Here is a 72,089-nt window from a genome sequence, read left to right on the forward strand (position 1 = left end):
TCTTAAAATTGAATTTGCTTATAATAAATTGGAAAAAAATCTGCCAGTGTAACAGGATAATTTTAACCTGTTTCCAAGGCAACATGTTTTTTTCTTGATTCAATTTTCCTTCTTTGAAGACACTGGCACTAATTTATAAAAAATTCCATCAAGCTGGTATGTATTGGAAACAGGCTGAAAATCTTAAGGCACCGTCAAATGTTCTTTTTTATGGTTCAATAAAATACTTTATTATATGTAAAAGTTCTTCACAAGAAAATGTAAGGAAATCGAGTACATAAGATAACAAGAAACATCCCCAGCAAACAGGTTTGTCATTGATGTCCTGTCCCTGGTTAAAACAGGTCACATGAAGTGAATGGCCAGATGTTGTTTCCACGTCCAATAGTTGTCCAATAGTTTATTTAGACAAGACAACATCCATTGAACAAAGGACAAAGGTTATCCTCTAACGGAATACCTAATAACCCCGCTGGCAAACCCCGCTACAGAGCAGGAGCGCAGGTTCAGCAGTGTGCACACACGCACAGGCGCACACGGGTCACAGCTGCTTCGGGTTGACTGCCTCCGTTATTCTTTTCCATACAGCGTTTTTATGGGCCCCTTTTATTCCACTCTTAAGACTGCCAAAAAGCACATCTTTATTTTGCTCCATCTCGGATGTCACGATGCCGATCTGTGTGTCGGAAAAGTGTCTTTTCTTCCCAGCGTTTCTCCTCTGCATGTTTGACCTCAGTGGGCGAGGCCTCCAAACCAGGAATATTAACATGTTAATGACGATCGAATTCAGCAGCCGCATTTATCAAGGCCCGCTCATTCGTACGCTGAGATTGGTCCGATACGAATGTTTCATAAATCACATGTGGGTCCTTTCATACGACCAATTCTGCGCTCAGATCTGCGCCCGTTTCCACGCAAGATTGATAAATGAGGCCCAGTGTCTCCACTGTTCCTTACCTGACCGGGGGGAGATGAATTACACAGTTTGATGGCCACCGGAAGAAAAGACTTCCTCCAGCGTTCAGTGTTACACCGGGGGAGAATGAGGCTGTGACTGAAGGTGCTTCTGCTGGAGGTCAGCAGCTGGTGGAGAGGGTGAGAGTTGTTATCCAGGATGCTGTGCAGTTTAGACAGCATCCTCCTCTCAGACACCACCACCAAAGAGTCCAGTTTGACCCTCAGGACAGAGCCAGCCTTCCTGATGATCTTACTGATCCTCTTGGCATCTGCTGCCCTCAGTCTGCTGCCCAAGCACACAACAGCAAAGAAGATGGCACTGGCTACCACCGACTGGTAACATCCTCAGCATGGTATTACATACATTGAATGATCGGAGCCTCCTCAGGAAATAGAGACAACTCTGGCCCAGAGTGACTTCAGTGATGAGAGGACGTTCAGTTTATTTGGGTCTGATGGAAACATTATGTTGGGCGTAGGACTGGGGAAAGACCGAACCCAAAGTGTGTAAAGAAGTCTTTACATTTGGAGGAGGAAGTGTCATGGTTTGGGGGATGTTTGCTGCAGCAGGAGTTGGGCCTCTTGTACAGCTACATGGCAGGGTGATTGCAAATGTTTATGTGAACCTCCTTCAGCAACATGAAACATCCAGATCTGAACCCCACAGAGAATCTCTGGAAAATCCTCTGTAACAAAGTAATGTCTATGAAACCCACTCCAGTTAGTGAACTGGGGAAGAGAGTGAGTCAGAATCGACCAAGATTAAACCAGAGCAGTGTGAGAAACTAGTGATGTCCTGTGGGTGCAGATGTGCTGAAGTCATTCAAAGCTGTGGCCTCTACACTTCCTGTTCATTTTTGAATCCTAGAGAAGAAAACATGGATGAAATCTTCTCTTCTGACACAATGGTTACTGTTCTCTCATTTTGATCACTGTTTTTTTTTTTACCAAATAAAGCTTTTTGTTGAAGTGCGTTGGTTATTTAAAAAAAAACATGCTAGTAGAGCAGTGGTATAGCCACAGCATATATTCTATCAAATACTGAACGATAAAAAACAACAATATTTCAGAATAAATCAAGTATTAATCATTTGTTCTCTAATTTTGATCACCAGTGTATTTCAGAATGTCCACAAAGGGCATCCGGCTGAAAGCCAGATACAACTTTAATTTTGGAACTACTTGTAAACCATAACGGAAGGTTTTGATTGGACATTCAAACAATGGTCATGTCAAGGGGCATCATGCTCGAATATTTTCATATTTTTTCTCTTTTCGTATGATGGGTTTTTATTAGTGTTCCACAGTGTAAATGACCCACACAAACCTGATGAATGCCACCCGTGTGTAAATAAGCATGCTTTCATGAGAATTGTAAATTAGCAAAATAAACACCCCAATAATACCATACAAGGTTATGGTTCCTGCCCCATATGTCCGGAAATGTTAATTCATGATAAATGGCACCAAAGAGTAAACAAAGCACTTGAGATTGAGGTACTTTTTAAGAGATCAACAAAGGAAAGTCCATATTTTTTAACAGCATCAGCAGCAGAATTAAAGGGCCTGCTTAAGATTTGGAGTGGGAGAAAATAGCGAGTGCCGTTGATAGGGGGTCACTGGAGGGTCGTACTATCACTTCAAAGAAGAGGTTTGGGGGTGCTTTCTGGCTTACTGTTACAGCTGATGCCCAAGATACAGAGGCTAAAAGTCCTCACTGCTGCAGCATGGGTTTGACTCGGTCCTCTGGCCCTTTGCTGCATATTGCGCCCTCTCTCTTTCCCTCATTTCCTGTCAATCTTCAGCTGTAGTATAATAAAGGCAAAGAGCAAAACAAATTTCCTTGAAAAAAAAAATAGTTTGATATGAAAATGGCTTCAACCAAGACCATATATGCCATATTAGGTGATGTCTGACCAGGCATCACAACAGAGGATGTTCTCCTTGAATGTGACTTGTATAAACCTGTATGTAAAGATAAGGCATAGGAATAGGTCTGATGTAATTGTAAATCTATGTAAAACCATTTCTCGTGTTTTAGTGTATAAATGTCACCAATGTAAAATGAAATCAGATCTCCCTCTGATCTCGCTCTTTTGTTCTCCTTTGCCCAAATACTGTAAGTGTAAGTTAAGCCAATTTAAATGAATATCGATATAAATATTGATAGAAATATATTTTAATATTAATTGTCATAAAAAAGAGCCATAAAAACATACACATGACTCAAACATACACATGAAGAATAATTTATATACGATGTTTAAACTCAGAATTGCTTCAAAGTAATAAAATATATACAATCAATTAGAGAAGAACAGAGGTTTGGATTACAACAGAAAACTGCACATGACTCTTTACAGGTCTCGACTACCTGCATATTATGTTCATACCTGAGAAAATTCAAAATATGAGAAAATTTGTAAATGCGTAAAGTTCTCCTGAATCACTCGTACAAGACACCTAAGAACGAATCTGTTCGAATGAGTGGTTCTTGCATGAGGCCCAATGTTTGCTGGGTATCAGTGTGCAGAACTTTGGCAGATACAGCACTTAAGGCAGTAGGTTGGTCTTTAAACTGTGATGGATGTTAAGAGACAGTCAGTCGGGTAATCATATTACAGTTCATCTTTGTTTTCTATTCCAATTAAAATAGGCTTACCTGATACTGACTGCTCGTGTTTTTGCCTGACACCTTTTAAGTTCAGTGCAGTGTTCTAAGATTTCAGCAATTAACTAATAGTTGAAAGAAATGTACGACTTACGGACAAAACAAGGTTGTCCAGCATACAGTAGTGGTCTAAAGATGTGTTCAGGGTAGAGCATCATTTCACCTTGTGTTATTCCTGAAACTTTAACTGCTGGATGTTTTTTTGCAGTTTATGTTTATTGTTTATATTTAGGCACACTAAACAAACAATGCTTTAAAGACGTTATCTGAAGCTCGCTACCAACACTGACCATTTGAGAAGTGTTGCTGTGTGTGCTGATGGCTCAGACTCAGTTTCAATCTGTTCCATATTTACCATTGAACGGTTTCTGAAAGTGGTCCGCTGCTTCTTAAAAATAGCCCTAAAGATGCAAGTTGTTCCAGATACAGCTCTGTGGAGGAAGCTGAGCAAGTGCTCCACCTCTACAGATCAACCAGGTTCTCTGCTGAATATTGTCGCCTACATACAGCACACAGGAGGGACTGAAATAACCCATTGTGCCCTCTCTGAGTGATACTAGATTTCTGCAACGTGCCAGAGAAAAAGGATGGAGGCCACTTGTCAGAACTGGGTTTTCTAGCTCCAAAGTGATGAGGAACAGCTCTGCAGGCTCACTAATGTACAGTAAATGTGATGGGTGGGTTGGATTGTTGAGTTATGCAAGGCTTTCAGCTCTCTGTAATAGTGCAATACTTTGGCATGTTGCATAACAGATTTGTCCTCCTCGCCTTTTCAATGTGGGCCCAACGATACTTCCACTGTCCCTGGTCCATTTCTATCCATGCCCTTTAACTTTGCATAGCAGTATTACAGTGATTATTCACCTCTTCAATAACTGAGAGCTTTTTTCACAGAGTGTAGTTTGTGCCATTTTGCAGATATGCAAATTGAATAACTACTGAATGTGACTACCATCTCAGCGGCTCCTACATGTTATCATGCCAAAAGAAACAATCAGAAAAATCTAAATTTAATCAAAACACTATTAATCATGTTCCAAGGAAATATCCCTTTTTCACCACTGTAACACTGCCTCTGTGTTCTGTGTACAGGGCTGCGCCTGTGTGTCTTCATGTCTGTGTCTGTGAATTTGTTCTGTTGAGTTTTTAATGCATTATAGATGCTCTACTCAAAATACTGGAAAAAAAATATTCTTAAATAAACGTTGCCTCCACACGGTTCTCACTGAGCGTACCCAAACTCATCAACAGAGAAACTCAGATTCGAACACACACACACACACACACACACACACACACACACACACACACACACACACACACACACACACACACACAAAGAGGGAGAGACTTCTTTCTCTGCTCAGGATGCTGTTACACCATTATATATTTACATAAAAAATATTTACATAAAAAATATTCCCTTATATTAATGCTCTGAATGTCTAGTACAGCCCCTTTAAATGAAGAAAAATTAGACAGGTTGCTCCATCAAAAAAGACAGTGACACACGATTGAGCTTTCTCCAAGCAAGCTGATGTGCGCTGGTACCAACTCATTAGACAGACTTCTCATTCATTTTAATGGGTCTGTTCAACCAAATTACAAAAAAGCATATTTCCTAACTCACTTAACCCTGTTAACTCTCATATAGGAACTACTTTCTCAGTAGAAAGTATTTTCAATGAAAATGCACCTCAAGAGAGAGCCGTGAATATTTTCCAGAACGAGATGTCTGGGCAAAAATGATCCAACTATGTGATATCTAGATACTGCACATGGTTAAATGAGAAAATATGTTGGTTTGTAATTGGCGTGAAGTCATCCTTTAAGGAAAATGAAATTCTTTGTTTCTTATCTCTTTTGAAGGACTAATGAATGAGGAATATTTTCTGCAGCCCATTGCTTTATGTGTCTGTTAGAGACTCATCAGCGATGCTCCACCTAACAGTGAGTATTACAAAGACTCGAGGAAGTCGAGTCAGATGACACTGCTGCGGAGATGAGCAAGGCGACAATCCTCTTTTCTTCGTCTCAAACATAGGGCTGTGTGGAGTTTGCATGTTCTCCCCGTGTCTGCGTGGGTTTTCTCCGTGTTCTCCGTCTTCCTCCCACAGTCCAAAGACATGCAGGTTTTAGGTTCATTGATGACTCTAAATTGTCCGTAGGTGTGAATGTCTGTTCGGTCTCTGTTTGTCTCTATGTGTCCTGTGATAGACTGGTGTCCTGTCCAGGGTGTACCCCGCCTCACGCCTGATGTCAGCTGGGATCGGCTCCAGCCCCCTGCGGCCCCGATAGGGACAAGCGGTTGCAGATGATGGATGATGATGCATATACAGTATATATGTGTATGTATGTATAAGAATATGATGTGTTGCTTATATTGGGTTATGTTGGTTTTAGATATGCACCGATTTATTGGCCAGAAATTGATATCTGCTGATATTGCCATGAGCCTAACAGCAAATTAGGAAGCAGCCAATGTTTATCTGTTGTGTCACATCCATGTTGTGTTGTTGGACTCGAACAACAGTAGTGAGCAAATGCTGATGCTACTGTAGCTTCTGACTGGGGAAAGAAGCCACTAGCTAGAGGTTCTGCGCACATGTGGTATGTTTAAAATAAAAGTGAAAGAAAATGTTGGCTGTGTGGGACAATGTCTTTTATTCACAATGATACAAGTAATGATTGTGCTCATCTGTTTAGTGAATAGAAATTGAATGGAATGAGGCTTGCAAACATATGGCTTTTTATTTAATTGTAATGAATATTGTAACATTAAATCAAAGGAAACATGAACACCTATGAACATATGTTGGTTTTGCTCCTTTTTTTAACAAATCCAAACAACACATGGGATCTTAAATTTGGCCCATTGTTTTTAAATACAGTATGAATAAAATATGCAGAATGCAGAGCAAAACCACAACAGTAGACCATGGTGAAATAATCATGTACAACACAATGATCTTGGTCATTCATTAAAAAACAAAAAACAAAAAAAAACCTGTATTGTTATTGGTGAAATTTGCCTATTTTATACAGTATACATTTTGGTCTCTTTCAGATAACAAATTACTCTATTCACAGAATATACAGCTTCATAAACATTTTGTTTACCAGTTATTTTTTAAGGGTGTGCTCACGAGTGGGGCCATTATTATAAATTGCATTTTTTTTTTATTATGATTTCTCAGTGTTTGACTTATTCACAGTACATGCATCTAGCCTCCAGATATAGCATATCTTCCTGCTGTTTGCCCAGTCAGTCAGGATACTGTAAGTAACCACACAAACAATATGGGCAATGTCTTAATCAAGTTTAGTCCCACAAGCAGAATTCTTTACAAAAACACCACCAAAATCATGATAATTTTTTCACCTCGATAACTCAAAAGTGTTTTTTTTTTGTTTTTTTTGTTTTGTTTGATGAATTTAATTTAATTTTACAACAGAGCCCACCCCTGAATACTGCTGTTTATCACAAAGTAGATGAGAAAAAACTGGGTGGGTCCTTTTAATACTGCATACCCCTCACACATTACAAAGGGGTTTCTATACACACCTGTGGACTGAAAAAATCTTTGGTCAACATTAGCAGTATGCAACAACCAGAACAGTAAAGACAGATCATATTTAACACCATACAATAACTTATTGGTCAAGCTCACAACACTATAGTTTTTCAACAAAGACTAATTTTGAAAACCATTGTCCAAACGAATGAATTGACACATGTAGAGGTTACTTCACTACTGCTTTTGATCAATACATTATGCACCAACTCACAGGGAAGATGTGAACATCTGACAACAAAAACACAAGAAAAAATAACTTGCATGATACATTTTCATGGTTCAACTCTCACTTGGACAACACTGGACAAATTCAGATCATACAAATTAATCTTTTGAAGGTCTAAACTGGGCTGTAAAGCAAACCAATGCAAAGAAATCAGTACTGTGTTACAACAAAAGAGACTCATTAAGGTCACATTTTTCGGTGTTGAAAATGAATTTACCAACGAGTGTATGTTTCAGTTATTCTTTTTATGTTGATGTGTAAACACAGACAGATGTTCAACTTCTGCCTTGTGTAAAAGTTGATTGTTACAAAGGCAAGTTGCAACAAATTAACTTATTTCTTTTTTTCTCTCCTTTTTCCCAATATATGATAACTGTACTAAGGTATGGAATTTAAAAAGTGCTAATTGATGAGCCTTCTTTAGGGGCCCAAAAACAACAACAACAACAACAACAACAACAAAGGGACACTTAGAAACAAGGAAATCAGTCATGCTGGCGCATGAGCTCAAATCACTACTCCTGGTCCATCGTGGCTCCTGAGCTAACAGCTAGGTTCCTGTGAAGGTTTGGGTTCTGGCTGTGCCTGTTTCTGCTTCGCACAGAGGAGAAGGATGTATTGCAGCCAGGGACTTTACACTTGTGAAGCAGTCGCAGATGGACAGTCTTGTAATGGGCTCTGAATGTTCCTTTGTTGCTGTAGACCTTTTGGCAGACGTGGCAGGTTATTGGAGATCCTACCCCACCTGCCTGAATTCCACCTTGTCCGCCCCCAATTCCCAGGGTCCTCTCTCCCCGAAGTGCCAACTCCTCACCCCCAGGCCTCCCCACTCCAATCCCATCACAGCTTTCATCACTGTCCTCCATGGGGAGGGCCTCCTCATCCTCTTCAATCCCTTCCCCTTCTTCACTACCGCCACCATCTGAGTCCCAGGAAGATTGAGCACTGCCGCTGCCACGAGGGGGGGCAGAGGAAGAGGTGCTCAGGTCCAGGACTGCCCCATCCTCCTCACTTCCACCACCTTCTCCTCCTCCTTCTAATCCCACCATTTCTCCTAAAGGAGATGCCTCAGCACTGTTTGGGGCAGGAGACATTTTGCTCATTGGGAAGACCAGGCCCATACGGTTGTGTCCTCGGAAGATGACGGAGGTCTGACTGGTTGGGTCTCGATGGGGTAGATCTCTGTCCCGCTGGTCTTGGTAGTAGTCCCGGCCAACAGAATCTCTGTCTCTACAGTGGGATGAGGGCAAGTAAAGGGTGTTGGCTGGGCTGAATGAGTCTTTGGTCAGCAGTTTGTGGTGAAGGTTCAAATTTGCACTGTGTCTGTAGATAAAACAGAAAAAAAATACATTATCAACAGTCTTTGGACATTTCAGCGACCTGCATTCTGCTTTTTCCACATTCTGTTTATGGTTTACACAGGAAGAGTTGATTCAGCATTCAATATGGACTTCCCTTTGTCAATGTATGTGCTATATAAGCTCTGTTTGTACATATTCACACATGAGGACTGCAGATATCATCCATGTGTGTAGTCTCAATACATTTTGACTGCAGGCAGACATCTGCAGACATCTGCAGCGTCTGCACAGATCCTATCTGGACAGGTGATAAAATTACCGACACAAAGATTCTTGCAGCCCAAGAATCTGCCATTTCCATTCTAGCTAGAAGAGCTGATTATAATGTCCTCCCTGCCAGCACATTTACATGTTTCAGTGCCACATAGTTGAGAACCTCCAATCTCATGTTATATTACTGATTTACCAGGTTTCTACTTAGTGGAATCATGAAGAAACTGCAACGCCTTAAAGTTAAGTTATGAACTCTTACGACTACAAAAACAGTAAAATGTCCAGGCTTTTTTGTGTCAGAAATTCTGATAACCTGTGCTGGAACAATAACAATATATGGCTGCCTCTCACCTGTCTCTGCTCCTACGGGAGGGGAAGGCAGCATTGCAGCCTTCCACTGTGCAAAGGTGCATCTCCTTCAGGTGGACATTTTGGTAGTGCATCTTGACACTGTAGGGGTTCTTAAAGGTCTTACTGCAGATCTCACAGTGGTGTTGAAGGTCAGCGTTGGGGTCGAGGTGAGACAAACCTGAGTCCCCGTAGTCATCTATACAACTGTCCGATTCCTCCCTCTCACAGTCTATGAGCTGGAGAGCACTCCCATTAGTCAGCCTGTGGTCACCCTCATCCCATCTGAGCTCTGAAATCCTGTCAGCAGCATGCAGTGAGTTTGCATGCTCGCTGTCCTCCTTTTCTTTATTTCCATTTGGTTCCAGACAGAGTACATTGTTGTCACAGTGATTCTCCATCAGTCGGTCTTCGAAGGGGGAGGCAGCAGAGGTGATGACCCCTGTTTCAGCTCGTCTTGGCCCATCGTCTTTGTCCGCCCTTGCTGTCATTCCTATATCTAAAGATTGGTCCAACAGATGCTTGGTGCCTTCCCTTTCCTTCTCTTCACCAATGTAAGCCCCTCTCACCTGCCTCTCCTCCCCTGCTTGTTTTGTGCACATATGACCTTCTGCTCGGATTCCCTCACATTCTTCCTTGTTCCTGCCCTGTAAAGGAGCCTCATCCTCAGAGCTGCTCACCTTATCCATCTGTTCATCTCGCTCCAGCACCTCCTTCTCTATCTTTATTGGCATGCTTGACTTCCGAGACTTTTTCTTTGGTATGGGGTCTGTCATGCAGGGTTCAGGGGCTGTGATGGGTTTGATGGGTACAGAGGAGGATAAGAGAGGGAGGGAGGGTAGTGTTCCTGGGGTGTTGGCTAGCTCTGCTGGGGTTACCAGGCTACGGTAGAAAGGCAGGACTGGCTGTACTGTTTTTAAGTTAGGGAAGAGGATGCCACTCTGGCCCATGTTGGGGAATGAGCTGCTGTGGAGTTTAGAGCCAGTGTCCACATGGCTTACCATGTAGCTGGGCACTGACTTATGGCTTTCTGCAGAGCAGACAGGGATGGGGGTTCCATATTCTGGCCTTTTTTCCCCTTGAGAGCTCTCATCACCTGATAAGCTGCCTCGCAGGTCTTTGTCCCGATTGTTGCGGTTCATTGGCATGTGTAGCCGTGGGTTTGGGTTGGCACTATGGCGATTGCGACTGCGCAGCGAGCTGAATACCATGTTGCAGCCTTCAATTGTACACTTGTGCTTAATCTTTAGGTGCACTGCATTGTAGTGGATTTTCAGTGTGCCTTTGTCGTAGAATGTCTTCTCACAGGCGTTGCAATATACGCGACCTTTCTTCAGGGAGCATCCTCCGCCACCACCTCCTGAGACCCCTCCATTGTTGCTCCCATTCCTGTCCAGGGAGCGCAATTTGCCCTCAGGTGACATCTGGGTTACGTCAGAGCTCATGGAGGGTGTGCACGGTGTGGAGGGTCCATCTGAGTAGTTGTCACTAGTGGAGAAGTCTTCTGCCTCGATCTTTGTGGTGGTGCAGAGGCTGTCCATTGGCTTGTCTCCAACCTGGTCTAGATCAGCAGTGAATGAGACAGAGCTGGAACCTAGCAGGCTGCTCTCTGGAGGGTTAGAAAGAGAGAGGGGGTTATCCCTCCCTAGACCATCTTGACCTTGATCATCTCGTCTCTGACTCTGCTGCTCAATTGACCCTCGGCATGGCTGCTGGTGCTGCTGGTGTTGGTGGTGCTGTGGTGCCCCTGTTGGTGAGCCCAGAAACGGTGCAGGAACAGAGCCTAACAGCTGGAAGGGCAGCATGAAGGCCATGCTGTTGACAAAGTTCTCAAAGTGGTGCATGCTGTTGTTGCTCAGCTTATCGACTTTGGTTGTAGAGAGGTTGGCAGCAGTGCGTGGGGTATTGCGCTCAATGAAAGTGCGAATGTCTGAGTTGGTGCGGGTGCTGGGAACCAACACTGCCTGGCCCTCCTTGTCCTGCAGAGCCATCAGCTCCACTATGGACTTGGTCTCTCCAAAACGCAGAAACTGCTGCAGTGTGGCAATCTCCTCCTCGAATGTCATGATGGCCCAACGGTCCAGCACCTTCCCAGCTACATCCTGCAGAAAGGGCAGGAAGAAAGGGTGAGGGAAAATAAAAAAGAAAGGAGAGAAGGAGCAATTTCAACATTAGTATTAAACGTGTCTGTTGGATTGCTCATACATATTCACAGATTGAGTTAGATGACACACCCTATAAAGCAGACTGGCAAGGCAGCTATATAAAAGAACCAGATGGAGTGTTAATACAAGGGGGCAGTACAGAACCTAAGAACCCTCATTACACAGACGCACAGTGTTTCATCTTGCAGGTCATTTCTCTTCATTTATATCATGTGGATTTGCTCAATCTGCATCAGCAGAAGCAGACAGAGAACAAACACACACACACACACACACACGCACACACGCACACACACACACACACACACACACACACACACACACACACACACACACACACACACACACATATATATAGGCACACAAGTAAGGGAAGGGTGATCAGAGGGCGGCTCACATTGATCAAGCAGGTCCTCTCTCCATAGCCCAGCAGTAATCACATGTGAGTTTGGGTGTCTTTGAAAGTGAGGAGCTGCTTCATGCCATAACCGTGATTAATATTTCATCACAGAGCATTCATTGGGCGCCTGCAGAGGATTCTGACTCTACGTTAGCCATTAGATGAACTAACTTGAATTAAACGCAGCACAACTTGAATACTTGATGATGTACTAATCGAATTGAGAGCTCGCATGGACATAGAGTCTGCAGCCCAGACCTCGGCCAGCTTGGCTCTGGCTTGAGAGGAAATCTGAAGCAAAAGAAAAAATATTTACAAATCTACCCGGCACAGTGTGGAGATCTCCCTAAGCTGGTGCTACCACAGCAACGGGCATCAGCAGTGTAACAAGTGAGCTCATGGCACTGGTCGCAACATCACCTCCCTACTCTCTCCTATGTTCATGCACGCTTTCCTGACCCCCTTCTCCCTCCTCCTCTCTTGTCTTCCTCAGAAATTCCCTCTGTTTCTCCCTTCATATACTCTCACTCACTCAGCCTGGAGGCCAACATGCGACCCTAAAACTAGAACGTGTTAGCCTGCAGGCTGTTTCTAGAGGCTCTCCTATCCTGAAATGAATTTTATTACATACTTAGTTGAAATTGTTTTAATATTTAAAGAATAGTTTGGGAAATACTGGGAGCTATGGTTACAATGTGTTAAAATATCTCAGCATAAAGATTGGTGGCAGGGGGAAACAGCTAGTCTGACTGTCCAAGGTTCAAAAACAGGCCTACCAACACCTCTAAAGCTCTTGCACATGGTGTATATTAAACCCATGAACAGAATTGTAAAAACAACAGGTTGTGATTTGTGATTTGTGATTCTTCAGTCTCCCTGGGACCGAGCACTTTCGCAGCATTTCCGGCATAGTGGCTAACACATGACATTCCTAGAATTGAAGCCCTAGTTGCATAGACATATGTTTTAGCATATTGCTGGTGTTTACAGACATTACAAGCAGCACTCTTGATGAAATGAAGCCACACCTTGCAACATTTCTTCCTCTCCGACATGACTGCAATTTTCGAGCAGCTTATGTCAGAAAAACATGCCAGCATTGATAAAAGGAATTGATACGCTTGGAGGCATACCATTCCGATTCCATTTCCAGTTTTCAACTGAAATAATTTTTTGATTCCCATCCCTTACCAAACTTTACAAACTCAATGTTACAACAATATTTTGAATTGCTGTGCAGTCATTAACCCCAAAGATATTCTTCCAAAAGTTTCAGCACATAAGTTTAGAGGTGTTTATAAGTGTATTTTTAAACTTTGAACAGATCCAGGAAAGTAAATGAACCTGTGGAATGTACTTATATAGCGCCTTTCTAGTCTTCTGACTACTTGTCACATTCACCCATTCACACAGACATTCACACTGATGGCAGTGGACATCTGCATACCATCTAATCTAATCATTCACACCACATTCACACAACCATGTGCAGCGAGGGGAGCAATTTGGGGTTCACTGTCACTTTGGACACTTTGACATGCGGACCGGAGGAGCGGGGGATCGCAACCGCCTCCTGTTTCCTCCTGCTTCCTCCTGCTTTCAGTCTTTGTATTAAGCAAGTCCTTAGTACGTATCACACAATCCTGAGGGCGCACTCACACTCCGTCCTTCGTACCGTGCCCAAACAGGTTTCACGGGTAAAGTCTAGTTCGTTTAACCAGTGTGAGTGCAACCATACCGCGCCTAGCTGCGGCCCGCTTGCCGGCCATGGCCCGTTTGGGAAAGGTGGGCTTTTGTAAAGCACGTTTGCACCTGTACGAGCACCAGCATGCGCACGTGTACGAGCACGAGGCCTACGGCGGTTCTGACATAATTTTATGTGCACCTGTTAGGACATAGAGAAAAGAAGGAGGGACCATGCAGTGAAAGGTTTAAGGTGTGATGTGGATGTGGAGTGTTTACTGCAGATTTGGTCAGATGAAAATATTCGAAAACAGTTGGACAAGACGCACAAAAACTCAGAGGTCTATGGAGAGATTTGTAAACAAAGCGACGCATCGCGATGACGTCAATCAATGCGTGTGACGTGTTACAGCGTGATGACGTATAGGCAGCAAGAAGCATTCCGCCGAGGCACAGGCAGTGTGAGTACAAACGGGCCTGGAGGGGGGGGCAAGTACCCTAAAGCCCGGGGCACGGTACGGACAGACAGTGTGAGTGCGCCCTGAGATTAATATTTGTATTCTCTTTCTCAGAAAGAAAACAAATAAAGTATTTCCCAAAATGTTTTTAAAATAACTTTTGCACTGTACAGAAACCCACAAGGCATAATCCCAATAACATGTAGTCTTAAACACACTCACATACACACACACACACACACACACACACACACAGCTCCTCACCTGGAGCACGTATCCTCGTATGTAGTCCTGCAGTGTCCAGTCAAGCGCGTTGAGGATCTGGATGACCTCCTCCTGCTTGAGGACAGAGAAAAGGCGGTCCAGGAGGATCTTGAGGCGGATGGGGATGGCCTGGGTGCCATACAGCATCAGGCTGCAGATATCGAACACCACGTTGGAGTGCACAATCTCCACCTGGCTGCTCTGGTACATGTGATGCACCTTCAGTTTACTCAGGGCTAGAATACACACACACCACATATGACTGGATTATATTTGATGAAACACTGGTTTGATGAATCACTGAGCACAGAGACACAACGGAGGATTGGAAAACGTGTGCAGGCAGGCTTGAACAATATAGATATATATACAATGCAGACCTTTAAATGTCTATGTAAATGTAGAAAATGTAATTATTAAAACATATAATACGTGACAAAATCGAAATGTTTACATAAAAAAACAACTAAACAAAATACAAAAAATCTCAACGTAGTTTGTTTGTATATAAAAAAAAACGAATTTATTTGTTCAGCAATGTTTTATTAGCTGCTTTAGAGATGTAATTATACACAATTAAATTAAAATATTGTAATACTGTATGAGCAACAAATAATCATTTCTAGTATAATGATAAAAACATTTGGGGGGAAAGCTGATTCATTTTCATTGTATTCAAGTCAATTGTGCAGAGCTGTACTCCGAAACATTAGTAAATGAGTGTATATGAACAGAACTGAACAATATTTTAATTAACACCAGCGACCCTGCAGTTTGAAAAAGTGTTATTCCAAATGATGGTACTTATAAATGTAAAAGATACATTTATACTCTTTCTTACTGTATAAGCATTCAGATAGTGGTTTAGGTTTTACTGAGGTATCGCTCTAAGATTTCTGTCTCACCACAATACAATGGAGGTGAATGGACTTTATTTTACAGTACAGGAAGATGGTACTGAAAAATTCAACAGTCACATGAGGTGTGGACTACTGATAAATGTCATGATGTTGGATTTGAAAAAATAAATAAAAATTAAAATACTTCAAAGAACATTTGATATTAACACAAGACACAAGTCTTTTGACTTAACCAAAGATTCAAAAGGATGTTGTGAAAAAAATTCTTCCTGACAGTGGATGTACTGAAAATCAGCTATGTTGTGCGAGTAGGAAGCAAAAGGGGAATTTGTCAGCGCAGACCAGAGCTCAGAGTGGATGTAAGAACTATTATTCTATTATAAACTATTTGAAATCAATAAAAAATAAAAAAAATAAATTATTTCTTCTTTCTGCCGCAAAATTAAGGACTTCATTGAGACTTGAGTTGGGACTTTAGCCAAGACATGAGGCTTAATTGTGACATGAAACAATCACTGTATCCCACCTCTTAAACCCCTTTTATCATACAGCGTCCCTGTCACTCTGGATAATCCTCAGAACACTCAACCGTTTTCACTGAATCCTTCTACTGTTGACAGTGTGTTGTGTTGACAGATAAGGTTGCTGTTGAATAGTTTTAAAAGGTAGAAATGACTGAAACCGACACTCCTAGACATATAAAAACTATTAGTAGGGAATATTAGTGGGGAGTGAGAACGTTTTTTGTCAATAAACCCCCCATAAAAGAGAATGTTTTATGTGAATTAACCCCCCATTATACCATTATATTATTGAAAAGAGCATCAGTTGAATGTTTTCTCATCACCAGTAGAAAGAGTGAAATCTTACCGTGTGCTACCCAGCCATGCTTGCAGTTTTCACACTGCCTCCGCTTCAGCTTCCCAGGCTTGAAGCTATCACAGTTACAGTTCACCAAAGTGCAGCAGATAGCCTGTTAACACAAACAAACACGTTTTTTTTCTTTTTAAATGAGCACACAAAAAAGGTTTTCCTGTTTTCCCTATGTATCTGGCATCATTGACCTCTCCAGAACGTATCCTTCTAAATGTCCATGTCTCTTGATATGAATAAAATGATCAGTCCAAAATACATTCAGTATATTTTCTCCCAACACTTTTATGAAGCTAAGAAGCTGATGCTTATATTAACTGAACAATTCCAACCCAAGATGCAGCATTCCATAAAATGAGAATATTGCAGATCTCTTGCATTATTTTGTTCAGACAAATTTCATATGGTTGTAAACCTTGAGATTTTGAGGCACTAGAGGAGCTGAAGTTTCATTTGGGCAGTGCACATGTTTAAAATCCTCAAAGATCATCCATCCTATCAAAGATCTGACATTATTAATGTTATGCCCCATTTGAATACTCAGGAATGTAACATAACAAAATAAAATATGTCATCTCAGCCTTCTGTGACTGTGCAGGTGAGGAAGTGTCAGCGTGTGCGTGGCTGTAGATCTGCTTCGCTCCAATAACGAGCGCCCGTGGAAACAGACAGAAAGAGCATAGTTTCCCTAAGTGATTTTTCTCTCAATTTGTGTATCAATTTTTGCCTGGTCTGCCCTGTGAGAGCAGCATTAGTACAGGTGTGTGTGTGTGTGTGTGTGTGTGTGTGTGTGTGTGTGTGTGTGTGTGTGTGTGTGTGTGTGTGTGTGTGTGTGTGTGTGTGTGTGTGTCAGTGGTGCTGGCCGGTCCTCTCTACAGTAACAAAAGTTCTCGGACACACCTGGACCATCAAAACCATCTCAATCAATCACAGACACACACACACACACACACACACACACACACACAAACACACACACACACACACACACACACACACACACACACACACACACACACACACACACACACACACACACACACACACACACACACACACACACACACACACACACACACACACACAGGTCAGAGGACTCATCTGCTAATAGCTTTTTTTTATCTTTTCAGGATAAACCAAGGCCACAACCACAGCCACTTTCTGGTTGATCCAATCAGGAAGTGCCAAAAAGTGTCCACTAGGATTAGTTTGCATAATAGAGCAGTTTCTCATTGAGCCCCATGTTAAACAGGCCGATTTCACAGAATCATTAAACATGTTTAAGACCTGGTATGAAAAGACATGTATGTTTAGGTCTTATCTCCATGACAACACTGAGGGGATGAATTGTTTTGGACCAGGCTAGTTTTTATTTTATTGGAGGTTAAAGTTTATGAATAATTAGGGGCGTGGCCTCTTGAGTGACAGCTAGCCTCTGGCCCTCACTTCTCCTCGGAGGTAAACGTCAGTCAGATTGACGTATCTCCCTCCCCCCAACGTCACATACATGCCCTTTTTTGGTCAAAAGGAAATGAGGCAGAGTCAAAGTCTGACAAGATGGAGGCTCCTGTAGGCGAGGACAATTGGATCAAGTTTAGAGAACAGACCTCAACGGGTATGCTATGTCCATTTTTTATACAATCTATGGGATAAACATGCAGAGAGCAGAGTAAGTGGAAAGACATGGAGACTCAAAGTGAGGAGTGAATGGCAGTAATGAGTCAAGTTTTCTGGGTAGTTGCTGACTTGGCAGCGACCCTGCATAGAGGTGATACACTAAAAATGACTCTGCTTCCCCTCTCTCTAAGCCTTGGACCAAAAAAAAAAAATCATTTACACACGAGGAACTGAGGGAAAAGGATCATCAGATTTATGATCAAAGCCAGAGTTGTTAGTGCTACATGCTGAAAACCTCAGAGTGGCTGCATTACGCCACCTCTCTCCCTCTGCATCTATAATGCATGATCAGTGGGGTTTTAGTATACATGAGCGGCATGCTTAGCTCCTTGCTGGAGCTCTCCACGAGCGGGGAAGGAAGAAAAGTGTGGGAGGGTGGATGGGTAAGGGACCTCCTCCTCCTCATTTAGTCAGCCACTTGGTTCTGCGCTTGAGGCTGGGCTTGTCCTTGAGATATGGGATCACATTAGTTCACCTTAAAATAACCTCTCATCATTAGGACGGATAAACTGACCCGAGATGAAGGTGGCAGCAGTTACCTGGCCTTGAAACACAGCATGGTAGCTCCAGCCTTCAGTCCCGTGACATCCGTTTGCTTTGCTTTTCTCTCTATCGCCCTCTCTGTCGGGTTTCATCTCCGGCTGGCTAACTCAGCCTCCTCCGGACAGTGGTGAGGTGTAAAAAACCCTTTGCTCATCTCTCAGGGACATAATCCCATCATTACAGAGCACCAAGAACCAACTCGGCCCAATTAGGCTAATCCCATCCCACTGTGGGTGCACACACACACCTCCTGCTGCTGCTCCCCCTAATATACATCTCAATCAGGTGCCCCTGCTTGCTCACCAGCCTGTAAAACACACACACACACACACACACACACACACACACACACACACACACACACACACACACACACACACACACACACATACCAATGCACAGTGTGCTCCAGGTCGTTTATCTTAATTAGTGATTCATTTCATGAGTACCTAAGAAGAAGAGGAGGAAATATGGCAGTGCAGGGCGTGCCACGACAACAGAAGCTCTTGGTGACTGAGACTCTGCACCATCTCTTTCTATTTTCTGTTGTCACAACAAAGCCACTGTACACACGCATCACCAAAGTCGAGGACAAGAAGACTAATTGCACGATGCATTATGTGGCTAGGTCGATGTTTTTGAAGCCAAAGCTAACACACTGTTGTTTCTTTATATCAGTGATGTATAGCAGCGTAGCCACACATCAACCCCCCACCACTACACACACCTCGGCATGCATTACACATGCCTCTAATACATAAGCGTTTCCGTAGTACGTGGTGTTGAATTAATGACAAATAGTGTAGATTTGTACAAGGGCTTTGAAAACAACAACAAAAATGTCCAATTCAATTCAATTTTATTTATAGTGCCAAATCATAAAAGTTTGATTTGTATAGTCCACAGTAAGAAAATACAAAAAATGAAATGCTATTAAATTTGCTGTTGTTGATCAGTGTTTTTTAGCCAGCATAATAACTTGTTCACTTCACTGAATGCTTTTCACATTTTTTGTAGTGTAAGGCTGTAGTGTAAGAATTGTTACAAACTATAGAACTGGGACACTTCAGGAGTAAGTGCAGCTTGCATTAACCCTGAAAGTCAAACCTGGGCCAAAACAGTCCACATCCTCACTGCTGCTTGTGAAGTGTATTCCTGTGAGCGCACAGTAATAATTGAAGCAAACCAGTGAGTGTATAAACTTCTTTATTATTAATTTTATTATTGGAGCTTCTCTGTTTGTAATCATATATATATAACTATATATATATTACCCTAAGTAGATTAAAAGGTGGTTTCCAGGAAATATTAAAAATAAAAATAAAAGGTTTGGGATAGCCTTCACACAGCTCTCATCTCAATAACAAAGACGATTGAACTCAGACTGCAACACACACAGAGGGAGAATTACTCCATTTTCTGCTCATTACTCCACTATGTCTTTACATAGAAAATATTTGTTTGCTGCTGTATAAATATTCTGAATGTTGAGTACAGTGCCTTTAAGTCAGGACTGATGTGGGGCGCCTGCTATACTACTGAGCTACCAGGCGCCCCGTACACACGGGCCCAAAGTCCTCACTGCAGCAGCCTGGGTCGGACTCCAACCTGCAGCCCTTTGCTGTATGTCTTCCTTTCTCTCTCTCTCCCTGTTTCCTGTCAATCTTTAGCTGCACTAAATAAATAAAGCCTTGAAGAGGCAAAACAATAAAAATGACTTTAAAAAAACAAGGAATAATAAAAAATAGGATTTTGCATAGTGAGAAATAGTAGAAAAAAAATACATCTTCCTGCTCCGGATACCATGAACCTACAGAGCCTTGTTCTCTCTGAATCACACTAATTTCTCCGTGTGTATGAATTTGTATGGCAGTGGCACCACTACTTTTGTCAATCTTCATTTTTTGGCTTTAAGTGAAAGCGTATTCAGGTTCTTTGTGTGTGTCTTGATTGTGCCACCAGTCCTCAGTCCATCAGTGTCCGTCTGTTTGTTGCACTTAAAGGCACCTCAGTTGAGAGACTGTACGCACAGAGGTCAGGCTGTGTAGGATGTATAGATGGAGGCCATGAAAGGAGGGTAAAGAGAGAGAAAGGGAAGCTAAGAAAATAAATAAATTCGAGGTGAAGGCTAGGACGACATAAAACTGGGGTGTGTGAGTGTGTGTGTGTGTGTGTGTGTGTGTGTGTGTGTGTGTGTGTGTGTGTGTGTGTGTGTGTGTGTGCGCGTGTGCGCGTGTGTACGTGTGTGTGTGTGTGCGTGTGCATGTGTGCGTGTGAGTGTGTGTGTGTGCGTGTGTGTATGTAGTGTGTGTTTGTGTGTCCGTCTGTGTGTGTGTGTGTGTGTGTGTGTGTGTGTGTGTGTGTGTGTGTGTGTGTGTGTGTGTGTGCGTGCGCGTGCACCATGACAACCCAATCCTGAATATGAAATAAAAACATGATGTTTGCATTAGATTTGAGTGGTAAAAATGTACCTGTACACATCATTTCCATATATGTAACTATTTTTAATTGATTAGAATTTTCAATTTAATATTGAACCACAATCAAACTCGCTCTCTCAGTCCACTCTAACTGATCTAACAATACTGACGTTTTATCAACAGTTTATCTAACCGTGGATCTATGTGGTCACCTTCACATATACAGTAGACTGTGTGGATATCATGTACAAAAACTACGGCATGAGTTCTACGAAAGAAAGAAAAAAGGATATGTTCTGTCTCGTGGAACGTCATCTTCATTCCATCGCTGGGTTACAGCCATGATATCCTTCTCACACACACACACACACACACACACACACACACACACACACACACACACACACACACACACACACACACACACACACACACACACACACACACACACACACACACACACACACACACACACACACACACAAAATGAAATGGTCCTTTCTGGCTCTTAAAATAAAATCCTACCATATGTCCTGAATAGCCACGGTGCTTTAGAGACTCTGCAGAAGCGAACAGCTGCTTGGACAGAGACGGTTCGGGGATGGACGGAGACTTGTTGGCCTAATGCACTGGAAAACTAATCAATTAGCAGCAACCCTGCACAAAGTGACACTAAATGGGGAGACAAGCGGAGCTGGTGCCAAAGAATGAATAACAAGCGGGGCGATGAGTAGCGCTGAGGAAGAGGGAGACTGACGGCCAACTGAGAGCAGATCAGATTTTACTATCAGCCATTAATCAGACAATTATTGCACATGGGAAATAAAGGAAATGAGAGTTCTTCCTGATGGGAAATATAAATGATCGCTGAATTGCATGGTGCAGATTTGAGTCATTTAAGATTCACCTTTTTTTTTCACTATTTTATTGAAATCTTTTATGGCAACTTTCCACAAAGAGCCCACGGACTGGGTGCTCTGCTGGAAATGATTGTGACACACAGCAATGACATAAAGTTTGGGATTTATATAGTTTATAGTATTGTTTGTCATTATTATCATAAAAAAACAACACTATTTTTGCTACAGATTGCTTCCAGAATGTCTCTTGTTCAAATATACATTTATAAAATAAGTGGATACTTTCAATTAAGGTAAAGGCATCAGGAATCACAACCAATGGATTTATTAATGACCCATAAACTATTTATAAATGCTCAGTTATAAGACATACATGAGAACACTTTTGGGTTTCAGGTTACAAAATATTTGTGGCTGCTGTTCCTCCTCTTCCTCCTCCCAACTTGACAACGCAAAAGAAAAGTTCATTATTTATTGACCATGAATAAAACAATGTGTTGCGATTTATAAACCCTTGATAAAGGATGCTTTATTAGTGCAGCCTGTGGATGGATCGGTTAGTTACACAAAAAGAAAATTTTAACACATACTGGTTCATTTTGTCATTCATTAGTATTTTCTGCTCTGTATCATTATAGAGCTCATATCTTCAGACTGCTGGTCAAACAAAAACAGCTTTTTCAACTTACGATATACATTTTCTCTAGTTTCTGGCTTTTTAACGATATAACCGTATAAATATTTTTTTTAAATTAAGGAAATTACATATGATTGCTATTCACAGTGAAAATGTGTTATTTTTTATGTAATAAAAAACGACTGAACAATTTAGCATATTTCCAACACAGTATATGTTTTAAATTACAGCATATACTGTACAGCATATATTTAAATGGACAATTTTAAACTAACTGCAGCACAGCGATCAGAAAAAGCTGAACGCACACACACACACACACACACACACAGACACACAGAGGAATTAATATCTTATCCCAGCCAGAACACACAGAAAACACTGAGGAATTTAAAGGGAGGACAGTGTTCCTGGTACCACTCACATATTCTGCAAATAACGCCAACTTCCACCAATAAAACCACCTCAGCACCAAAGCTTACACATTGAGCACATCTGGCCCCACCGGCGATCACAGGCTTTGTGTGTGAGTGTGTGTGTGTGTGTGTGTGTGTGTGTGTGTGTGTGCGCGTGTGTGTGTGTGTGTGTGTGTGTGTGTGTGTGTGTGTGTGTGTGTGTGTGTGTGTGTGTGTGTGTGTGTGTGTGTGTGTGTGTGTGTGTCGTATGAGCACAGAACACAGTCTCATGAATAAATCAGGCCTTGGATCGAGTTATGTATATGACAGCAAGGTAGTAAAATGTTAATTGATGACAAGTGTTAGTTAAAGCGGGGTTACGATACACGAGCCGCTCAGCTTCTGATTTAATGTCACTCCACTGACAAAGAGGAAGCACTTTAACACACAGCACCAGATAGAAACCACTCACTTGTGATATTCCCTAAAATGATTCCATCAAGTTTTATTCGAAACATTTGACTTTTTTTTATACGCAACCCCTCAGCTGCAAAGCCATGCAGCCTGTGCTTAGTTTTTAAGTAAGTTCCCTGTCAGTAACAGCTTTTAAAATACACTTAAATTAAATAAATAAAAGAGCATTCCTTTAACACCGCATCGGACCTGAAAAGGAGAAGACAAACCAAGGAAAAGCCTGAGCGAGTACAAGTAGTGACAGGCTGTGTTTGAGCCTATTAAGAGTCCATACAGCCCAAAGACAGCGTGAACAACTCATTATTTCAGACTCATCCAGCAGTCAATCACGAGAAAGCAAACACACACACGACGTGTTTCAACACTGAAATATACAACAAAGGGAAAAAATCTTTACCTGAATGTCCATGAGGTACGGTTGGCTTTAAAAAAAAAAAAGAATAAAAAAAAATCTTAAAAGACAATGAGCTTGTGGTGGTGGGGGTGGGGGGAGGAGGTGATCCAAAGTTTGGTTGGCTTCCTGGTATATGTGGCTCCCCGTTAGGAACTCGGAGGGAGTGTTTGGCTCAGAGAGGGAGTAAATGAGGGGAACATGTTAGTACACTGAGTCTGAGAGAGTTTGGCTCCCAGCTACGCTCTGATTAATATCAGATCTCCCTCTCTCCTCGCCTGCCTCTTGACAATCTTGTCACATCTGCCTGACAAATCCTCACAAGCCTTTTGGTGGCAGCGCAGAGCCGACAAGGGGTGGCTGCTGTGTGTGTGTGTGTGTGTGTGTGTGTGTGTGTGTGTGTGTGTGTGTGTGTGGGGAGTTAGGGGGTGTTAAGGGGGTAGGTTGGGGGCCAGGAGGGGCGGATCACGACTCGAGGAGACGCTGAGGGGGGTAAAAGGCTGGAGAAGATACACACACACAAACGCACGCACACACACACACACACACACACACACACACACACACACACACACACACACACACACACATCCTCTCAAAGATGGACCATCATGAACCTAATGAAGCTGAGGCTGAAAGGCTACAGTTGCTACTGCTGTCACACACACAAAAAACGGAGTGCAACTACAAGCAGCGGCCCTATGTGTTGTTTTGTTACACACAAGCACGTGTGTGTGTGTGTGTGTGTGTGTGGGTGTGTTCGTGTGTGTGTGTGTGTGTGTGTGTGTGTGTGTGTGTGTGTGTGTGTGTGTGTGTGTGTGTGTGTGTGTGTGTGTGTGTGTGTGTGTGTGTGTGTGTGTGTGTGTGTGTGTGTGTGTGTGTGTGTGTTGTGCTCCAGGGCCCTGCAGCCCTAAAGAAGAACAGAGAGACACACACAGAAGTTGTAGTTAGAAAGGGGAAACAACCAATAGAGTGAGTGAGATAGGGGCAGGAATATGACATGAAGAAAAGCCACAGAGGGCCACTCTACTCTCACACACACACACGCACACACACACACACACACACACACACACACACTCTGTTAATCACAGAATGAAACACAATAAAAGGTAACCTGTAGGAGGACTAAATGTGTGAGGAAGAACCAACACACCTCACAGACCAAAGCGACGTGGAGCTCAATCGTCGATGAGTTCAGTAAATAGATTTTTAAGATTATATTTGTTGTACGATAGTGTTTATTCTTTTGATATTTGTGAAATAAGGGTTGAGTTAAAAAACAAAAAACTGTTAGTTTTAGTTAAATGTAACTTGTTTGCCATTTTTTGAAAAAGTGGTTATGAATCTATTTCCCATCCCTTAAACTACTGATGAAAAATGATATTATCATAGCAGACCATTTGACGTATCGGTCATCATTTGTTTGTAGTTTTTAATTTGTTCATTTTCTGGTTAAAAAGATGATAAATGACAAAACACAAGTAAGTGTCTCTCAGATTTGTATGAATTTTAAAAAGTAATTCAAAATGTTAGTGATAAATAAACAAGTCATTGCAATTGGCTTTTTTTTTTTAATCAAGATAAAATATCATTCTTTTTCAAATGTTTTTTTTATTATTATTATTTCAGCGTGGATGAGCAGATAGTGTCGGTTCCTTCATTCAATCTTTTTACATCTCATATTGTTGTGGAAGTTAAACTTCAATCTGACACACAGCAATCTAACAGACAATACACCACGACTGTGTCTCCTCCAACTGTTTAGATGATTACACACACACACACACACACACACACACACACTGTACACATACAGACATGGAGAGTGTTTTGTCGCTACCGACACCACCACCACCACACAGACAGCTCAGCTAATTGTTACATTATGGCTGCAACAAAACATTAGGCTGCTCTTAAATTACATTCCAAAAGGCTGTGGCCAACAGCCAGGAGGCCAGGCTGCACTGCTTCCTAAACTACAGGCAGACAGACAGACAGACCGATGGATAGAGGACAAGCCCAGGTAAGTAATGGAGGCTGGTTCTCTCTCCTCTAATAGTTGAGCACTTTTTGCCCTCACAGGAGCTTATTGTTTTTCCGACACAGTAGAAGTTATAACCAGAGAATATAACGGAACATGACATGATACAATAAAACAGATGAATATAAAGATCAAAGAATTCGGTTAAAAGACAAAAGCAGAACCAAGAGTTGTCTCTGGGTATTTGAGAAGGCATGTGAGGACAATCTTTGTCCCTACAGACTGGGTCAAACACACTCTCATCTGGATCCTTTCAGTTTGTTTGAGAGCGACTTCAAGTCATAGAAATGTCAGCTTTAAAAACTTTCTGGAAAACTCAATTACCAAATCTGACCAAATATCATACAGATATGAATGAATGTTTACTCATTATTTCGTCAAATAGTGCCTCAATTCAATAAATCAATTGTCAATTTGTTACAGTTTTATTTAGCCAGTTTCTGTAGAGCTGCTTGTCTTTTGAAACATTTAAGAACTGTTGCAACAAATGTATATTTCTCCAAAGTAAACTAAGAAAAAAGTATCTCTTTGGTATAAGACTGAAACTCCGATACATAACCTGAGTTTTGGCATTAGTATCCAAAAATGTTCAACACTGCTCAGCTCTATAGATCACCATGTAACAACTTGTAACAACAAATCTTAAAGAAAACACGGATCAGCGCAAGGTGAATGTGGATCCCAGTGTGCCTGAGCATGTTCCGGCTGATGTCTGCACTCCTCCTGCCTGTCACTGATCCACATAAACTCCTTCCACTTTGTCTTTGTTAAACATATCCTGCTCGTGTGTGCCGGCAGTGTGTGAGAGAAGAGCTGGAGCGGTGAAAAGCTGTCTCTTACCTCAGCCATTGTCATTTAGTCGGATGTTTCCAAGGATACCGTGCAGTTTGCCATTCCCCGCGAGTCCCACAAAACAACTGCCTCCAACTCTCCTGTCTGCACAACTACTAACGCAGAAGAGCCATCACACCCAGCAGCATCTCCTTCAACAACATAGACACACATCTACTCTGTTTCTCTCTCTCACACACAAACACACACACACACACACACACACACACACACTGAGCCACCAACACTCCACAAAAAAGCAAAGTAGTAGTCACTGTGCTTTTACTCTCACTGCACAGATGCACACACATACACGCCTCCTCTGCTTTCTCTCCTCTAATGTTGCCGTGGACTGGCTCTAAACTACTCAAGATGTTCAGCGTGTGTGTGTGTGTGTGTGTGTGTGTGTGTGTGTGTGTGTGTGTGTGTGTGTGTGTGTGTGTGTGTGTGTGTGTGTCTGAGGGTGTGTGTGTGTTGAAACTGGGCACAGGGGATTGGAATGAGATCCTCCCACTCGGCATTCTCACCTCAGGAGCTGCCTGCTCCCTCCCTAGCCTGCACACACAACACACACAGACTCGTGTGCACACATCGAGGTGTGCATGCTCTTTCACTCGTGCAGGCACACACACACACACACACACACACACACACACACACACACACACACACACACACACACACACACACACACACACGTCTACCCCCTCAGAGTCACAGGGCAGTCCCCTCACAGCTGGCTGGAAGAGGGCATGACACTCATCTTTCACAGAGATTTGATCAAAAGGAATCACAAAGGCTGGAGGCTCTTCTAATGCAGTCAGGGGAGACTCTCCTTCTTTCTCCCTCTTTCTCTCTCTCTCTGTCTGAGTAATGCCCTAAATCAACGCTGCCCCTCTTGGTGCACACAGCCCAGTGTGTGTGTCTGGATTCACCTTAACACAGCTCTGTGAACAGCCTCCATAACAAGTTATGCCTTGTGCCGTCAGGAATGTGTCAGTGTCTGTGCTGAGTGTTTCTCCGGAGGAGGGGACTTCACACATGACAAAAACTGAATCTGTGTTATCGTTAGGAAGACGTGTACCAAGGGTCAGGTATCAAACCTCAACTCTTTTTGGTGCTGATAGAAATGTGTCCATAGTAAAGAGTATAGAAAACTTCAAAGTATCAAAGGCAGGCACTGAATCGAATGTTTGGTCAGATTGATTTACTATTGTACTTATTTTCATATTTAAATAAATAGTTTGTCAGTTTTTGACTAATTCATTCCAGCAAGGATTTGAAATCTTAAGCGTTTTTGGATATTGTAAAAGAAAATATTTAAGGTTGCAAAAAATACAGCTCAGGCATCAGTGTTGGAGTATCATATTAGAAAACATGAGAAATGTCCGGCCCTTGTGTAAAAGCTAAATACATGTGGCGAGATGAGCTACACTAGCCACAGTAACACATTAGGTGTGTTTGTGGCAGTTAAGAGCGCCATGTAAATGTGCAGTGAACATAGAAAATACATTCTGCCTCTTATTAAATCTATATGTAACACAAAGGGAGTTATGACACACTCGTGTCACGGGATGGAGGGTAGAGATGGGAAAGGTTTACATCATCAGACAAATGGAGTTTCTAAACTACAGTGTATTTGGGATTAATAGGACTTAAGTTTGTGTGACTTTTCAGCTACTTCCATATTAAATAGTGGCAACTCAGATATATTTGAGTTTCCGTAGCATAATCAACAAATATTTACATTATTTATTCATCTCTCATTAATAATTTTCTTGGTTTTGATCTGTGATTTAGTGAAAAATGCTCATGATGGGACGTTTACTGACCAGTGCTTGAAAAATGACTTACGATTACTGAAGGCCATTACACACCAGGGGCGTTTTTTGTGTGATTCATTTGCACGTCAATATATTTTTTTGAACTGTGGTTTAGTCATGAGTGCTTTAACACAGCAGTCAAATATCAAGCAGAGATAAAGGGACATAATTTTGTTTCAGAACAAGGTTGATTTTTAAGAATAAAGGCATGAGGATTATGAGGCTCCTTGGTCCAATTCAGCATAGCGAACTTTGCTTCTTTCAACCCTGACAAAGGCATCGCATACCAGATCCACTCCTTCAGGTCATACCTTTCACAATAAAAGCCCTAGACTGAGCACATCACTGGTATGAATACTTGCAGGCGAGCATTTCCCATTTCATGATTTATTTTTCTGTCTCTTCAGTTTGTGTTAAGTTTGTATATCAAAACATAAGTCGCTCGTGGTTTTCACCCCTCGTCCTGTACTCTTACTTTCTTTGCTGTGTCTGTTTCCTTCCCATTTCCTTCCTCTCTCTTCCCCCTCTTTGACTGAGAGAAAGCTCGGATGATCTTAGCCATTAGAGGCGTCTGCTAATCCACAAATTACCCAGCAAGTTTAAACAGGTACACCTGGTGCGCTCTACCTGTAGCAGCTTAAGGGTGGGATGGGAGGGTGAGATGGCTCCAGGTTGAGACACATTTAATTCACTCAGAGTACCAATGGAGCTCGCAGCTATCATTTAACAGCTTCTTGTATAATTTCTTTCACCCACTGAAGCAGTGGGGGTTTTAGTGCCTTGCTAAAAGGTAATTCAACTGAAGTGGGAAGGAAGCACATTACTCATCCACTTTCCCCATCCACATTGTCCCGGCGAGAAACTCAACCTGACAACCCTCCAATCATAAACTCTCTTCTCTAACCTCTAGGCTAGCAACACCCCCTGACTTGACAATCAGAAATTCGCCAAGCGAGCTCGCTAACTGATAAAAATGCAGCTAATGGCCCTTGAAGTTGGACATTAAAACTGCATTACTTTCCACAGGAGATCAAAGCTGTTCTTATTTGTGAAAAGCCCAAAATGTTATGAGGTTACATATATGGATGAGAGACATCCCGTCAAGGCATGTAACGCTAGGTTGGAAAGCCCTCCACTCCCCCGCGGTCGTCCAGGCAAGCAGATCTGCTTACCGGCCTTGTATTTATTCCATACCTAAGGGATGCATACCAAACACAGCCCCAGACCTGGCCTGGATTAGGTCTGCACTGCTTGTCAGATTGCTGCTCCCTGGGCTGGAGCACGGCAGACGTATCTGTGCCCTCGGGGCTGAGCGTAGAAGCTGCAGCTAAAACCACAGCAAATAAACTCCATGTGCAGCAGAACAGGTCACGCTGCCTACTTACATGTCTGTCATTAGCCTTCCTGCAGGGAAGAGCAAAACGGACTTGAGTACTTGAGCAGATGAGCAGCTTTGGGAGAGCATTACACACTCCTTTACATTTGCCTTACACAGTAAAGCTGAGCAAAATAGTGCTAGTGCGTAGATGCGCACTCTGTCATTGTGGTTAAATGATACATCTGGCTGATTGGGCCTACACATTACAGATGTGTCACCTACATGACACAGTTCACATGACTTTCCATGATAACCAATTTGCTCTTATAACCCCAATGCAAATTATATTAGGGGGGGGGGGGTCCTTTATGGTTTCATCTTTCATCTTTATTTCATTCTCGATAATTCTTTATTAAGTGATCAATCTATTAAATGTCAGAAGAGTGAAAAATGGCCATCCCTATGTCTCTGAGCCGGAACTGCCATCTTTAAATGTCCTGATTTGTTCAACCAAAAGTTAAACATATTACATTCCTGATGATAGAAAACAAAGACAAGCAGCCAATCGTTACAATTGCGAAGCTGCAACCACAAAGTATTCTCAGGAAATAATACTTTGCTGATAAATTCTCTGTCAATCAACTAATCAATGAATTAACTTATCATGTATTTAATATTTATCATGTTACTATGAAGGGAGGAGGTTTATTGGTGTATCTTAATACCTCATTTCAATCAAAGCTGTAATTGTTACAAAGACTGTAATTTGAATCTGTGAAAATCATGCCATTGCTTCTATTTACATATTATTGCATCTATAAAAAGAATCACTTACGATCTATTCGTAGTTCAGCTTTGGGTAGTTTTGTTTTCATTTGTAATGGCTATTATTTTTCCTTGCTTACTGCGGTATCATGCAGAACCTGCCCCAACAAAACCACACAACAAGGGAAATTGTGTTTTCTGTGTGTGTGTGTGTGTGTGTGTGTGTGTGTGTGTGTGTGTGTGTGTGTGTGTGTGTGTGTGTGTGTGTGTGCGTGCGCTCACACTTGTGTCTTTGTACATGCCACGTGTGTCATCCAAGTGCCTGCCTTTCCTCACTTTAGTTGACAGTAAAAAAAAAGGCCAAAAGGGGAGCTATTACCTCCCTGTTCCCTGCAAACTGTCCGTACCAGGCTCCAGCCACCACGCCAAATGGCCTGAGGTTTACCTGTCATTTCACGCCATTATTCAATACAGACACTCTCATTGGGTCACTGTAAATCACACCGAGAGCAGAAAGATGACTTTAAATAGAAAGGAGAGCTGAATCTAAGCTGGTGAACCATCTTGATGTGTGACAGGGCTTTCGGCAGCCTAAAAATCACGATAGTGTATTATATGACTCATTTGTTTACTCCTGCTTGTGTCAATACACAGTGTGTGATGCAGTCATGCAACGGTATGTGTGTGATTATGTGTGAAAGAGATTGAAAAACGGTAACAAGAAAAAAAATGAGGAGAGCGCTTTCCGCATGCAGCATGAGAGGAGGTCAGGACTGCTTGTGTGTGGGAGGCACAGGGCTTTCATAGAGATTGGTTTTATATAAAACAGCATTAGTGAAAGCAGAGCCTGCCACTGAGTGCACTTCAAATGTTAAAAGAAGAGTGCTTACTATGAATATATTTCTTCTCTCTTTATTTAGTGGCCAAAGTGTATGGGACACAGAAGTAAATGGGAGCCATATTGATGGTTCCAAACACATATGTGGCAAATTGTACTCAAAGACATGCATGCATGTTGGTGGATGTCAGGCCGGAATTATTGGTTGAAGTTTAAATGTAATATCTTTATTTGTCTCTACACTGGAGATGAAAAAAAAATATTTGATAGAATATCCTGTGTCGACACCACTGCTGTATTAACATGTTTTTTTTTAAATAAACAAGGCACCAAAACCTTTATTACTTCAGCACATCTGCTCCCACAGGACATCACTAGTTTCTCACACTGCTCTGCTTTGATCTTGGTCCATTTTGACTCAGTCTCTTCCACAGTTCACTAACTGCAGTGGGTTTCTTACACATTACTTTGTTGCCAAGGATCTTCCAGAGATTCTCTATGGAGTTCTAAAGAAGTTAAAATAAGTTAAGTAACGTAATTACAATGTTCCACGGCAACAAACAGTGATATCCTAGGTAAAAGTCCTGTTTTTGTTTGACCCATCCACCACCCCAACCTCATTCCTATGTAGACTTTGTCGCTCTAACTTCTGGAGCACATAGCAGCGGCTAATCCTGCCATGGATGGGTTACAGTTGAAATCCCAGTGCGTTTTATACAGAAAGTGTGCCTTGTGCATTGGTATAAAATTCAAAGGGCTGTGACTGAAAGGCTGGATTCAGCACACCAGTGTGTCCAGACTGAGTTAAAGAGTTTTCTGCATATTTAAAACTCCAAGACTATCGGCGCAAAACCAAAACTTAAGCTTGTGAGTTTAAAAGTTAGCATCCACTTATACAATGATCCACAGGAGAAGATTATCCGCAGCTTAACTTGATTTCTTCCATATCAACCAAGCCCCCACCACAGCAACTTCCTGGTTGATCCAATACTGAAGTGCCAAAAACGTCAGTTCTCTGAGTGTCCACTAGGGGCAGGTTTAATAACAGAGCAGTTTCTTATTGACCCCCATGTTAAACAGGCCATTTTCACAGCATTATTAAACCTATTGAAGGCCTGGTACAAAAAAAACATTCTAGTCTGTATGTTTAGGTCATATCTCCATGACAACACTTAGGGGGGTGAATTTCTTTTACCGGCTAGTTTTTATTTTATTGGAGGTTAAAGTTCATGAATATTTACGGACGTGGCAGCTAGCCCCTGGCTCTCTCTTCTCTCCCCAACGTCACATACATGCCCTTTTTTGGTGAGAGGAAAGAGGATTCAAAGTCTGACAAGATGAGAGGATCAAGTTGAGAGAACGGACTTCGACAGGTATGCTACGTCCGTTTTTATACAGTCAATGGTGACTACCAGTTGTGACGTTTAGTGTAGTTTTATGGACTGCTTTACATATTCTTGACACTCCTTTCACAAACTTGTCCATGCTTTACTAACAGTGAAGAACCACATATTATTTATATTTAACATCGCTGCACCGCCCATTTTTATAACTCCCACCAGTTTGGAAACCACTGATATAAACAAACAATGTTTTCTAACTGAAAACCATCTTTACTGTTTGCCCCTATCTGTCTTTATCCATGTCTTAACTAGCTGATGATGTTTCACATGCTGTGGTCTTGGGCTTAGTGGGGATGGTTTTGGTTAAATAATATTTAATAAACAATATTAGATTGTTGTTTTTTATTATCATCTACACATGTGGAACAAACACAAAATACTGCTGAGTAAAGTTATGCCCTAAGGCTGGATTTGTGGTACCTTGTGTTGTTACAAATGTCAGTGTAATGTGGATTAGGACTCCTTCCTTCAGGAACAGACCCTTTCTTCTACATTATTACAGCTTTATATGCATGGTTCTAACAAGGTAGCAAGCAAGCAAGCTAGGAGTTAAATCTAAACCATGAGCAAGCTAAATAGATAGATAGCCGGTTTGAGCTGCTCAGTGCCCTATAGAGAAAAACGCCCCCTAAAGATAAACACCTGTTAGCACAATTACAGTAGTGGCAGTGAGAATGAGTACAGCTGTGCAGACAGGCCACCGTTAAACTCAATCTGGGATTGATCTTCTGGTAGAAACTCAATAGGAAATACTTCTAATCTATTGTTGTACAACTACTGACAGTGTTAAAAACCGCAGACCATACTGCATTCCCACTTCAACTGCAACTGCCATCCATCTGTCAAAATTACTTCCTACACGGCCATTAAACATATGAGTCACCATTTGACTTTCCACCCAGTGGTGAGAATCACATGTAGGGCCCTCCGTGATGGGGACGTCCTCTGACATGTCTCATCTTAGTTTCTGAGTCCATATCAGAGCTGTCGAAAGGGGGGCTCTGGAAAGATGGCTGGCCCACATGAGGAAAACTGATGGGAACCAGCTGCATGTCTGTTCAACAGCCACTGAAATGACAAGAAGACATCCCTCCAAAGGACATGTTGGACACACCTGCAGGTAAAGGCATTAGTGGTAACAAAAACAGCGCCCCACACACACAGTCCTCGTCAATGATGCTATAAACTGATGAGACAAGCAGCATTCCTCTCAAGAAATGTGTCTCCTTCAGTGGTGAGTAATAAAGGTAATGATTTCAAATGGTGCTCATGAGGCTTTAAAGCTGCATGATATCATATACATTCAAGTGAACAAAGATTAATACTTTATGTTGAAACTACTGTATGTATCTGAAGAAGTGATACAGAATTCACCTAACAGGGTGTTTTCACAGTATTTTATCTGTCAGGTTTGGAAGTCCTCTTCCAGGCACATACACAAGTATGTGCTGTAAAAAAGAATCTGCTATGATTATTGATTTGTTTAGCATAGTTATCCCCACAAAAAAACTTTAAAAATTCAAAAAAGGGTCTGGAAGTACATTTACTCCTCTCCCTCATTGAGAAATCAGGGACCTTGAGTTACCATAGATACGCTATATAATGCCCCATCCACAAGTTGACTGGATTGGTTCCTTAGGTATGTGATATATGAAACCCGGCTCTCTGAATCCAGACTTAAGAGACTGTAATTTACAAACTGCAGTTCCATGGCAGAAATGTTCAGCTATGTTCAAAGGTCCATGCCAAGTAGCTGGGGTGCTAAATCTGCAATATGCTGCTACCTGTCTGAATATGCAGACCACGCCGGCAAAAAGGCAACCAAATTGCCAGCTTGCTGTCCGGTGTAAAACCACCCATTCACTGTAGCTCCTGAGCTGTGGCGGCTGCTGGTCTTTAGAGGAGGGGAAGCTAATTTTTCCGGCCTACATCGTAAATGTGTTTGTTTATTTATATGTAAATTCTACCCTTCGTTCCTTTTTAAGAAAATGATCTGTGACTTTGTCGTACCAACTAGGCGTCTTTTCCAGGGACTTGACCAGTGTCCTCTCAATGGCAGCAGAGCTAGGCTGCTTAAACGGCCTTGGCCCAGCTGGAGCTGCTGCGCCAGGCTACTGTGAATTGTGATCGCCTGTGAGTGTGAGTGTGAGTGACGGGGGGAGAAGCTCCGCAGCTGCTGCTGCTCGTTGGGAAAAGAAACCGCAGAGTGACAGAAGAGAGACTCAGAAAGACAACGCTAGCCGTTTTTAACAAAGACAAAGTCTCTGGGGATCGGTAAAGTCTCCGGATCAGTTCAGAACAACGGATTGAAAAACTTGGAAAATGCTCCACTGGATGTTTATTCTTCAAGATCTCTGATTGCTCATTTAGCTGTGAATCAAAAAAGGATTCCACCTCAGTCAGCTCATCCAATCATCATGCAGAAGCTGACTGTGTGATGAATGAGGGGGAAGTTGCTCCAGTTACCTGTGGTGATTTTGATTCTGAACAAGGTTGAAGGCTTTCTAGTGCGTCTTTAGTCAAAGAAATGTAGGCACAGCAGTACATATTTCACCAATTGTTTTCTTTATTTTTTGGTAACATTTTAGGGGAAGCTGAGCTTCCCTTGCAGTCTTAGAGCAATCACCACTGCTCCTGAGTGGTAAAACGTTCTCTTCCACAGCCCAAAAATACCTCTTAGCTGGAATAAAACTGCAAGAATGACTGTGAGTTTAAAAAGTTGAGTTTGGACAACTGGATTTATTAAATGGTATGATTGAGAGTGACATGAGAACTGTTTGCGTGAATAAACTGCTAAATGATACATCAATAAACCCTTAAAAATCTTTATGTCTGATTAAAAATACCTTATAGTGTGCTATTAATCATTTAATTTATTATGACCTGCTTGTTTATCAAACCACTTTTTCAGTAGCTCTGCAATTATATTTTAATCCTTTTATTTTGTTTCTTCACAAAAAAAAAGTTTGGTGGGCAGGTGAGTCATGTTGGTAAAATATTAAAATAAGAGCTGTCACATGGCTCTGTTGCTGTGCTCCTTACATTTTGTAACCTCTGCTCGACGCTATCATCCTGTGGTGTGGCGACAGAATGTTCACCCGGTAGATAGATTTATAAAGCTGCTCCCTTCCCTCTCATCCTTCATCCCTCCATCCCCCCATCCCCTCCCAGGAGTCTGGTATTGATCAGACATGTCCACATTAGAGGGAGGGGAGATGCTTTTATGATAATCCACCCACCCTCCCCGCCACCCATAATGGCTGCATTAGACGCTCATCCCCTCCGCACCCGACACCTGGCCCTCACTCTCTTTGGACTTACTGTTTGCATTACAACACTGTGTAATGGGCTCTTTAGAGGGGCTGAGGGGGCTGGGGGCAGGGGAGGGCAGGAAACTTTCCAAGAGTTTCCAGTAGATGAGGACCCAGCAAGGAGCCACTGGGAAGGTCCGGTGCGAGAGTGATAGATGGCACCATGTTGAAGTGGAGGGCGGAGGGAGCTGGAAGTGGGGGTCCATTACCTATTACTGAATGCCCTCTCTGTCTAGCCACGCCGCTTGGATGAGTGTATTCTCTGACCGGACCCAGACAGAGAGCCAATCAATAGCTCACTCTCTCTCATTATTTTCCAGTCAAAACAATCCAAATACTTTCTGACACAAATGTAAAAAAAAGTCCCTCCAGGTAGGACACATGAACTGGTAGGCACTGGTATTCATGGGAACAATATGAGCACACCAACAGCACCATGGGCTGTACTCTCCATACGCTCTACCTCTGCATTATTTACCAGGCTGACTGGATGCAGTAGAGTGGTGGGGCTCTCAAGATGTCTGGCTCAGGAAGAAAACACAAGATTGAAAAAAAAGGAGAGAGAAAGAGCCACCTGGACACCATCAGTCTTAGCGAAGGTAAACATCTCCCACATTCCTCCCAGCACACTGGCCTACAGGGGTCAAAGGTCGTGATGACAAACGAGTGACCCAGGAGCCCTTAGAGGCCAAGAGAGGAACCTCTGGAATCTCTCAGCAAGGGGACGGGGGACACAGAGACATATTGAGCGGCCCAGGAGCAAAGGATACAAGGATAGTGCATTACAGGGTCTCAGGGCCACTATGCAAGACCCAACCTGTGGCTCTTCAAGTGAAAAAAAAACCCAATATGAGCTCACATGCACCAAAAGAACAGCAAAAACGTTATTTGACTGATCCACAAATGTCTCTCTTTGTCTCCAGCATTCCTCCTTATGGAAGATATCATATTCATCAAACAACCCCATTTATCAGGTTCAACAGTGGCCCATTACAAATATCAGACTGGTCCAAGGGGAAATGTGTTTGGAAGTTAAATCACCTTGGATGAGAAAAAAAATGTATGTAAACGGCCTTCAACTGCAGCCTTTATACTAAGCTCCCAGTGGTCGTAGGAAGTCAGTTGTAACTAAGGAATGTGTAATGACAATATACTATGTGGAAGGACTGGCTGACGCTGTGCTGGCCTCTCAGGTTCTGGTCTTCCCTCTGATGTGAAGGCTGCTCAGCCTTGGCTCAGTGATTTACAGAGTTTCCTGATGAAAAAAAAGCTTCAAAATAAAGTCAACAACTAACTAAAGTTTGGTATTGTTTGGGGGGTTTTTTGTTACTCGTGCCAAAACGATACTTTTTAAACAATGCTGATATTGATCCCTTTAAAATAAAATCATGACAGTCGAGGACATTGAAGAAAGGTCTTTTTTTATTATAGTGAATTTAAACTTGTAATCTTATTATTTTTATGGTGGTTTTAAATTCTTCTTATGATACTTATGATATTATTATTATTATTATTATTATTATTATTATTATTATTATTGATCACAGTAAATGTGCCCTGTTACTTTGTTATATTAAAGCTCTTATTGTGAAGCAGGAAAATCAGGAAATGTGGTGTTTCCATCAGCAGTAACTTAACTAACTCTTATTCAGCTGAAAGACCATGAAACAGTAAAATGTAGAGAAGATATCTGATAGAACACACAGAGACAGTAAATTTCAGACCACAGAGTTTCAGTTAGAAGTAACAATACTCCTAAGAGCTCAACACTGAGACTTTTAGGGCCGCAGTCAGCCAGCCACTGTCGCTCAGCTCCCCAGGAGCTGCTGCTGACAGACGGGCAGAGACAGTTACGTCTTGCATTTGGTGAGGATTGCCTGTTAGCTAACACGAGGCTAACGTGACCTGCTGCCAAGTGTAATTTTGTTAACTAATGCTAACCTTACATCACTCACGTGCAGTGAAGTTTCTGAACCCATAACGTCCATTTCGGAGCATCAGCGTTTGTTTAGGAACAGGTGCCATATAGACATTGGGTTTTGGTGCCCAACCCTAAAGCTAACTGCTGCTAACTGTAGCTACCAATCAGCTAGTTAGCTCAGTTAGCCGTGCTAACAGCACTAGGAGCACTGGGGTAGTGTTGGTGTTTACACCGCTAGCACAGTTCGTTCATCAGCCTAAACATGGCAGAGATGAAGAAAAAAATCGAAAACGGCGTTGAAGAAAGCTAAGTGCTGATGGACTAGTAAGTAATATTAGCATGTTTGCTATGTCTTGTGTTGTAGCACTCACTAGATTTTTGGCTGTGTTAGCAAAGTTGTTGAATCGCTTGTTTTTGATCATGTGTAAAATAAAAATGCACAGCTGTGTGTATTTACGACAGTGAATTGCACTCTGAAACTCTAGGGGCACCATATTGCAAAAATGTCCCATTTTACATGAAGTGCTTTAAGTGACTAATTCAAACAATTGAGCATAAAAAATCAGCCGGTTCCATTTAAGTGGCTAGGCTACATACTACTAAGATCTAAGTACGTAAACAAACAAAGGTTTCAGGGTGAATGCAAGTGTCAATTCATTTGCCATATGCATGAAATTCCAGCTGACTAAAGAGCATTTAGAAAGATTGAGTGGAGTTCTCTTAAACTGAGCTTGAAATATTTGTTATCAACAATTTATTCCAACAACTGCGCAGAAAATTTCTCAGCTGGTCTACGGAGCACAGGGGGTGACGTGTGAGAAAAAATATATATACTGAGGCCACAAATAACTTAGACCGCACTTTATGACTTATTCAGGCCTGTTAAGTGTATTAAGCGTGGCAGTCTCTTTTTTTGCTCTTTGTTCACGCACTCCCGCCACAGATTGTATTTCTCACACAGAAAATGTCTAATGCAGTAGCGCTGCTCTGACTATGGGACCAGCAGGAATCAAGCGCGTCTCCTCTGGAGCTCAGTGGCGCTGACACTTACCAGCCAATCAAAAAAAGACGGGGGCTACACAATGGCCAATCAGAAAATAGCACTATTGCATCTAGGTAAGATTTTACGCAACAACCAATGAAAAAAAAAAGGTTTGTTTTATTCACTTAGAGTTATTCACGTGATTCTGTTAGTCACTGGAGCTCTGAGTGTCACTTTGAGCTATCCAATGCTGAGTTAAACACCCCTGTTCCCCCGAACCGTAACCCCCTCCCCCTGAGAGCCCTGCTTCTTCATGATTTACAGAGAACCAAGGATTCTCCAATGAGCAGCAACAAGTTGCAATATTTATATACAGTATTTATCCAGCAATCTGGTGCAAACAGTAGCAACGAAAACCTTCCTTTTAAGAGGCAGGAACGTCGAACAGACCCTACTCTATGGAGGATAGGGAGAGAGAAGTTAACTTTGACTCAGAACGCAGCCCTTACTTGGTAACGGAAAAGTTACCTAACATAGTTAACTAACTTTTTGGTAGTTTTAGTTGACCTATATATAAAAAATAAAAGTGTCACCTACTCTATACTGATGTGTGGAAAGTATTACCAGCCTCTTTGGTCCTTTTGGTAAAGCATTAAGTGCTGCACAGCTGATAATACAGTTGCTGCCCATTGGTGGTGATTGTAAACAATACCCAGGTAAGATGGCGGACAGTTATCCTATGAGTTATGGCGTAACGTTCAATCTGATTTTTTAAATATCTATGATCACGTTATTGTTTTTGTTTCACCTTCTAACAGCTTGTACGACCCATTGCCTGCAGAAAATGCAATGACCTAGCTCACCTGGTAGAGCGTGGGGAGCCATATGGCTTCTTTTTCTTTAAAAACAAGATAAAAAGAAATTGTAATTCAACCAGAGGATCCAGGTTCGTGTGAGGATCTACCTTACTTATGTCCCTGAGCAAAGACACAACCTGCTCCAGGCGTGCTGCAGTGTAACTGAGCCTGACCCTGACCTCTCTGAAATCAATGGCCTCTGAGCAGTTTCTCAGGTACAGTCGGTACTATTCAGTCCTGTGGTAATGCTCTTTGCTTTTTATCAGCTGGTTGTGTAGGCTGACAACAGAAGCTAAGCTGAAACAATGCAAGTCAAACTGAAACCAGGGGAGTATGTGAGTGCTGTGATTACAAGCTTCATCCCTGCTTGACCTGTGAACTCCATCCCAGCTCTCATCCACATCCTGACAAACACACTCATATTCACATCCACATTAGCAAAATACTTCCCATAGCAACTCATGGGCAAAGTGACTCATACAGGGACATCTTGTCAATACCCATATCCTGCCTCTAAAAGAGAATGGAGAAAATTGGGGAGTTGTGCACCATTTAAAGCTGTATGAAGCTTTATTTGGGTTCAGGTCCAATTATCCTTTAGTCTAATAAGATCAGGTTTGACTGTCCCCAGGTCCCTTTCTTACTGTACCTCTCTTTTGTATTTAATTCATTTGTGCATTTTGAGGTACTGTAGGTTTTCTGCTGGTCCATTTCAGATTTGTTTCAAAATGTGGGATCTGTGAAGACTTAAGCAAGCATACTCAGAACAATAGTAGAGCTTAATAGTGTGGTCCAACCCCATGCACCCATTCTCTCTCTACAGTCCAGTCCTATCCCACCAACATTTAAAACAACACCATTTTGGACTAAATTCAATAAACGTTAATCGAATCACACTACTAGCTGATTCAATTGTGAATCTGCATGGAGTTTTTGCATAGTTTTATGCCGCTTGTTGGGGGGCTGGAGCCGATCCCAGCTGACACTGGGCGTGAGGTGGGGTACACCCTGGACAGGACGCCATTCTATCGCAGAGCACGTTTTGTGAATGTTAACATGGAGATTGAAGTCATTGATCAGTGCTGACCTTTGATAGGACAAAAACATGTTGGTCTCAAATGGAAAAAAGGATAACTTATTTGCTGTTTTTCATGGAATTGTATGTAACCCTGCACTGCCAAAGTATAAACTGCACCATAATCTAGAATGGCTGCTTCAAATCTCAGTAGATGTTAATGTGGTACTGAAATAGATCTCAGCTTGGACAGCATTTGACATCTATAAAGTATTGTTGTTGTTCCCTGTGGTTCTGTGGGCTGGTGGTGCTATCAAGAGTACATATGACACACAGGGGCAAACCAGCATCCACAACTGGTGCTGCCCTTCAAAGACAAGTTCAGGGCCTTTGATGGGAAACCGTTATGTTCACCATTATGTTCTCAGTCCCCACTTCTGACAGTCATGTGATCTCAGTGAAAACTATATTAGCAGACACACTCACTGACATACACACTGTAGCAGGTAGCTGTTCAGAGAGCATCTCACAAAGGGAATAACTGAATGAGTGAGCGACAACTTTCATAAGCTTTCACTCATCAAACTGGGACATGGGTGTCACTAGAAGGGCTAAAGGTTCAGTGACTGAAGCACACAAAGGTTACACCTTCATGTCTATCATTTACCTATGTTGCTGTTTAGTTACATAGAAGTAATCCCTCCATCCATTGTCTACGCCTGCTTGTCCAGTCTAGGAATACAAACCCAGATGACACTGGGCAAGATACTAGGTAGTACAATTAATCATGATCATCAGGAAATAGGAAAATATATAACATCGGGCCCCCCCACCATAAGCCTGCTAACACCATAAAAAATCGCTGTTAGCACACCTCCAGAACAGAATCCCCCCTTTCAAAACATTGAAGCTTGAAACTCTCTTGAAGTCAAAAACCTAATGTACCTTTTTACTGACTGAGAAAAAGACTGTGTGCATGTATACAGTATTCTGTCTACATTGGGATTTAGTACAACTGTTATACTCCATAAGACATTTTACAATCTTAATTTATTTTTAAAGATAAAATATAATAAGGGTTTTAGTTTTATATAACGATGATTGCGTAGGGAAAATAGCAGGAATTGGGGTGTTTCACTCAGCATTGAAAAACTGATGCTAATTATCTGGGCAAAATCTTTAACAGCAGCCAAGTTGTGAATTTGTTCTAATGTGTCAAATAAAACTGGAGATGTCTTGAGCTAGAATCATACCTCCGGACCCGGACGAAATTCGTCCGGTCGTTCCAAGCGTTGTTTGCGGTGCTTCCCTTCATATGTTACGCAATACATCCTCTAGAGCAGACCTGGGCGTTGTACGGCCCGCGGGCTACATCAGGCCCTTTGGTTGACTTTGACCGGCCCGTGTAAGGTTAATTGGAAATTACAAAATAAACATATTGTCTTATTTTACCTCATGCATGAACTGAAGCTGCGTTGCTTTTATTTTCAAGTTGTTTTTTATTCACGTACATGATGACGCAATACGTATATCAAGACGTGCACGTGCGCATGATTGGATCATTGTCGCTAGCAAGTCACAAGGACGACTTTAGCCCTCAGAAATGTCCGCTGCTAAAAAAAGAAAGGTAGATGTCGAATGCAGGGTTTTCAACAAAAACTGGACTGCTAAGTATTTATTTACTGAAGTCGGAGGTAAAGCCATGTGTTTAGTTTGCGGGGAGCAGATCGCCGTGTTTAAGGACTACAACTTGAGTCGGCATTACGAGACGAAACACGCGGAGAAATACAAGAACGTGACCAATGCTGAGAGGGCGCAGACATCGGAAGCTTTGCTAGCTAAACTGCAAAAGCAGCAAGGCTTTTTTACCAAGCTTCACACATCCAGGGATGCTGAAACCAAGACCAGCTTTGTGATATCGCACAAAATCGCTAAAAACAGTAAGCCGTTCTCGGAGGGGGAGTTTGTCAAAGAGTGCTTGGTGGACTCTGCAGCACTAATATGCCCTGAAAAAAAAGCAGCATTTGAGAAAGTCCCGCTGTCCAGGCGAACCGTGACGAGAAGGGTCGAGGACATTGCGGGGAATCTGGAGCTTCAGCTGCAACATGAAGTGGCAAGTTTTCTTTGGCTCCACCTACATATGTGAACAAACGTTTTCAATGATGAAGTTTACAAAATGCAGGCATAGATCCTCTCTCACTGACGATCATCTGTCAGCTGTGCTTCGCATCTCCACCTCAGACATTCAACCTGACTTTGATGCACTCGTTAAAGCCTGGCAGAGACTAGATTTCTCTCACTGAAAAAGAAAAAAGAATTTAAAAATGTGAGAAGGTGGAAGTTTTAAAGCATGTTTTTATGGTTGAGTTGTGCATGATTTTAATTGTAGTGTGGTTATTTTTATTTGCATGTTTAGTGTGTTTTTATGATGTTGTTTTAGTGATTTATTTATTTCATTACATGCTTTTCTTCAGAGATATTGATTACCTGATTGCCTGCATCAAAGTTTATTGGATAAATGTCACAGATGGTAAAAAACGTTCACATTTTGTTTACCATTGTTTTGGGAAAATTTGATTGAATAAATGACATTTTTTGCAAGGCAAACTCACTTTTTCATTGCTTAATTATGATATATACTCTTACCAGCTTGTCAAAACAATGCTATTTACTGCTTTTTATAAAGAAATACAATTAATAATAAGAAGAATTGAGTTCAGCCTTTTGGCCGGCCCTCCGATATAGTTTCAGTTTCTCATGTGGCCCCATAGAAAAAATAATTGCCCAACCCTGCTCTAGAGGGCAGTGCCGTGTCGCAAATTACCGGCATCGACAATCGGCAAAAAAGGGGGGAAAAAGTGTCCAGCTTGATGACGAAAGGCACTACCAAAACTTTGGGATGTCCGCCGCTACTTCTTCTTCTTCTTCTTCTTCTTCTTTGAGTTTTCTCGCGGCTGTCTGCCACTACTTCCGATTATTTCCAGTTACTACTCTCTTCTTCATCTATTTTGGCAAGTGGTTGAACTGATTCTTTACTGACTCTATACTGCCCCCTCTATTTACGGTGTTATTGATCCGTTCCATCAGGAGCCCTGCGGATGCGTAAGCTCAGAGGCATATCCGTATTTATCGTAGGGTGTGCATGGGAAATTAAAAAAAGTCAACCTTGACTTTTGGTTTCACAATTGACACGAACAGTGGTCTCCAGATAGAGAGTCCTGAGTTTTTTGAACCCATCCATCCACCCAACCTCCTTCCACTGGACTTTTTAATATTATCCTTCCTACACTGCTCTTTATACTACCTCACCTGACTTTGATACAGGGCTGTGTTGGGTGGCGACACTTCATTTTAACACAGTACTTGCCACCACCATGCAATGTAGTGTTAAAAGGTTGTGGTCATTTCACGTATTTCATGCTGGCAGTAACACATCAAGAAATAGTAGCAATACACCAGCAAAGGTAAAAAGGGAGATGACCTGATGCTAACAATGCAGCATTCAAAATGTTTCAAAGACATATCTGGAGGTTTATGAAGCATGTTTTCTATGCTTTAAGGATGCACACAATACATTTTGGTGCGAAACAGTGTATGTAACCTACGTTTGTTCACTTACAAGAAAACTCCACAAGGAAAGCAGAACAAAAGCAGGGAGCACATATTCCTTGCATAGTTCATGTTGCATCCCTTTTCAACGTAATATTTTTCACAAAGATTTCTATACATCAACTAAGGGCGCACTCACACTGTCTATTCGTACCGTACCAAAGCCCGTTTCACGGCTAAAGTCTAGTTCGTTTGAGTACAACTGTACTGTACCCAGGTGGTGTCTGTTAATATACGACTGCTCCCTGTGACAGACATTTAGGCAGCTCAGATGTGGCTCAGTGGTAGAGTGTCGTCCTCCATTCGAGAGATTGGCGGTTCGATCCCCAGCTCCTCCAGTGTCGAAGTGGGCAAGACACTGAGCCCCGAATTGCTCCCTGTGCTGCGCATGGGTGTGTAAATGTGGTGTGAATGTGGTGTGTGAATGGTTAGATTAAATGGTATGTAGATGCCATCTGTGTGAATGGGTGGTGAATGTGACAAGTAGTGTGAAAACACCTTGAGTAGTCAGAAGGTACAAGTCCATTTACCATTTACCAAAAAGGTGCAGCCCAAGGGTTTGCGGTGGTTTGATGCGGAGATGGAGTGTTTACTGCAGATTTTGTCAGATGAAAATATTCAAAGTTGGACAACAACAAAAACTCCAAGGTGATGACGTCAATACGCATGAAGCATTTGAGCCGAGGCTCAGATCATTTGAAGGGATGTGAGTGCAGGCCAGGCCTGGGAAGAGGGAGGGGAGATAATCACACTAAAGCACAGCATGGATCATCTGGGGCAAGTGTGAGTGCGCGCTACATACATGTCATACACAAATCTTGGTGATTGATCATGTGACCCACTAATGAAAACACTTGATGTCTTTTTGCTGAGTATGCTAATCTGTGTGTCTGTGGAGACATTCCCTCTCTAAATGTAAATAATCCTCCATGTTAGTGACACTGCTGACAGCGGTTCGTCTGCTGGTGGAACTCGTCACTGCTTGTTTTGCTATGTTTCATTGTAATCGGAAATCGGAATATTCCATCTTCAGAGTCAAGCTTGTAGTAAAGGCAGAAGTGTAATAGGAACATCTGTGTGTGGATTTAAGAGGAAGTAGAGAGGTGAATCTGTTTCAATAAAGTTTACAAAAGAGCAAAAAAAAAAAGTCAACACAGTGACCTTGAACGAGACAAGATGGAGGCTCTGAAAGTACAGGCTCACCTGCAGTTACATCTTACCACCAAAGACGCGCTAGAAACAAGATTACAGATTATGATTTTAAGAAACTGCCAGATTATTTACCAGATTATAATATCCTTTTTTGTCTGAACAGCCCAATTATGAATCACTGTCATGAATCCCACTATCCTTGTCCTGAATATGGCCTAAGTCCCTCCCATAGTGGGAAGTGCAGGAAACACAAATTATATAATAATAACAATTGTATCTGTGACTGAACCACAGTATGATTCAAATCAGCCTGACATTTTGGCAAATACTTTCAGCAGAACAGCCTTACTTTGACACATGATAATACAACACAAAGATAAAAATGCACAGTCATGCGTAGGTGTTTAGGCAGCAGTTCCTCAGCCAGCAGACCACCTGGACATCAGGGACATCTTTGTGTTCAGCGATACAGAATCAAAGAGGCATAAGGATAAACTCGAAGGTTTAAAAAATGTTTTTTTTGAGAGAGAGAAAAAATATTCCTCATTTCATGATCATCTCTGCTCCCGCTTGATCTTGAACCCCTCAGGTCATGCAAGTCTCCAGGGTATTTACAGAGGTAGGAGGTGGTGCTGAGAGGTGGGGGTGGGGGGGCTTACCAACAGGTTCACAGAGGCCTCCCCAGAGCTCGGAGAAGGGGAAGAGGAGCTGAGACTCGGCAAATAAAAGAAGAGAAGAGGGCTGTGCGTGTCTTCATAGTGTTTAGTTGTGATTAGATTGAGCAGAATCTCTGTGGTGGCTGTATATCCATCTGCCGCTCAGGGCTGAGCTGTGTGTTCCTGTTGCCACCCTCATGACCTCAGACCTAAACACACCAATTAACCACCACTGGACTTTCCACTTTTCCTCAAACTCTGGTCCAAACAAACACACCACTACATCTAACCCCCCCACCTCTATTCATCTTTGATCTGCTGCCTCTTGCTCTGACCTACAACAGAGAACATCGCCCTCTTTTAGCCAAGAGCAGATGCTAGCTAGGAAGCACATTCGCTTGGACTTAAATCCGTTTTTTAGATACAGAACAAACAAAAACAAAATCAAATCAAAGCAATCATCATGTTTTCAAGAATTGGTTGAGAAGTATATATGTTTTGCATACATTTTGGTATATGATACTGGCATTTATTCACAATAAATAATTTCCACTGTGGCTACACCACTGCTGTACCAGCATGTTTTTTAAATAACCAAGGCACTTCAACAAAAACCTTTTATTATGTGAAAAAGACAGTGATCAAAAATAGAGAACAGTAAACATTGTGTCAGAAGAGAAGATTTCAACAATGTTTTCTTCTCTAGGATTCAAAAATGAACAGGAAGTGAAGAGGACACAGCTTTGAATGACTTCAGCCCATCTGCACCCACAGAACATCACTAGTTTCTCACACTGCTCTGGTTTGATCTGCGTCCATTCTGACTCACTCTCTTCCACAGTTCACTAACTGGAGTGGGTTTCTTACACATTACTTTGTCACCAAGGATTTTCCAGAGATTCTCTATGGGGTTTAGATCTGGACTCTGGTCATTTCATTGTTTCACTATTCTTAGCGCCAAGGAACTGCTTCACCTGTTTTACAGTGTGACAGGGGACATTGTCTTGCATGAAAATTATTTCTGCTGATGAGAGGTTTGGTCACTGCAGAGTGGGCTTTCACTCCAAAAACACTTAAACAACAAGACACTGTGTGCAGAGACAACTCCTTGTCCTGTTCAGCACTGAACTGGAGACCAACTCCAGCTGCAGAGTTGAACCGATTCCCCATTGAGAGTCTTCTCATAATCCTGGACGACCGGCCTTTTTGAGGGACTTAAATGAGTCTGTGTCCTCCTGTAAAGTTTCAATATCCTTGAAATCACAGACTGTGAATGCCTAACCTCTCTCTGATGACTGAGAGGGTCATCCCTTTGGCCTTCATCTGGACAACCTGCTGTCTCAGGGTTTCAGTCTCCTTAGAGCAGTTCGCCATCTTTCAAAGTAACCAGGAGAGCTGCAGATAAATAGGGTGTGTCCAACAATGGAGTCAATTGTTACCAGGTGCAGATTAACAACAATAACTGAGAGGGATCTGAAAGTGTTTTTCTAATTTTGATTACTGTTTTTTCACAAAATAAAGGTTTTTGTTGAAGTGCCTTGGTTATTTAAAAACAAACTAGTATAGCAGTGGTATAGACATAGCTGATATTCTATCCAATTCTGAACAATAAAAACAATAACAATATTTCAGAACAAATCAAGTAGTTGCAATTTGTTCTCTAATTTTAAATTCCAGTGTTGTCTTTAGGTATAATAGGCATTACTGTGACTAATTTTCAAAGGTGTTGTGCTTCAATTGTTTCATTTTCAGCCAATGTAAAGCTCTCAGCCAATAGCAAGAGGGACCGTGTATATATGAGAGCCTGCCAATGAAAACAGCGTGTGGTTTGGAGGGATAGACAGAAAGGCATACATTAGACTAAATACACACTATTTTCTTTCAATTAAACATCATACATTCACTTCAGAGTTGGTTTGGATAGTTTTGATTAAATAATTTGGAGTCAGCGTTTTATTTCTCCTCTCCTTAATCCATCCCTTGTATACCTGGCTGCCGGGGGGATGATGATTCAGGTTGAAGCTTTAAAAGTCTGTGTTCATTGGAAGCACAGACACAGAGAGACAGATCACCTTAGGGCCTGTGTTGTGGGATGGCTGTGTCAGGGCTGTGTTGGGACTTGTAGCAGCTGAGTCTTGACACTGAGCCCAGTACCACCCGAGGGCCCCTAAGCATGCTATGGTGGCCTGTGTGAGGGCTGGCACAATGAGATGACAGCGCCATTCTTCACTTTTGTTGCTTTATGGGGCTGGTAAAAGATAGGTTGATACAAAGGTATTGAATTAAGAATTATTAAGAAAAAGATCATTTGCATTCAGTTTAGCCATTGATATATCCATTTATACCTCCACCCTGATACAATTGAGTGAGAGAAGTTTTGTTTGATGTGCTCACAGCAACGAAATCCACAGTTTTCAAAATGAATATTTCTTTAGTCGAAAGTCGTTCCTATGAAAACTTTTAACAGTGAGGTTGGTGGATTACTGTATGATTTTAGTTGCTGCGAGCAGATCAAAAAGGGAAATCCATGCCCCTTTACAGTATTGGGATTGAATGCAGAAATCTGTGACAGATTTTGTACAAATTAAACCAAAATTACCAAACTATCATTTTCTGATAACAACACTTGGTTGACTTGCAAGATGGTTTGTTACATAGAACTATCTGAGAAGCAGTGATTGGAAACTGATTGGAAAAGAGCAGGTCCTTTCAAAACATACCTGGCAAGTGACTGGATTTCTGATAAAACTGATGCTATTGCAGCATCTATGCTAACCTATTCCAGAGCCACCATAGCCTTGTGGTTGCCCTGGAAGTCAGCTTGTACAGTTAGCTACAGTAGCTATCAAGGAGGATGCTTTCTGGTCTGTTTCTTAACTTTTGTCGGACTCAAATACAAACATTTGAAATGATTAATGTAAGATTGAAGTTCGTCTAGAAATCTCTAGAAAGCTCTAGAAGGCTCGCTCTGCTTGCCCCATTATACGTTGTTGTAGCTTAGCTCACATGACCTATAGTCAGAATGGCCGAGGCTGAGAAATACTAGAATATTCATTTTAAGTTTTGGGAAGGCTAATGGTTATGGCTAAAGGAAACCAACGGTTGTGGATACTCTTAAATCTAATTTTTTTTTTTTTTTTTTTTTTTTAAAAACATCCATCCACAAACAGATAAGTCATTATTCACATTCACTTGCCAGTTAAACATAATATAGACCAAAACAAATAAAAAATACTGATGCTTGAGAAGACAGTATCTTACAGGGTCTGGTTGGCTCTCCTGGTAAAAGAAATCCTGTTGAATTCAAAATGATGTCTTTTAAATTTTATTTGTTATGAGAGCCACAATGGTTGAAAAAATTATTGATTTAATGTATTGCTCTGATTCACAGGTGCCTGCTTTTCTTACGACCAAGCTTGACCCAAGATGGCATCAGTAAGGCAATTTGAAATGAATACAGCAAAGGACAACATTGGATTGTGGAAGCTGTTTTACAAGTCTGGGCTTATCAATGCTTACATGGCTCGCACACAGAAGATCTTCTCTGAGGCTATCATTTCAACATAAGAGAGGAGAGGTGCCTCATTAGGAAGGCTGGCGTTACAGAACTGAAGTCTTCAGATGAACTTATCAGTATACAAGACCCATTTCAGGGAGTGTTCACACGACTCAGCGCAGCCAATTTTGACTTTGATTTTCTAACTAAAAGTCAGGGCAAATGTGTTTCAGGCCCTCTACACAAGCAGACAAAGAGACAGTGGTAATCCCTGGAGTGTGTGCTGGATTGTTTGCTACATGGCCAGTCTCTCTATTTGACAGTGACACTCTCTCACTTGGCCCAGAAACCGGGTCGCCTCTGATACGGGGAGGATAATGAAGAAGGAAGGGTGTCTCTCTGGCACAAACACACAATGTGACATACCCTCTGTCAATCAAGTCTCACCCCTGTGTGTTACACTCAGTGAGTTATAAAGTTATAGAGTTGACTTCATTATTCCTCCAGATGCTTGTCCTATGGCATTCAGCAGCACATGCACTATGGTAGTTCCGTGTTTAAAACAATGTTCAACATGATGCTCACGGCATCCCAAAATTAGCCCCAACTTGGTCTGTTTTTCCCCTTTTTCCTCAATGATGCCGCTCACTCTCTCCCTTTTTTTCTGCTTCTTTAGTGAAATATGAGACTCTGGGAGCATTCCTTTCTAAATGGCCTCTGAGAGAGAGAGTGTGTGTGTGTGTGTGTGTGTGTGTGTGTGTGTGTGTGTGTGTGTGTGTGTGTGTGTGTGTGTGTGTGTGTGTGTGTGTGTGTGTGTGTGTGTGTCTGCATGGGGGGGTTTCAGAAAGAGAGAGTGCAATGAAAAAAGACAGAGATGCTGTTTAGGGAGAAAATGGTAGCAATGAAAGAAGTTTTTAAAAAATAAAATAAAATAAACATACATAAACAATAAATCCAACACATTTTCTATCATTCAGGAAAATAAAAGGAAAATAAAACGGGGCAGTCCACCTAATTGACCCACAGGCTGACACACAGCTGCAAGGCTCACCATTTTTATAAACAGGAACACATTTATGTAAAACAGAAACCTGTACACACATATGTACCACCTCTGCATGGCGTGTCGGCGGCACAGCTGACAAATCTCCTGGGGCAACCGCCGTTAATCAGAGCAAGATGTTTATTTTCATCTCTTTAATGATCAAGATAGACCCGTTTCACACGGACACCGATATGTTTTTCACCAACATACATCTGTTTGTGTCATGATCAGTCAGCTCTGACACATGCAGCTCCCATCAGCCGACCCCTCCCCCCCCCCTTACCCAGACCAACACACACACACACACACACACACACACACACACAGCTGGGCCTCCCCAACAGCCATCAGGCTAAGGGACATAATTATCCAGACTGCTTGTGACATTCCTGTTTAAGGGTCAGGGGGGAGGCCCCCCTACCTCTTCTTACCTCCTCTCCTCTTTATACATGCACACACACACACACACACACATTTTGTCATGTATGGGGGTCTTAAAGTCATAACAATCTAGAAGACCCTGTAATTTACAGTATGTCTGTAATAATACATAGAAAATGTAGGAATACAAAATATCTCCAGGAAAAGTTCACTAGTGTGTATCCAAGATCACTGCATTCAAAATTACAGTATTGTAACAGTTTTGCCATTAACTTTTTATTCCTTTACAAAAGATTCACACAAAGACATTATAGACAGAAAACAAGGCATGATAACAATAAAACTAATATAGCAACAGGAAAAAACGGAGCTATAAACAGAACTAACAAATACACAGAGGGAGCATTGGCATTACCTAGAGTATTGCAATCACTTACATACTATGGTAACAACAGCAATATTTAGGAAGCGTTCTGGTTTCTGTTTGTAGTCCGAGCAATATTGACCAATGACGTTTGAGCATGCTTTGGTTGCATGTAAACAAGAGAGCAAAAGAGGGGGAACACAATAGCTTTTGAAAGCTTTTTGTTATTATTTATCTAGATTCCTATCCATCCATCTATAGAGATACCGTCGCCAACTCCATTCTCGCGGCTCAAGTTGATAATTGGAGTGTGAACAATGGCCGCAGCTCTGAAGAGGACATCTTGGTCCGGATATCTAATGGCTCCACCAGAAGGCTCGAAATATTAGCTATTTCCCCCAGAGGCTTAATCTTCGTCAGACAAATAGACAAACAAACACATAGCTATTTATATATGTTTTACAAACATCACACAACATTGCTGCCATTTACATTTAAATTTGTATTAGCATCCCCCACATGGACTGATACCAACTTATTGGGAAATCATCATCATATGTTGTCATATTGTATTGTAAGAAACATATTTGGCAAGAGTCACTATTGTGAGTGTAGTTTTTTGTTATTATCATTTCATTCTTTCAATTATGATAACATTGTACTTACCAAAGTTATTGCTGAGATCCTGACATTACTACATACAGTAAATTATACATTATTTTCAAGTTTTCCAACAAACAGACTGTATATGCCATCCTCCATCACATATCAACAGCATACAGACCTCTTCCCTCGCATTTCCCTAATCTGATCTCCTTTTTTATCTCATTATAATATATGCATGTATAATATACACATTTAGTTAAGTATAACTTAAGGGAGGGGTTGTCTTAAAGTTACACAATGCAACATATTTATATCAACAAAAGGTCAAATTCTATGGAGAGTTTTAGCGACTATAACTCGTGTTTTTTTTGTTTTTTTAGTTCTGCAATGGTTTTTTTCAGCAGTAGCAGGCAGCTTTTTCTAGAGAAAAAAGGCTTGGATTAATCCACTGTACTCTGCCTGCCCGAATACACAAATAGAGACTCGCTGGTGAACACAGTGGAGCATTTAGCAGCTAAAGAGACATATTTCCCTCAGAAATGGTGGGGGGGACCAAAACGAAGCTAAAAGAGACTGAATATTGGACTGGCATTCATCAGGTGGACACAAACACAACTCCAAATGAATGCTGATGTTTCTGTGTGTCTGCTGGATGGGATGTAGAACTGTTTCCTAACATGTTGCAATAACAACTCTATTTGTGAATGTGTTTACAGCTTGTTGTGCTTCCCCCAAGTGACCAAAACTAAACCAAACTAAAAATTAAATGAAAAAAAAAAAAATGTATTTGTAGGGAATACAAACAAAACTGTGTCAGAAATAGTTTATTTGCGTGTTAAACCACTTTTTAGTATTCCGCGATCTCAACATATAATATAGTGAGTACAGCATTATTATAACCAGTAGAAATAATGAACGCTATGTAAATAAGTTGTAATTAACAAAAATGATTTTCCAATTTCCCAACTTAAAGTAATTCTTACCTTTCTGCACGTCACAAAGCACTTAGTAAAAATTTGGACATTAAAAACTCCACCTCCCTCCAGAGTTCCACCCTCTTCCCCCTGCCTGACCTCTGCAATCCCTCCTCCCCCGACTCACAAGCAGTGACACCAGTAGTCAACCGGAAGGGACGCTGCGACGGATGACAGGCAGGAAGCTCAGCAAATCCATTCAATAAAGTTGATTGGTCAGACTTTCATCAGAAATATATGAGAATTGAATATTGATGAGTTTTAACAGGTGGATTTCTTTTACATTTTCGTGCCATACACTTATTAGGAGCATTTTAAGATTACAAAAGAAAAGAGAAAAGAATTGCTTTAAAAGAAATGAAAAATCTATGAAAAAGTGACTCTTGTCTGTATGAATTATCAGTGGTGCTGTCCTTTCTGGTCATCTGTCTTGCTAAACCATGTCACCTGGAGCGTGGAGGTGGGGGTAATTGGGCACAGCAGGGGTCAGTGAGTGACTGGGGGCCGCGGAGGTGGTGGAGGTAGAGGTGGTGATGAAATTGGAAAAGCATGTGGAGATAGATGTGACTGCAAGACGGATCCAGACACTTCCAGATGCCCGGGCTCTGAGGGGCCGAGGGCCGCAGCAGAGCCACCCTCCCGGGGGATGTGACTCACCTGGAAGGAGGGCCAAGCACTGCCAGATGTGGAGGAAGCCGCCTGGGTCCCTCACGCCAAGCCCGTCTAACACTGTCTCGATTGTGCTACAGCATATGCTTCCAGTCAAGGGTGAAAAATGCAGGCACCAGCACATGCCAGAAGTCTTTCAAGCATAGCCCAGCAGTCAGCCTCCAGCCTTACACCCACTCTGATCCATACACACACGCGCACACACACACACACACACACACACACACACACACACACACACGCGGAGCAGATCCTCCCAGTCATCCAGCAGTGCAGTGCAGACATGTCACCACACAGCAAGTCAAGGCTGGTTAAACTTTAAAGCAGCTAGAAGGGACCCAGTCCAGACAACCAACCCTGAGGATACACTGCACACCGCTCAGACAAACACACACACAGACAGACACACACATACACACAGACACACACACAAATACACCTACACCTACACACACATACACACAAACACACACTGAGCATGGTCCACCTCACCAAAAAATGGCAACCCTTGTCCAGGATGAAAGCAGGAAAAATGCAGCCAAGCAGAGAGAGGAGGGGGAAAAGAATGAGTATTACATGTGCTGAGTTAAGACACTAAGGCTGAAGTGTCAGCCAGGATCCAAACAAACACATATGCCACTGAATGAGCTGCCTGAGTCAGACCAGATGATTTCATCCCCGTAGTAACATCCTTATTATACTAATGGACCCCGGATCCAAGTGAGCCAGCACAGCCTTGACTGTATCGGAGACAAGTGCGACACATGCAGGAAAACCCCAGCCAGCCCCACTTAACCTGACTCCCACTCACACACACGCACACCCAAACACACACACACAAGACGCTGATTTTGCAAGATTAGAGAATCGTCACTTGGCCCATCTGTGTGAGTGTGTGTGTGTGTGTGTGTGTGTGTGTGTGTGTGTGTGTGTGTGTGTGTGTGTGTGTGTGTGTGTGTGTGTGTGTGTGTGTGTGTGTGTGTGTGTGTGTGTGTGTGTGTGTGTGTGTGTGTGTGTGTATCTGAGCCTTGGAGGTGTTTCTGAGTGTGTAGGGACACGCAGCTGGTGAGCACACATCTCTTTCACACAGCAAATCTCATCCAAATCCTCCTCACCTGGAGCAACACACATTTACACACAAACACAAACACACAAACACACACACACACACACACACACACACAGATGGCTACCTCCAGCCTGTAAAAGTCCGAGGGCCCTGTGCAGGAATGTGTGTGTTGCACAATGACCTCATTGTGCCGTGATATGGCTTGTCTGAGCCACGCTCTGTGGCAGAGTCACACCTGTTCCACCTATGCCAAAGGGCTGACAAAGCCAGAGTTACATCAATCAGCATTTAGAACACATAGACACACACAGACACACAGATGAGAGACACATGCGCTCACATGCCGACACACACACACACACACACACACACATACACAGTGCTGATGTGGCACTGTCTCTGTCTGCAGCAGGGTGGCTCCCTGAACACTATTATATTCATAGAGCTGGGATACGTTGTGATAGTTTTTGCCATATATAAAAAAACTTTGCTTTGACTTGTAGGCAGTTTGAATAAGTTCACAAAAGACAACAGAACAGGCTAAAAAAGCATCATTTGTTCCTCTGAATACCTTTTCAGTTTTTCAAATACCCAGTTTTCTTGAGTTTTCCTTTGTCAATAATGTATATAAAACTAATGCTTTTAATTGAGTAATCCAGTAGTCAGTGTTGTGCATGAACACACTAAATAAGATGCTCCTGTTTTTGGTGAACTGAACACATCAGTTTGCATGTAATGAGCGGGAATGTGGTCGTGTTCACTCCGGCCACAGTTAATGACGCTTATGCACTGTCTTTTGTGTTGAAGACTGTTTGATATGTTCCCCCTTACCCAGACCCGAGCCAAACCTTATTCCTAACCCTAACCACAGTGGGGGGCACTATGGGAAACATAATTTCAACAGGAGGGAAGAGCTATTCAACCAGGGAACAGACGTTGACACAACACCTGTTATGAAAAACAAGGCTGAACCGCACCAAACGTCAGCCAAATTGGAATTTGAAATGAAAAATCAAGTTGAAGCATCGGACTAGTCACGGAGGAGCATGAGAAACAAAAAAGAAATAGATCATTTCTTTGGGACTGTGAACTAGTTAACTTTAATCTGTGTTGAGCCAGAAATTATCTTGATAAACAATTGATCGTTTGAGTCACTGATCAAGCCAACATGCCAAACATTAAGACGTTTCAGCTTATCAAAGGTCCTGATTTTATATGAATATGACAAGAATATTTCTGTGTTTTGGACTGTGGGACATTTGAAGATGTCATATTGGCTTAAACTTTAACCTCCAATAACAAAAAAAAGCCTGGTCCAAAGAAACCCCCCCCCCACCCCTCAGTGTCGTCATGGAGATATGACCTAAACATACAGATTAGAACGGATTTTGTCCCAGGCCTCAAATAGGGGTCATGGGGGTCAATGAGAAACTGCTCTATTGTGAAAACTACTCCTACTGGACACTCCATATTGGATCAACCATGAAGTGGCTGTGGTGGAGGCTTGGGCCCAACACACAAGTTGAAATGGTAGCTTACAGTGTTAAAATAAGATTCGGGCCACTACTACGCAGGCAAAGTGAAACTGAAGTGTGAGTGTGTCTGTGTAGGCAGCTGCATTGATTAAAATAGAAGCATATCTGTTCTGTCAGATGAACAATTGACTAAACGTCTCCTGTGAAGACAAACTAAAAGTTTCAGTATATTTCATTTTGCACAACGTGTCATCTGACACATGTCCAAAGGCTGAAGTGTTTAAACCTGTTCCAGTGGCCACACGTGAAGTCTTTATAGTGTTCTTGTGACAAAGTTTTATAAACACCTGGTAAATCCCTTCATCGGGGAAGCATGCCTTTTTCTAAGAGTTATAGAAATACAGCCTTCTGCTCCCACTGATGAAAAATTTCAGATGCTGTGAGACGATCTGATAAACACTATCCGGTATGTATGTCAAATAACAAGAGATTGGAAATGTTTGAGATTTATACTGCCCTACAAAGCCCAAGCCAAGCCCAGTAACTACACATTCTGCACAGTTTTAGGCCTGAAAATATGGAGGTCAGGATTAATTTGGATAAAAATCATACCATGGCAAACCAATTAACCATATTCTATCATAAATGTGCTAAAACCATTAATTTATTGGGACAGTAAAAAAACTTTGAAGCCATTATTTATTGTTTAAATTATTTCGTAGTCACTGCTCTTTGGCTTTGTAGGGCATAATAGTTTTATAGACCTATTTATAGAGTCAAGACTTCAGAACTCAAGGTTGGAAAAGCTATGTTACAACTTTAAATGTCCCTTTAGGTACATACTAGCGCTAAACAATAAATCCTTTTTTTCATCATCATCGCAATATCAACTTGTACAAAGAGTTAAAAGAAAGAGTTAGGCGGAAAAGAATACTGGTCAAAAACTACACTTTAAAATGTAACTATAGTTATTTTGTTTTTAATTGTGAGAGTTCAATGTTCAATTTGTTTAATAAAATAATGTTGCCACTCATTTCCAATCATTTCTTTTTTATTCAACAAGCAATTTGTTAGCAGTAGACTGAAAGCAGCAGGGAGGTAGAACCGAGTACATTTTAATATCTGTTTTATTAAATTTTTTTCTTATTATTTGTTTAAGTTATTGCCGTATTAAACAATATTTTAACCTATGGCAAATGTTCCCATGTCGTGCAGCCCTACAAATTGTACATTGTATACACAGTAACTACAGTTTAATTAAGGGATCCTCAGAAAGGGATCAGAAATGTTGGAAAATGAATACATGCCAGTATATGATTATCAGATACTAATATTGGTATCAGCCTCAGACACCCCAGTATCAGTCCGACAGTAGAATTAATGGATAAGTGTGTAAAGTGAGCACTTTGGTTTTTGGACTCCATTAGAATCTAAAGATCCACATTTTAACTTTCTGTGAAACTGAAAGCACATTATACATTACCCAACTTTTTTTCCACTGTTAACAACCAATATTTGTCACAGTGACTTCCTGGAGTCATGACACAGAGTCATTAAGAGAGTTGGCGCAGTGTCATTTGATCCACTGGCCTGTTGGTCTGACGGGTCCCCAGTGCCGGCAGAGCACTTTCAGTAAGCCTCGGATACTCTTTGTGATAAAGGCTTCGCTAGAGGACCAAAGGGATCAGCGTCAGTGGGAAATGACTGCTGTTTGTCATATTATCACCACCGCTCTGAGAAGAATCAATCAATACCAATCTTGTGAAGGTCCATCTGGGAGAGCTGCTGCTGATGATGATGATGCTGCTGATGATGGCGATGAACACTAACACTGATGGGAGAGCTCACTCAGCCCACCTTCTTGTGTCACAATGAACTAATCAAGAAATCAGCCGATGATGAGTAAGCCGTTTAAACAAGAAGCAGCAGACCCAGAGCTAGACATAGGATGTACCTTTCAAGAAGATCTAAACACAGTCATGGCAAATTTATATTCCATTATTCATTTATTTTATTTATTCACATTGGAGGAGCTTAATGATGCAATCCTGTGTTTTCCTCACCAGCATTTTGACAAGGTTAACCGCCCTCACCCAGTTCCTCAAAATGTTGCTAGTCTAGGAACAATTGGTGGGAATGGGCACAAGAACCACACTCTTCTTAGACTGCTACCTGTTTTCATTGATTCCAGTGTGCCAGAAGGGGACCAAATATGGGAGATCCTAATGGAATTGAAGGATATAGTTGAGCTTGCTGTTTCCCATAGTTTCGGAGATAACTCCTTCAGGAAGTCTTCCCCAACTTAAGACTGCGACCAAAGCATCACTACATTGAACATTATCTTTTCTCATCAAGTGCTTTGGTGCTCTGGTGCATCTCTGGACAATGAGATTTAAGGTAAGCACAAGGTTTTTAAGAAGATTGTTCGTGACACTCACAACTACAAGAATGTATTGAAAACATTGGCAGAGAGACACCAAAACATGGTGGCATTCCATGTCATCACAAAGATTTTTCGAGCAACCAGTACAGATTTCAAACATGGAGTCTATCTTTATAGAAACATTGCCTCTTGATACACATCCAGTAGTGTCAAACATCACAGACAGCAGCACTGTATATGGTACAAAAGTGGCAACCATTCAAGGCACAACTTTTGTATGTACTGGGACACGTGCTGCCTGAGTTTAAAGAGATCCAAAACATATTGCACATTGGAAGTGATACCTATTTTCTGACTAGGAACCGTAGGGTTGCTGGTTCGAGTCCCTGTGTGGACCATGAATGGAGTGTGGACTGGTGGCTGGAGAGGTGCCAGTTCATCTCCTGGGCACTGCAGAGGCACCGAAACCCAAACTCGGGGCACAGGTCCATCGGCAGCCCACTCGCTCTGACGTCTCCCCATTAATTGCATGTGTGAAAAAATTAAATTTCCCCTTCTGGGACATATAAAGGCTTTCTTTCTTTCTTTCTTTCTTTCTTTCTTTCTTTCTTTTTTTCTTTCTTTCTTTCTTTCTTTCTTTCTTTCTTTCAACTAACTGACCAAATGCCACATGTCTAATTCTCACAACTAAACATTTTATTTCAGTGTCTGAATAAATGAGTGTTTAGTTGCATCCAAATGTCAGAAAACTATTAGCTGGACTACTCGTGTTTAACTTACTGTAAACCAATAAAAGATGAAAATGTACAAGTGAATATATTGTTATGTGTTTAGCAGGAAAGGAGAGCATGTTATTTTTTTTGCTTTCTTTCTCTTTTTGTATGTTTCAGGCTTCCCCAACACAGCATTAATGGCAACTGATGTCCTTAAACTAAGAGTCATCCTTGATGACATCAATGCAGAGAGGGTTATGCTGCCCTCTCGTCCTCAAACTGTAGAAGCCCTCATATTTGAAATGAAAGATAAGTTAAATCTGACCTATGACTTTCTCCTTCAATTTGGAGACCCTGAGTTTACCAAGGCCCTCAACAATTTAGTCAACATGAAATACATACCAGCTAAGGAAACCATTAAGATAGTTAATTCAATTCAATTCAATTCAATTTTATTTATAGTGTCGAATCATAACAAAAGTTATCTCAGGACACTTTACGGAGTAGGTAAAGACCACACTCAATGACTTATTTATGATTTACATAGACCCAACAATTCCTCTGTAGAGTACAGTGGCAACGAAAACCTTCCCTATAACAGGCAGGAACGTCAGACAGACCCAGCTCTGTGGAGGACGGCCACCTGTCTTGACCGGTTGGGGAGGAAGAAAAGGAGAGAGAAAGAGAGAAAAGACACACAGATGGACAGGGAGAGACAGACAGACACACTTCCAGAGATGCAAGCAAAGCCTAACAGTAACTATAATATTTATAGTAATGTGAATATGACGTATATGTTAAGGCAGTTAATACAACAGAATAGTAGAAACAAGCACAGCTAAGGTGACAGAATATGAAAATGATAATAATTATGGTGGCAAACATGATCAATGATGAGTAGTGGCAATAGCAGCTAAGATACAGCTACAAATTTTATAGTTTATTAAACTAGTGATAGTATATATGAGTAACAGTGACAATAGCAGCAGGAAGCGTCATGTAGGACCACGGCAGCAAGCACCACCACGATCAGCAGAGACCTGCGAGACGACAAAGCACAAACAGCTCCGGGGAAGAAGCTGAATCAGCAACATGCATTGATGGGACATGAATGATTCAGACAGAGAGGAGAGAAGCTCAGAGTATCAGGAAAAGTATTATCCCCCGGCAGACTAGGCCTATAGCAGCATAATTAAGCAGAATAAAGTCTCATCGTAAGCCCTAACTGTAAGCTTTATCAAAAAGGAAAGTTTTAAGTTTACTTTTAAATAAGGGGACAGTGTCTGCCTCCCGAATAACATTTGGGAGTTTGTTCCACAGGAGAGGAGCTTGGTAGCTGAAGGCTCTGCCTCCCATTCTACTTTTGGAGACTCTAGGAACGACAAGTAGCCCTGCATTCTCAGAGCGCAGAGATCTAGTTGGGTGATACGGTACTATGAGCTCTTTAAGATACGACGGAGCCTGACCAATAAGAGCTTTGTACGTAAGGAGAAGGATTTTAAATTCTATTCTAGATTTTACAGGTAGCCAGTGCAAAGAAGCTAATACAGGAGAAATATGTTCTCTTCTATTTGTTTTAGTTAGTACACGAGCTGCAGCATTTTGGACCAACTGGAGACTCTTAACAGACTTATTGGAGCAGCCTGATAATAAGGAATTGCAATAGTCCAGCCTAGAAGTAACAAATGCATGAACAAGTTTCTCTGCATCTTTCTGAGACACAATGTTCCTAATTTTTGCAATATTACGCAGGTGAAAATATGCAGTCCTTGTTGTTAGTTTTATGTGAGAATCGAAGGACATATCCTGATCAAAAATAACACCCAGATTCCTTACTGTGGTGCTGGAGGACAACACAACATCATCCAGAGTAACAATGTCTTTAGCTATTGAGTTTCGGAGGCCTTTGGGGCCAAGTACAATAACTTCAGTTTTGTCTGAGTTTAACATCAGGAAATTGCAGGTCATCCAGCTTTTTATTTCCTTAATGCACATTTGAAGTTTATCTAACTGATGGGTTTCTTCTGGTTTGATCGACAAATATAATTGTGTATCATCAGCATAACAATGAAAATTTATGGAGTGCTTCCTTATAATATTTCCTAAGGGAAGCATATATAAGGTGAAAAGAATCGGTCCAAGGACCGAACCAAGGACAGTTAGAGTTATTGAGTCAGATTTCAGTTCCACAAGCACAGATGACACTGTGTAATTGTCAGACAACACAGACTCACCAGAGCGACTGTGCCAATGGCCAGCCATCTTTATTGTTCCAACGTTCTCGTAAGAGGTGAAGTATATGCTAAGAGAGGGCAACTCTGCCCTGGCAGAGCGAAAAACTGTCAGGTTGACCAGCGAACAAAAGCATAACATACTAGATGTCATGGCCCAAAGCATATCCAAATACCAAAAAGATTGGCTTGGCTGCAGAGGCTCTGTTGAGAAAACACCCGTGTCTAAAAGAAAATGGATCCAAAAAAAGGTTATAAGGGCTGGCAGAACAGTTTGTGCTTAAAGATGGGCAACTACAGGACCAACCTGAGCAAGGCTGGCATACAGGATGGGGCTTTGAATGCAGGAAAGCGTAGCAGGACCATTCCAGAGGGTGCGGCATCCGGGGCCATCATCAAAAGACAGAGAGAAATTAACTTCCTTCCAAACTATCCCCATGGAGAAACGAGACTCGAGACCCAGAGGCTTGCAAAGGTCGAGCAGTTCAAGAGGACATCGTTGGAAAGAGACATGATGTCCATCCATCAACATGTGCACTGACCTTTGCACTCAGACGTAGAGGCATGTGGATTTAGCTCCTCCAGTTGTTGAACTGAAGGACAGATGACCTACACTCTTTTGTGGAGCCCAGATGAGTAAAGATTTATGAATTATACTTTAAAATACTGTATGCATCCCTTGTGGCTGGTGCTGTACTCCACATTGTCTGTTTTCAAAAAGCTCTATAAATAAAGTTGGGAAAAAATACTGTATGCATGTATCACCAAAGTCATCATTCATTTTGAAAAGTTCCATCTGGTTTGTCCTTTATGTCTGAAAAGGCCAGTTTTACAATATCACATTACTTTTGTTGTTGTTGTTTTTTTCTTGTCTGTACACAACTTCTATTGCACACCCGCCAGTCCTAGGTGAGGGATCCCTCCTCTGTCTCACCCTGAGGTTTCTCCTGTTTTGTTTTAGGAGTTATCCCTCAGTCATTGTTTTTCCTCAGTAGATGTGAGGGTCAAAGGGCAGATGATGAGAGAGAGACAAACTGTTTTTAAATGAGCTAATAAACCTTACCATGCCTTTTTCACAGCTCTACCGTGAATTCCACAGGATCACAAACCAAATCTTCATTCGGGAGCGTACCTATGTTCCCCGCTTTGTATGTGACCAGGGAACGAACATAGGACCCTTTTTTTAAAAAAAAAAAAGGGTCCGATGTTCACCACTTTGAAATTTAGAGTTTCTTCTAATCGGACGAATTAAATTTTATGCTAAGGACGTCCTCTTACCTTTTCTTAGCTGACAGTTTCGACTGTACTCCAGCCTTCCTCAGAGCTGCTGTTTTCTTCCGGGTATTATTTTTCTTCCGGTGTTTTATGAAAACAGCTGACACAACCCGGTTGTGTCCGTTCCTCGCCCTGGTGCCGCTGGCAGGGAATGGTGTCCAGGGTGTGTGGGAGCAAGTGTGCCCCCTTGACCCTGTTGATGGTGTTGCCCTCACGCCTCCTTATTTCTATGGCCTCCTTTATCCATCTTCTCTATCTGTTTGTTTCTGATGTGATGATTTTTCCCCTGTCCCAGTCAATGATGTGGTTGTTTCTTCTGCAATGGTCTGTTATGGCTGTTTTTTTTGTTTACTTGTTCTGCTGTGTATTTCTTTGTTCTGGTAAGCCTGCCGTCTCTTGCTCACATTCCCTTTGATGTTCTTTTTTTCTTGTACTGAAAGCTCGTGCGGTGTCTCCGATGTATGTTTTATTGCACGATTTGCATGGAATCTCATTTATGACATCACATTTCTTGTCCGGTGTTATTTTGTCTTTTGGGTGTACAAGTTGTTGTCAGAGTTTTTTGTAAGGTTTTACGGCTGTGTTTATCTGATTTTTTTATCATGGCGTGTTGTATGGATTCTGTTGTTCCTCTGACGTACGGTAGTAGAAACTTTATTTGGAAGTTTCCCGGCCCAGTCAGCTGTTTTCATGAAACACGTCATACCTGGAAGAAAACAGCAGCTCTGAGGAAGGGTGGAGTACAGCCGAAACTGTGAGCTAAGAAAAGGACATCCTTAGCATATAACTAATTTGTCTGACTAGAAGAAACTCTAAATTTCAAAATGGATAAAGAAGACAATAGGAATACAATCGATCGTTCACCACTTTGATTGTGACCGGGAAACATCGGACCCTTTGTTTTGGAAAAAGGTCCGACGTTCCCCGCTTGTCACAAAAAGGGACCTATGTTCCCCGGTCTGTTATTTTTTCCTTCTTCCTTTTGTCTTATGTGGACCCTAACACTACCTCCTAACCCTGACCCTATTTGTAACCTCTACCCCTAACAAAATGCAAAATGAAATCAGCTAAGGCAGAGGGGATGCGGTCGGGGAACATCGGACCCTTTTGGGGAAAATGGGTCCGAGGTTCCCTGACCGGGAACCATAGGACCTGGGGAACATAGGACCCGGGGAACGTAGTGATCACCCCCCTTTAATCTATGCTTCTCTCGACAAGTATGTACCTCAGCTGCTACAGCTGTACAAAAAGAGGAAGGCTGGCACTTTTGGACAGAAGATGGAAGCGATTATGATGGCATTTGAGGAACAGGTAATCTTTAACTTTTATTTCATGCATCACATTATTGAATGTGAACAGTGAACACTAACATCCCTTGCATATGCTTGTCTTTGTTCAACAGGACAAAAATGATCCAGCCCTGGCCGGCCTACCACACTACTGAAGGAGGATTCATCAGAAGTCTTCAGAACATTCAAGGTATTTGTGTGTTCTCCTTCTCAATGCAATTAAAATGTGTGTGTGAATTAGGTCTCATCATACACATTAAGATTAATTTGACATATTATCTGCTTCCAAATCTGGAAAAGAATTTTAGCAACTGCTAGTTTCACTTTCTTGGTGCTAAAGTCTGATTTATTGCTCAGATCAGTTTTTATATATATATATATATATCAAGCTGTGAACATTCTATTTGAAATATAATATCAATATATGATTCCAGAAGACACATACTCTTCCCTCATGATGGTAGTAAACTTCATTTGCAAGTACTCTTAGTTTAGCCCAAGTACTTAGTTTGGCACAATGTAACACTCTGTAGCACTTACTAAATGTGCGTTTCATTTTACTTTAGGAGGACAGATTGGACCCAGATGAGGTTTCAAAGACAGAAGAAACTTTATTTATTGACGGTATCAATAATATGTAAATCCACAAAAAGAAAACCATTTAGTGCCTCCTGGATCTCTTTTGCTATAGACAAGTGAATAATCAAACCTTGGATTTAGCTGCGTAACTTAAAATAGTAGTACAGGGGAAATCATTACACACAAAGGGAAAATGGGCCAACAAATAAAATAAAGAGTCTGTGTTTAGCCAGTCTTCACTGTCAGTGTTCAGTGTTTTGTCAATGTCTGTCTACCTGGGGTCCGTTTCACAAAGCAGGTTCAACAAACTCTGAGTCTAACCCTGAACTCTGAGTTGATCTACTCTGAGATAGGAAACTCTCAGTTTTCGGTTTCAGAACAGCTGATTTGCGTTAGGTTGATCAACTCAGAGTAGTTTGACCTGGAGTTAAGCGCGTGCACCACAAGTAAAAAAAGACAGCATCAATGGAGCCCTGATTCGACGAGTCACCATGGCAACAGGGAAGGGGAGGGCTACGCTACACCTGGAATTGGAAATATTAATGCGCTCATACGGTGAGTTTGAGCATGTTTTTCGCCGAAAGTGTAACACCGCTGCAGCAGCATTGCTGCTCGGGTCAGGTTAAATGTAGTCCTGTTGCAATCACAATAATATCACAGGGGAAACTGCTTGAGTGGTAGTCTATTAGTTTATTTAATTTAAGTGCAACCCCGCGGGGCAGAAGCACACTTGGCAGCAGCTTAAGATGAAACATAAAAACATTGTTGAAACAGGTAAAACATCGGCACAATCTCATGGTGACGCCTCAATTTGAGCATGTTTTACATTGTAAAGTAAATATTACCGTAAGTGACTGTTTTATATGTTGTATAAAAAACTCCCATTTGCAAAATACGCAGCGCAACACACAATATCTGCTGGGATGTGAGAGCATAACTTTGGTTGTTAATGTTGAAAATGTAAGGACGGATGAGGTTTTGTATGTAAATGGTGGACTGTGACATGAAACGGTGTTGTGCCGTATTCAGCACCCCTGCCGTGAAATGCAGCCCCTCGCATTATAGGTGATATTCTGGATCAGAAGGCTGTTTTTTCCACCTATAGGAGTAGTTTATATACTGGTAACCCAATTAAAAGCACACACTTTTGAACCTATGAACTGCAAGAAAAGCTGGGATTATATTTAGGAAACGCTAAGTCAAATACATTCAACTTGCTCAAAAGATCCATTTTATTCATTTTGTAATCATGGCTGCAGTATATTTCCACAGAACATACAAAAAGGTGTTGTTTTGTGTTGGCAATTATCCAAGTTTGTGACTTTAAACTCTTTAAAATAGTTTAAAGACTGTAAGTAACCAGTGTTCTGGCCATTGTGGGTTACAAGGATATATATATATATATATATATATATATATATATATATATATATATATATATATGTATGTATGTACATATAAACTACTCCTATAGTTCGAAACAACAGCCTTCTGATCCAGAATATCACCTATAATGCGAGGGGGTGCATTTCACAGCAGGGGTGCTGAATACGGCACAACAACTACGGTATGCAACGCGGCCTGATAATCATCTCCCGACGAATATTTAATTCTCTGTGCAGTAATGCTGCACCTTCATCCACGGGATCGTTATCAAAAGGACATGCCATGGTAGTGGAAATATTCACCACCTAATATAACTTCTAATGTAGGCCTACTGAATGATTTTTATACGTTGTATAAAAAAACTCCCATTTGCAAAAAAACGCAGCGCAACACACAATATCTGCTGTGATATGAGAGCATGACTTTGGTTGTTAATGTTGGTAATGTAAGGACGGATAAGGTTGTGTATGTTAATGATGGACAGTGACGTGAAACTGTACCGCTCAAGAAGAGAATTGCCTGGAAATGCAAGAACATCTATAATCAATAGTTAGATAATCATCTCCCGACGAATATTTAATTCTCTGTGCAGTAATGCTGCACCTTCATCCACGGGATCATTATCAAAAGGACATGCCATGGTAGTGAAAATAGTCACCACCTAATGTAACTTCAAATGTCTGATGTTTGCAATGATTTTCTGAAAAAACAGACAGAACTAAACTACGTCAAAACTCGCCTGCTGACTGAATGAATGAGGAAATCAAATGCCGTGTGTGGCTGAAAGAGGGCGGAGACAGAGAGAAACTCAAGGTTTTCGGAGAAAAACCTGGTCCCGACCAGGTTAGTTTCAGAGAGCATGTTACCATGGTAACTGACCGAGAGATTAAGTTACCTCTCTCTGTGAAACAGGCTAGAGTTACCCCTCTTTCTCTGGTTTGAGTTACCTCCCTTTGTGAAACGGAAAACTCAGAGTTTCCCTCATTTCAGGGTTAACAGACTCAGAGTTTTCACTAAACCTGCTTTGTGAAACGGACCCCTGGATAGTATGACTTTGTTTAGTTTATCTGACTAAAGAGATGGTTTGTCCTCCATCAGATGAACAGTGGAAAAAAACGCCAATGTCATGCCCTCCACTGTGAGGCCTACATCCTGCTCCTCAGGCTGCTGATGCAGGCCATCTTCAGAATCCATTCTTTTAAAAAACTAACCTGCATAGAGAGATAGTTGTGAGATTTTGTTATCTCACATTTTTGAAGAATCTCCCTCTCACCACCGTGAGGGAGAACTATATTGATTTTCAATCAACATTCCGGCCACCTCAAAATTTATAATGCAGAAAGAAACCTGTATATGTCAAAACCTGGACGAATTAAACAAAACTGTCTGCATGGATAAGTACCATATTGTTTTCTAGGATGGCGAAGGCATGACCCACCCTACACTTCCACTGATTTGCTTACCCTGATACTCTTACCCTAACCAATCATGCCTAAATCTAACCAACCCAACCAACAGAGGCAACAAGTCGTTCGCAAATCAGAGGCAGAATAGGATGGGTCATGACTTCACCATCTTCGGAAAAAATGTCTGCCATATCACTAGGAGGAAGTGAAAAAAATATAAACTTACCTTGTGATTACATTAGTAAATCATTAGATTAATAGGAGCTTGGAACTTGGATCTTTCAATATGCCGTTGTTATAAAAACAGACAGACATTGGCTTCTTTCCACCAAAGTACAGTGTGGTTGTGTGTACTGGAGCACCACTACAGACGCTGACAGGGGCTAGATCCTGGTGTGCTGAAACAGTGATATGGGTGGGTATGAGAGGACGGTGGGTTAGCTCTGGTGCTGTGGAGGCTGCAGCTGAGAGCTCCGAACTGTGGGATTGTGTCAGGCTGAAAGGGGATCCAGCACAGGGCAGAGAAACACAGCAGCTCCCCCTCACTGCTGACACACTGCCAAGTTCTCAGGGCTCCACAGCACACACACACACACACAAACACACACACACACACACACAAAAGTTCAAGCACAAGAGCAAAAAGTACAAATTCATACAGATGTTCACACACACACACACACACACACACACAGTCAAATTCTTTCACACATACACAAAATTACACACACATCCATTAAACCCATTAGGACACACAAATACATGCACGTAGTATCCACAAAGACACGAGCACACAGATGCAACCTCAAATACACATACAGACACACGCACGCGCACACACACACACACACATATGAGCACACGCACACAAGATAACACGCACACATAGTACAGACTCATACTTTAAACTGAGGCTTTGCTGAGTTAGAAAAAGCACACATAATATCCTATAATGTACTTATCGGTGACATATCCTTGTTTTTTTTTTTAGTACTGAGAGCTGTAGAAACAGGGAGGGAGGATCGGGGAGGGAAAGACAGCTCAGACATTTTTACCAGCAAAATGGATTTTCTTTTGTTTCTGATTCATCTCTGCAGCCAAGTATCAGGGCATCAAATACGTTCAGATTTTGAAAAGTTATTGTAGTATTTAAAAGGTAAAACTTTAACTTGTCTTTTATGGTCATGTTCGTATAATTAATAAATTTTACCACCAATACATTTGCTGTGTCTGAGTGCACTGACATGTCTGCACTCTGTACCGACACGATCACTCCACTCAATTCCCCCAGTGAGTGCTCTCTGATTGTATTTCTTCTTCTGTTTATTTTTCCAAAAGCTTTTACATCAACTCTTCTGACTCAGTACACCACCAAACATCCTTGTGATCCTCTTTTTACATTTATAAAGTGAATCTAGTTGTTACCGCTCCGTTGCGCTGTTCCACCATTATCCAGTTTGAATATAGTCCCGCCTCTTCTGCTAGAAAAGAAGCTAGAAAAACATAGCTGCGATTGAGTGCATTGAGTGTCCAGCGATCCACACTCAACAGCCACTTGGCTGTTTTTGAGTGTGCGACCGGAGAAATGCAGTACACTTCATTTTACCAACTTCCGGCGTGAACGCACTTCCACAAAAAAAAGAAAAGCCAGTTTGAGGGTGGAAGTGCGCGATTTGAGTCAGCGATATAAACCTGCTATTATTACTATGTGGTCAGCGGTTGAATGGACTTGGTAAATAGACTTCTATAGCGCCGTTCTAGTCTTCTGACTACTCAAGGTTGCTTTTACACTACTGCCTCATTCACACAGACATTCATACTGATGGCAGAGGAAAGAAGAGACACATGCCCTTCATCTAATCTAATCATTCAAACCACATTCACACACCCATGCACAGCACGGGATGCAATTTGGGACTCAGTGGCCCGCTCTACCTCTGAGCAACAGCTGCCTTAAGGGATAGTCTGACATTTTGGGAAATACACCTTTTCACTTTCTAGCTGATAGTTAGATAGTTAGCTGATGTCTGCTGTAAGAAAGGGAGGGGGTTGGAGTGGATGGATGGGTCAACAAAACACAGGAGATGACTGTTTTATTTTGTTTGGTTTCTTTCAACAGTGACTTTAACAATGAGCATTCCCATGATGTTGAAGGTCCCCTGACTTAAATAAAGTAGTTATTTTAACACAAACCTGATATTTCCCTAATCCTCCACCATTAACCATAGCATTATCAGATGATAAAAAATGTAATTCAGTTTACTTGTCCAAAGATGATGAGTGATTATTGGTTTTGAGGATACTGATACACTATGTTGTCCTATAGTTTTTATGTGTTGTTCTAAAAGGCACAAACCATGTGTTGGTGACATGTTTGTTACAAAGAACCATCAGAGAAGGCCTCATTAAAAAACTAATTGGGAAAGGGCCCGCACTTCTGATTCATACCTGGCAGATGATTGCCAGGTAACCAGTAACCACAAATGGTTATAAAACCTTGCCTCTGGTGACAAAGTCCTTCACTTTGTACACCTACCATCAATCCAGACCACCTACCTATGGTTTCTGTACCATACAAGAATTTATCACTTCCTGGACTGGAAAGAATGTCACCAGCACACAATCTACACACCAATAATATTGCATCCTATATTCTGGAGTGTCTTCTAGAACAGCCAATGTCTCAAAGCACTAGGGCACATCCACACAAAGACGCGTTTTCCTGTAACCGCACAACTTTAGTCTGGTTTTGGCCGACCATCCACACACAGCCGGCGTTATTGGAGCCTGAAAATGGGGTCTTTAGAAACTGGGTGCCAGAGTGGGAAGATTTGAAAAAAACACTCTGGCATTTGGACGGCCAAATCACATACTTAATGGTTAAACGGTCATCACGAGCTGTCGAGTGACGTGTTACGGCGTGACGACGTATGGACAGCAAGAAGCATTGGCCGAGGCCCAGGCAGTGTGAGTACAAACGGGGCTGGGGCGCGGGGGGAGAGGGAGGGGGGACAAGTACCCTAAAGCCCGGGTCGCGGTGCGGAAGGACAGTGTGAGTGCCCCCTTAAACACCACCAAAGTCTCCACTAACACCAGAAACAGTGACACATTTCTCTCTAGGATGGAGGAGGATTTGGGAAGTCTCCAGATTTGGAGAGAAACTCTCCTGTGTTTGTATTCTCCACAGCGTCTCCCCGTCTCTTCTTCTCCTTGTTGGTGTATTTCTGTGGCAGTTACAGCTCCACATCCAGGCCCGGCATGTGTACTATAGTGTTTTTAACCAGTTTCATTGGTTTCGTGTGGACTCTTTTCCTGAGCCAAGGCAGTGTGGACGGAAAACTTTTTATGACGGAGAAAAAATAAGGTTGTTTTCCAGTGCATGGACGTACCCTAAGACAATAGAAAAAATACATGTTAGGATGTCTGTTTGTGGACGTTCTGGAGTGGGACCATCAGCCAGGCTTCCAATCACTCCAGCTGGTGTGATGAGTTCCAGACTGGCTTTTGCTCCTTGTCAACCTTCCCCCCACCTAAAGCCTGCCTCTGGACTCCCTTCATCCCCCGCTTGCTTTTCTCCCTTGTGTCCCATCGCCGCACATCATCAATATCCCTCAACTCCTCTGTCACACAGACCCCCCTCCCACGAACCCGTCACCCCCTCAGCACCCCTCTGGAACCCCTCACTTCAAAAGCCTGCCAGCTTAACATGTCATTGATTAGTGCAGGAGGGGCCTGCAGCCCGGGGGGGGTGGGGGGTGGGGGGTTCTCTCCAGCTATCTATCACTACTGGGGAATCACACACACAATCAGACAATCAAAGAAAGCACTCAGATCTCATGCATGTATCCATTATATCCTGCCATGGACTTCTGTCTTCTCTGCTGCACAACTCTCACAACATCCCGAGCTAATTCAATTATCAGTCCTAGAAACTGTTTGGAATGCAAACACTGATAACAGCGAGATTTGCAGTGACTCAACATGTTCAGCCAAGCATCGTTAATCATAGGACCGTTTTCAAGTGCGATGGAAGCCGTTGCTCCACTCTGCCAGCGTGTGTAGGTGTGAGTAGGGGGGTGGCTAAGGGGGTTTACAGTGAGGTGTGGTCGCGGTGAGAAGCACCCTGGGGTGGTCCACTAAACATTAGAGCCTCCCTGTACACCTGCACACGGTCATGGTCAAAAGTATGCTTACACACACTCATACACACCCACTGTGACACACACACGCACACATTCCCAGGGTGGACATGTTGCAGGCCACCCAGTGTTCTTGGTGCTCCTGCTCCTTTTCCTTTAAAACACATCTGGTAGCTCCATTAACACCGCACAGGAGAGAGTTACTCCCTCCGTCTCTGCTGAATCCTCACTTTAAACTCCCAATCTAGGCCACACCACCTCAGCGAAGGGGATAATTGGCCAAATGAGATGTTTGCACACAGCCGACTGTGTATGTCAACAGCCTATTTAACAGCGATTATGCCTTGAGCAATGATGTTTTAGCGAAGGTTTTCCCTGACTGCCCTCCCTCCTACCCTACTCTCTTTCTCTCTCTCTCCCTCTCTCTCTCTCTCTCTCTCTCTCTCTCTCTCTCTCTCTCTCTCTCTCTCTCTCTCTCTCTCTCTCTTTCTCTCTCTCTCTCTCTTACTCTCTCTATCACACACAGAAACATTCAACCAAATACGTCTACTTGTCCACCTAACTGCTTTCAACGTCAACTCTGCAGCAGAAATACTGGAATGAAGGATGTTCTACCAGGTAGTGCTGTTC

General features: G+C 42.0%; 1 protein-coding gene across 1 annotated transcript; it reads right to left on the reverse strand.

The window, feature by feature from the left end:
• Window positions 1-6,503: 6,503 nt before the first annotated feature.
• On the reverse strand, window positions 6,504-26,615 carry bnc1 (basonuclin zinc finger protein 1). Its single transcript, XM_083940260.1, has 5 exons — window positions 26,339-26,615; window positions 16,055-16,157; window positions 14,325-14,560; window positions 9,358-11,456; window positions 6,504-8,755 (listed from the first exon to the last, which is right to left on the reverse strand). The coding sequence occupies exons 1-5, from the start codon at window positions 26,351-26,353 to the stop codon at window positions 7,948-7,950; spliced, it is 3,261 nt and encodes a 1,086-aa protein (XP_083796386.1). The 5' UTR covers window positions 26,354-26,615; the 3' UTR covers window positions 6,504-7,947.
• Between the last annotated feature and the right edge of the window lie 45,474 nt (window positions 26,616-72,089).

Source organism: Echiichthys vipera, assembly GCF_963691815.1.
Source record: "Echiichthys vipera genome assembly, chromosome: 1".
In the NCBI taxonomy this organism is placed as follows: domain Eukaryota; kingdom Metazoa; phylum Chordata; class Actinopteri; order Perciformes; family Trachinidae; genus Echiichthys; species Echiichthys vipera.

Bases quoted from the DNA above. Each gene is read 5' to 3' on its own strand.
- bnc1 (XM_083940260.1), bottom strand. The intron at 14,561-16,054 runs GTAAGATTTCAC...TGTGTATTCTAG, and splicing joins GCATGGCTGGGTAGCACACG to CCCTGAGTAAACTGAAGGTG. The intron at 11,457-14,324 runs GTGAGGAGCTGT...CCCTTTCTGCAG, and splicing joins TACGAGGATACGTGCTCCAG to GATGTAGCTGGGAAGGTGCT.